Source organism: Larus michahellis, chromosome 8 (assembly GCF_964199755.1).
Source record: "Larus michahellis chromosome 8, bLarMic1.1, whole genome shotgun sequence".
Classification (NCBI taxonomy): domain Eukaryota; kingdom Metazoa; phylum Chordata; class Aves; order Charadriiformes; family Laridae; genus Larus; species Larus michahellis.
In genome coordinates, this window is record NC_133903.1 from 13,574,306 (window position 1) to 13,645,312 (window position 71,007).

Here is a 71,007-nt window from a genome sequence, read left to right on the forward strand (position 1 = left end):
CAGGTCGCCTACAGGCCTTGTAGTACAGGCGAGACGAAGCGAAAGCCACTGCAGCGTGAAGAGATTGGCATCCGCCCAGCAGGGCTGCTGCTTAATGGACTGATTTTAGATACATGTATTTGGACAAGGAGCAATCAATATTGTACAGAACAGCACCGCACATACATTGTCTCCAGTCAATTATGCCACACTCTCCTCTATACAATAGTCATTTTAATGTTACCCTGAAAGGAGGGAGCATGCCAGGTCAGCCAAGCAAAGTGACAGACGTTGCTATACAACCCAGTCCTCATTTCTTTGAAAACCCATGTCAATACCGTGCAAATCCTGACAACCAGGCCCTCACAGAGCACAGATTCTAGGAAATCCATTAAACCTTTACTCAGTTCACCGCCGTTGCTGTTTTCTCTTGCCAGTGCCACACGTGCCGTTCGGGCTCTGACGCCGGCTCCGCTGCATGCCCAGCACAGCACCACCCCTTCCCACCAGGCACCCCCAGTAAGAGCACACCCCAGCTCCTGGGGAGGAGCAGGAAGGAGTCCTGGGGACTAAGCTCATCCTCCTCTTCCTCACCAAGCACAGGGAGTTTAGGGCAACATAGATACTCAAATTGAGCCTGCATACCTGGCGGCCTTACACTGTGCCTGGGTATCCAACTATAGATCCACCCGGCACTGGGCAGCACCATAGGGAAAGCTGTATTATGGCACCAAAGATGCCGCTCAGAGCCAAAGTGCCTGTCCTTGAGACCGCACTGCAGTCTGATGGGTCACAGCATCCTTCACCTCTGCACGCACCAAGTTACAATCTGTGAAATACCGTAACCATCCTTTTATCCCAGCCTTCACTTGTCTCTTCTCCAAGGCTGAAGCTCCTCTCACAGCATCTTCAGCTCTCGTAAGCCCGTCTCCCGCTCTCTGGCATCTGTCTTAAAACCTCAGAATGACAAAGGAAAAAAACAATCAACTAAAAAAGCAATGATTTTAATGACTCACTCTGGGTGCAAAAAGACCCTCGATTGTTTGAGGCCCACAATTCAAAGGTACAGCTTTTACAGGCAGCTGCTCAGCACAACACACACTGCTGCAATGCTCTGTGCAGTACCTGGAGGTGCTTCTTCATCCCAAATAATAGGAAATTAATGTTTGCAAAAGGCTTTCAAGTGTTCCCAGGCAGGAAGCATTACAGGAGGCAGCAGAATCAGTATTATTTATATAGCTCGCATTATTACAAACTAGAACTCCACGCCGTAGCTGTAATAAAGCGTTACCCAGGAGACCACTAAAAAACCTGAACGAAATCCTGTAATATGCTGGGATGAAGTAAGAACACAAAAGTAGACAGACTTTCAGATCATTTGCCGTTATCCCTTTAAGCAGAGCCGCCTCGACATATGCTGTGCATTGCAGGGGATTGGCACGTCAGCAGAGCGCTCTACGACAGCTGCAGGACTCTAAAAACCACTTTTTCCTTCTCACCTGTATTTCTTGGTTTAATTCTTCCCATTTTGTTTTTCTACTGATGTGAATATGCCTCTTCCATTGGGGGATTTGGCAGTAAGAAGTGCCAGGGGATAGCCCTGGCAGGTACTGCCCGATTCAAAGGCAATACTGAACAATCTCCATGCAGAAGATCCCTAGCAGGGACTGACTGAGCCAAATTCCTCCTGAAAGACCAGGATACTGCTTTGCAGAGCCCTACAATCTACATTGCACCCTCGCTTTTTAAGCAGCCACCTACAGAAATAGCAGCAGCATGTGCTGCAGAAATAAAGCCAAATATTCCCTGTCTTTGGAGCGTGCCCAAAGGGTGAGCAGTTTCTACCTGTTTTTTACTGCAGTGGCTGCACGGACTGAGCATCCGGGGCTGACGCCGCAGCGCTGCCTGTGCATGGTAGGTAGGTACCAGCCCTGCTGACCTGGCTGGCTGCTTTGCCTCTGTCCGGGCACGGCTACAGGCTTGGCTGGGGGGGTCACAGTGTTTTTGCACCTACAGCCAAGGTGGGTGTTTATTTTTAGGCAGAGGCTGCTTGAATGCAGCGCCCCAGGAGCCGGCAAGCCACTCACTTGGCTCCCTCCACCTCTGCAACCGGGAGATGCACACCCCGGGGAGAGGGAAACCAGGGTTACTTGTGCTCTCGCTCAGGGAGCAGCAGAGAGAAACTCGTTAGTATTGATATAGAAACCCAAAAAACAGGCCACTTCAGTCCCTCCTATTTGTAGTAGCAATAATTCTCCATAGGGGCTTACATGAATACAGAACAGACCACGTGCAAAATAACCTCCTCTCAGATCCGGATCCACTTCACAACAATTGTGGGCAATTATCAACGTTCGGTGATTTGCAGCAGAGTTTTGGGTCCGTATCTCAGTCGTGCTCGTTAGAGATGGTCCCTAAGGAGCAGGGGCTGTGTCACTGCGACAGGAGCCAGCGAGAGGGCAAGCTGGAGCCCGCAGGCACAGACACAGCCGAGCCCGCAACTGCCCATGGCTAGCTGTCTTCAGCAGGGTTGCTCTGTTGTAACTCACCGCGTATGTCACAGTACTGCTGGGACCCCGACCTCTGGCCAGAATCCCTTCTTTTTATGAAAAACTCTCAAACAAACTCCTAAAACTCCCGAACTCCTTTATGTTCCTAGCAAACACATGAAGACAAGCTGCCCAAGAAGAGCCCTGGGCAGTTCATGCCAACTGTTAATACATTCAAAAAATATTGCAAGATACACCTGAGGACTGCAGATAAAGCTCAGTAGAAGCCAATACTTATCAATAAATGGGGTATCTGGGAACTAAAGGTCACCTAACCTGCATATCATCATCATCAACAACCATGGAAAATAAAATGCCAAATAAAGCAGGTATTTTGATTGCATCAGTACGTTGTTTGACAGAGACCTAAGCCTGAAGCAGACTTCCATCAACAGTAGATTTTTCAATTCATAAGTGTTTTACACAAAATAAAGGTACCCAAATTATTTTTAAGATAGTTAACCGACAGGCACTACAGGATAAACAGGCAAATAGCCAAATAGTTTCTGTCCTTGATTCAACCCTATTCAGTACATTACTCAATTAACCGGGAAATACACAAAACCATTCCTGATGCAGTTTGTGCATGGCAGTACTCGGTGCCAGGAACAGCATTAATGACGGGAACAGGTCTGGAAAGCTGGGTAATATCAAGTGATTCGAGCAAAGTGCTCTGAATAGCTGCGAACGGCACGGTGCCTGTCCAAGGACCAAGTACACAGGTCACGTTAATAATATGGATGACAGTATTTTGGCATCAGGAGTTAAGAAAAGGAAGTGGGGAGGTTTGTACAGGCCCAGCCACACATGAGCTCCTCATGTGGTGCTGTTACTGAGAGGGGAGAAGCAATCCAGGGCTACATAAATAGGAGATTAACAAGCAAGTGCAGGGTAATGGTGTTATTTCGGCATCCGGTATCCAAGATACTATTGCTAAACGCTGTGAGCAGCTCTGGTGACCACATTTCAAGGACAGTCTTGAAAACATATGAAGGATTCAGACAGGATTCTGAAGTCATATTGGCTCTGGAAGAAGTTGCCTGATAGCAAGAGGCTTTCGTAGCTCAGGCTGTGCAATTTTCTCAAGAGGTGGTAGGGGTAATTCAGCCATGGTCTACAATTACCTCCCAGAGGAAGAAACTCTGATAGCACGCGGCTCTCCTAGCCCAGCCAAAATGGATACATTGCAGAAGCAGTAAATGAAGTAAATATTTTAAAGCAGAGGGCAAGCAGGTACTGGCAGCACAGACCCGTGGCGTGAGCCACTCCGCTCAGCAGAATCACAGAATGGTTTGGGTTGGAAGGGACCTGAAACACGATGTAGTTCCAACCCTGCCCTGGGCAGGGACACCTCCCACTAGACGAGAAGCACGGGTGAGGTGCAGAGAAAACGCCAGGGCTGAGGCTGCAGGAGCCCAAAGCAGAAGGCACAGGTGGGGTTTGGATGTGCAAAACAACACCTTCTGGCTTGGACACCTGAGCGAGGCGGGCACCGGGGGTCCTGCACGAGAAACCCCCTCCCAGCCCAGCTTAATACTCTCCCCAACTGCTCCATCTCTGTCCCGTGTGCCACGGTGTCCCTTAACGGTACCAAAAGTGAGGTTAATGGCGGTGAGAAAACTTCCAAGTGAATAAAAGAAAAGGGTGGTTGAAGGAGAGTACCTGGGGAGCCGACTGCTTGGACCGCCTGCCAGAGCCATTTGCAACGCAGAGGATGACTGAGGTCTTTTGGGGCTTATTCCTCTAAGGGGACACATGAGGATATTTCTGGGCTGTGTTGCTGTACCTTCCCACTGAGACCATCGCAGGGTGCAATGGATGATTCAAAAAAGATCATGGGTGGGACGCTGCCTCCAGCTGAAAAACATCATGCAAAGTGACTGAGCTCTCTGGTTGGAAAAGGCCTCCCAAAAAACGTCAGAATCCTGCTGCAATAGTAGAAAACCCTACTGGGTCACCGTAGATTGTTTTAGAAAGCACCAAGGTCGCAAGGTAAAAGCAAACCTGCCAAGGCCGGTGCTCCCTGCAGAGGGGACGTGGTTATGGAGCTGGAATGCTGCAAACTCCATGCCACCTGCACCATCGGCACTGACAGCCACGCAGCCCCAGACAGTGTCCGTCAAAGCCATGCACACGAGCACGTGCACGCTCAGCTCAGGCTCCTAGAAGACACAGCCCATGTCAGTTTTGCTCAGTGGGGGGCCGGTGCCCCCCAGCTCCGAGCTGCCCAGCAGCTCCACGGCCCCTCTCCAGGATCACGACATTTGCCCAGCGCTCAACACCACGAAGCCTCAGGAAACCCTCCGGGCAGGGAGGAGCAGGACAAAACCCTCCCTGGGCATCCAACTCGGGTCTCCCCCACCTCACTATGCAGCTGCAGAATGGGCAGATCCTAACACTGACCTGGGCTAAAGGCAGAAATCCTGATTTCTGCTCATTAGCATGTCCACCGGGGTCAGGTTCTCGTGCACCAGTGGGAGCACAGGAGGACTCGTCAAGCCTTTATGCCTAATTATACACAAATGAACCACCTTCTCCAGTCACATCTCTGTTGTCCTTTCCAAATTACCATGAGCACTTATATCAAAACATGTGCATGCATTAGCTGGGGGGGGGACTCTACACGTGGGCTAATTAAAAAGAAGGGAGGAGGGGGAAAATACAACAAACCTCCAGAGTGATGAGGCAATATTTCACATGTCAGAACAGCAGTTTTAATTCAAGCTTGAAATTTGGTAGAAAGCTTTGACTAAAAAGAAATAAAGACTGGCACTGTGAAAGAACATATTGTTAGTAATGGAGGTCTGCAGCATGAGATCTTTTCCAGGCAAAAACTACTTGTTAGAATAAATGATCTATATGCATATAAGAATCCATGTGCATCCACAGAATACAAGAGTTGCAAATAGATTAGGTTTAAAACAAACAATCTCAGGAAAAAACAGAACTCATTTTCAGTTAAGTTCCCCCATATCCTGCCCTCTCAAATCACTGTGAAGAGCATCCGTATGGTCTCAGAAATCCCATTATCTCCCTGTTCTTGTCATAAATTCAGCAGTGTTTCTTTGATAAATTACATTCCTTTCTATCATCTTATTTCACTAAAAATTACAAGCCAGAGTTCTTCTTGATTAAAGGCCACACCAGTAAATTGGGGTTTTATATATATACATATATATATAGAATGGGAATATATACATGTATATAGTATAAATATAGTATATGCACATATAGATGGGATCATGATGTGCCGTTACCAAAACAGCGCTATCATTTCTATAGCTCTTAAAGAGCCTATTGTGATCTGTGATTCATGTGTTTTCAGGAGCCATGCTTGTCACCCAGAGCTCTATACCTCCTTCACTTCTCTGGTTAAAATAGACTTTTTTTATTTATTTTTTTTTTTTTTTAGTTTGTCTACGTGACAAGTTATTCTGGAACAGTTATTCTTGTGCAGATGCCCTCAGTCTGGAATGAAAGGCTTTATCATTCTGATTTAGCTTTATCCATATGCTCAAAACTTTTCCCTTATTCCAGAGGAGGAAACCAAAGAACAAACCAACCAGCCAGCCTGACTCCAGCCCACACGATGGATTAATCCAAAAAACCTAATATTGGTGCTGGACTCAGCCTAAGGACCCGCATGCTCCCATTACACAAATGCTCATAAATCAGGGCCTATCCTGTGCTTGTGCTGCCCTACAAAATTAATTTCTTATTATTTGGGTTTGCCACACTAGGCAAATTTCCCACGCTCTCCACATAAAATATAAACCCATACACAGAGCGCGCGGAATTAGAAATTCCCAAATTTCTGCCGTCTTCCCAGCCGGGGAGTAACGAAGCTGGGAACCAGACTTTTACTGCATTGATTGGGCACATTAGCGAGCAATTTTACAGGGAAAATTTTGAATATATGAGACTGCAGCGTCATTTTGGTTTCCTTCTGAACTTTTGAACAGTTACCCACCGACCCAGCCTTATTCAAGATTCAGCATTCTCTCTCACTTGCAGCCCACACCTCTGCAGGCATATTATTTCCCCCATTAAGTCTTTCTTTTTCAGAATTACTAAGAATGTGGAAATATATAAAAGAACAAAAAATATCACTCAACAAAAAAAAATGAACCGCAGAGAAAAAGACGTTTCTAAAACAGCAGCAAATTTCAAGGAGCGCTGTGCATCCTCAGCGCGTCCTTGGTGATGCAGTGGGTGATGCAATTAGACACATGCCTCTGTTGAAACATTCAATTAAAGAAAAAAATGTGGCACTTTGGTGCGTTATGTGTGTTATCAGCCTGAAAAGGGAAAAAAAACTCCCTCTCTCCCCACCTGCCAGCCCCACAAGCTTGTCTTGGCATCGTAGATGTGGCTTCACAATAGTCCTTCCCATCCACCTCCGCTCCCATTGCTCAGCGCCGCTCCTGAACTGAGCTGCCCTCTAAGAAATCATCTTTTTTTTTTTCTTTTTGGCAAGTTTTTAGGTTGAATCAGTTCACAGCACAGCCAACACAGCCAGTGCTGATGCAGCAGGAGCGCGGGATGCTGCTGCGGGGAGCAAAGCAGGTGGCAAAGGCGAGGGACAGGCAAACCTCGGCTTTTTCCGTACTCAGAAGCACAGCCCAGGAACCTCGCTCTTGCACCAGCCAGGATGACATTCCCTACCTGCTGCTCAAACATCACAAACTTCACTGAAAATGCTTCCAAATTACAAAGCGCACTCACGCGTTAGCTGTACGTTGACATCTTTCCAGGGGGTGACTGGTCCAGCCAAGAGGAGAGAGAAGACTGCGCAAACCCCACCACAAGATACAAGGCCTCGTCGTTTTTCTTGTGTTCTTCATCACACCTGTAAGCCAAATGCTGCACTTTCACACATTTTACAGACAAGAGACTGAAGCCTATGTGGGAACACAAATACATATGTTCCCACCAACACAAATCCCTGTATTTGAGGGATTCGGGCACTCATATCACACTAACTTCCATCAAAAGCCCACAGTGATTTCAGCAACTTGCCTGGGGGCAGGAAAGGAGCCCATGGCCACACACGGGCCCCAGGTCCAACTTTGGAACTGGCCATTGCTATTCTCCCACTTAACACAAAAGTGGCTTCTTCAGGAAAGAGTTTCACCACAAGACTTCAATTTTATACGAATTTACTTAAAATTGGCTTGTGCTGTACGAGCTCATAGGAAACACACAATTAAGGAAAAGCATAGGAAAACTAGCCATTCATTTTCCTGTGGTTAGATGTATGTTGGCAGTAACCTGAGTGACGAGAGTGCGAGCTCTCAGCCTGCAGAGCAGCTGGGCGGCAGCTCCTCCGGCCGCAGGGCTGGCACCGAGATGGGGCTGACACAGGGACACCCCACACACACACTGCCCTGCTGCATCCCATCCCCGCACCCGAGGCCAGCGCAAAGGCCTTTGCACTGAACACAAGGCTGCCACAGCTGCCCTGGCCCCGCAAGCAATGCATGGGTTCATCTTGCCTTTATTACAAGTGGTTTTGGCAAGACTCAGCACCCAAGTTGTGGCAGCAGCAGCACGGAAAGCAAAGGAAATGCAAGTGGCCCCAGGACATGCTGGCAAAAGCGACAGGGGTTTTGCGTGCAGCATCGCATGGTATTGATAAGAGCTGGTGGCATCGATAGAGCTGACGAGGCTGCAGAAGTGCATCCGACACCCCCACCTGCCCCAGGGAGGCGGTGGCTGGATCACGGCCGTAGGTAGGTCAGGCTGCGCTGCGCCAACGGCAGGAACACGCTGAGCAGCCCCAAAAGCATCCCTGCAGGAGACAAGCAGCCGATTCACCTCTCTCTTCCCAGCCAGCAAAAATGAAAACCCAGCAGGAGCTTTATAGCCTTTTTACTTAAAAAATAAAATGGAAATAAACTTTAGAATGACGTTAACTAAAACTTTCTAAAATAAAACTTCCATTACAAGGGGAGGCTGGAAGCAAATATTTCTGAAGCTGCTGCATCCTCCGCGGTACTCGCACTCATCACATCCTGACCCCCCCATCCTGAGGAGCTGCTGCCTCCCCCTGCTCCAGCCTTGCCCTCCTTGCTCTACTTAAAATAAAAGGGAAGGATCATTGTCTGCAAAGACAGGCTTGCCAGGAGACCAAGCTCCTAACAATCAAGTCACAGTATCAGGTTAATTAGCACATAAATTAAGAAGGGTTTTACACACAGTAGTACAAGGCACAAGCGTGCCCCTCCTTGACACAGCACAGAAGAAAGGTTGTGGGGATGGAAATGAATGAGGCACCTGGGAGCAAGGGCATGACTTGTAGCACGCTTATGGCCCATGGTGCAGACAATCTCAATAACCAAAGCAAACTAAAAAATGTACCCTGATTCTATCCTAGCATCTATTTCTTCCTTGATTAATTTTTAAGTTTTCTACTTTAAAAGTTGGGATGTGTTTTCCAAATATTTCCGAATTGGGCATCTAAACTATGTTTCAACCACACTATTTCTGGCGCCAGACCAAGCTGGGAACCACCGTGCAGCTCCCCTGCCACGGCAAACCCTCGACCCCAACAGCAAGTGCCACCACGTCAGGAGAAACTAGTCCATCTGCAACCAACCTCCATCCCGCGTCGCTCCCCTCACGCCAAGGCAGGATCTTTGGATGAAGAAGACATCATCCAAATACTTGGTTGTTTTTTTTTTTTTTTAAGTTATTTCTACTCATTTATGAAGAACCATGAATTAAATATATCGCTCAGAAGAAACCTAGAATGGCAGAGGTCAAAATGTGTCTGCATGCAAAGTAATAAGCAATTCCACTCAATTGCCTGAAATTTTCTCGTAGCTCCTTCTTACCCAAGGATGGCACAATCATAGGAAAGACTTGAAGAAGCTTACTCTTCTGAATGGAGGAAAATGAAGAAGTTCTTATCAGTAATACCGAGCCAGCCTGCCAGAAGAAAAGATGTAGGGGGTAGGAGACAATAAAACACGATTAACGATGCCTTCATCTTTTCATGTAATAATTTCTGCCCTCAAGGACTTCTGGTAAATACCACAAAAAAAAAAATCTCACCAGGAAAATCCCATAAGTGTTAATCTTGATGCTGGGCCCCGGCAGGTTTTCAGCACAGCAGATCAGTCAGATGCTCCCTTGGTGCAGCAAGGGTATTGCTGGGACAGCAGACAGATGTGAAAATCTATTTCTGCTGTAAAAACAGCACAGCTTGTAACATGGGGAACCCCACCTGGAGCTCTGCCACCCCCTTACACTGCCAGAATCCTGAAAATCCTCTTCTCCCCATGTCAGCTGCTCCTCTACAGAGCCTGAGGCTCTTTCCGGTGCTCTACCACGGGATGCCCAGGCCACCTCTTACTCACTACTCCCCGTTTGCTCCATGACGGGGCAGGACAGGACGGATCCTTCAGGTTACTCACATCCTGCATGAGCAACCCTGTGGTCCATCCACTCACACCTCCTGATTGGCGTGACCAGTGACAGCCCACTGGGACCATACCCATCACTCTCCTGCCTTTGTCCCTGTGGGGCAAGCAGCCTGGGAGGAGATGGGGTGTAGCAGCCAAAGACAACAGATTTTAAAAGTGTCCAAACCAGGGTCAAGCAGCTCTGAAGAAAGAGTGGGTTCACATGAACCCACCATGAACTGTGCTTTTCAGAGTATCCGTTAATTTTAGGAGAATCGAGTGATGTAGCTGAGGGTTTGAGCCCTTTGGCAACGCTTTGTGGAAGGGACCAACGGACAGGGAATAGCAGGACAGGGATGGAGAGAGAGGGTGGGTATATGCAGGTAGATATATATCAAAAGGTTTTCTTTTGACGCATCCTTGGTTAATGGACATTAGGAGCAGTAAAAGTTTTTAAACCATTATATAATTTTATTTATTTAAATCTTCCGATTTGCAGACACTTTGTCCTCTTCTAATCTTGCCTTTGCAGTATCAGACCTCAAGGGCAGGGATTTGAAGGACAGGGCAGCAGCTTCACAAAACCATTTCCCAGAGCCCTCGTTAGCCCCGAACAGGCAACAACTGTTGGGTGAGCACAAAACAACCAAGGCAGCACACAGGTTTTGCAAGCTGAACCAGTGCAAATTGGCAAGAAATAGCCGTACACGTGATGCCACCCACGCCAGAGGCGCAGAAATTAAAGGGAAGGAGAACTTCAGGAAACACATCCAGACAGGTAGGCAATCACGCCAGAGATGAGTAAGAGCAAAGGAAGGGAACCGGTGGGAGCTGGAGGAGGAGGGGGTGAGCCGAGCTCACACCACCCCCGGCAGCACACGTGGGCATCCAGGGCGGAATCACCAACTTGGTGAAAATGAACATTGGATTGACAAACCCACGGCTGCTCTGATAATTGCCACCCAGCAAAAAGCTGCTCGCTGAAAACATCCAAGCAGCGCGTACTGGGCATTGGTACTGGGACGAGGTCATGGCCAAGTGCCGCTGCACAGGGAAAGGTGGGTCCCGCAGCAGCTCAAGGTACTCCCCAAGTGCCACGTGAAAGCTACATGAGCCACCACCACTCAGAGAGGGCTCAAGTAGACCAAGCTCACAAGACATACAGACAAATCTCTCAAGTAAACCTCCCCAGACACCATTCCCGGCACTGATGCCTTCAATTAAAAGGAGTCTCACTCCAAGCAAAGGCCACTGACAGAGTTGCTCCAGATTTAGCAAATGCTGATTTCAATACTCAGCCACGTAGTTCCCCTTGCAGGCAAGGACCATATGGATAGACAAAAATCTCCCTTCACCAACACACGCTGAGGAAAAGACGACTGCCGGAAAGTTATATGATGTATTCATCACCTTTCTTCTCATTTAGGCCAATAAATTCCACAATTTTGCAGTAAGCTATATAGGGAATCGCATACATGTGTTGCATATGAACCCTGGGCATCTCCAGACGTCTGCTTGGCCAAAGGTTAAGGTGCTTGATTTTCTCACAGTCTGAAGTCCATGCCATGAACTCAGACCACGGGAAAGATGGCACCAGTGGTGTTCTGCTTCTACTGGGGATGCTGGCATTTTAATGCAGCTTAAAAATGCACATTGCTGTTCCCAGCTCCTCCCTCGCTCTTCCTACCTCCACCTCACTGCATTGTCCCCTGATCGTTTTAGCACAGCCCCGTATATCCCTTTCTCATCCTCCCCAAATTGCCTTCATCGGGTCCTGCTTTGTATTTGTTACCCCCAGATATTTCTCTTCCTGCCTGGGAAGACCCAGAAAAATAAACTCACAGAAGGCAATAAATTTGCCTTTAAAAGTAAGAAAGTACTACCCTGGGACAGCTCTATTTTCTGTAGTATGGCAGTATCTAAATAACAAGCATCTTTTCTTATTTTTCTAACTCCTTGGCTTACTTGCAAGCCTTTGAAGGCAGGGCTGTACGACATGTAGTGACCTGCGGGACAGAAGGAGCAAACGAGCTCAGATGGGCCAAATATCCAGTACCAGAAAGGCTCAGGCACAACCTACGAGGACAAGAAACGGGTGGGTGAGTGGTGGAGCTGGTTAAGGAGGAGAACAGGAAGGCTGATTGTGCTGCAGCTTCCCAAAATATGCAGCGTGTATTTATCAAGTGAACATTAAAGGACCAACACCTGCTCCAGAAGAAAAGACTATTTTTTCTAAGGTCCCACAGCTCATAAACCCTAAGAAAATTCCATCAATGTAATTTCTTTTTGCCCCCTGACCTCCCTTTCCTTTCCTGCCCATTCATGTAACTAGAGTTTGACAAAATTAAAACTAGAGATCCAGGCTCCCAGCTGCGATTGCTGAAACTTCGCTCTCCGCGTTAATTTGCAAAAGGCTTTTTCAGACTGCAGAGTGCCATCTAGATGAAGGAAGGAGGATTTGCTGCGAAGCAGCCAGCTGGAGGTAATAAATCCTTCGGGGATGCATCGCAGAATGCCTACAAGATGCTTTGCAGAACAGCTCTTTGCAGACTGCAGATGTTTTGTGGCAATTTTTTTAAAGTACTAAAATCCTCCTGTGGCTGAATGAGCAATGCTCTCAAATGGCTTGTGGGATGAGACGAGAGCCCTTTTAGTTTAGCATTTCAATATTTATGCATTCTTATAGAGAAACATTTTATGTCCTTATTTTTTCCAGGTTTTTTTAAGCGTTCACCTGGTTCAGATGGACACTGGATCTGGACAGTTTTGAGGCTGGGTTTCCAGGCAGACCCTCATTAAAGGACACATGTGGACCAGCACAACTGGACCTGAATGAGATCCTGCACATAAATGAATGTGTTTTTCACATATGTGCAAATATTTGCCTATGGGGAGGTATTAGAAGGCATAGGCTCTACGAGGTGTTTAAGACAGGCTAAAAATCTTGCCTGTATCATGAATGGAAAAAAAATCGTCCAAGATAACTACAGAGATGTGGTGGGCAGCAGTTGCTGCAGCAAAAGGGGGCTGCTCCAAGAGACGGTGCTCCCACAAACCTGCCGAGCAGCAGTACAGAACCAAAAAACATATACACCTATCTTCTGATCTCCCATGCCGAGAAAGCAACCGCAGACTTACAGACTACCCACCTTCATTTCTGTAAAAAGTATTAAGAAGAGTGCAGGAAAGTCTCTCCTAACTTGTTACACTTCCCGCACACCAAGTTTTGCGTGAGGGCAGATTGCTGAAGATGCCGACCACCCCACAGAAAGGCCAGTGGCTCCACAGCCCTTCAAGAACAACACTGGAAATGCAGCGACCTCCTCGACACGCTTGTGCAAGACCCAAATGCGCTAGACCCGAACATGCCTTCGCTGCCCAGGAGGTTCCTTCTGGTTTAGGTGAGCCTGAGGACAAGGTGCTGCTGTGAAGGTCACAGAGGAGGATGAAGTCCCCGCTGACCTGCTCAGGGTGGGAAGGCGGCTCCTGCTGTCCCATCGTCCTTGTTAAATCCAGCATGGAAATCAGCCCACTGCACCTTGCTGTCTGCCCTTGCCCAAGCTCCCCCCCTCGCAAGATAACCTCTGTTTTAAGGAAAAACTCGTCTGAAGGCAGAACGGGGAAGACAGCAAGCTGCGTGAATGAGAGTCGCTTTCTCCTGGGCCTATGTCAAAATCCAACCTGACAAATTCATTGTTTAAACTAAGCAGCACTGAAGTAGCCAAACGGCATCTCGTATCAAGAGTCCATATTTAAAAGACAGGCTGCAGCAGCACAAAGCTGCCCTCCAGAAGCACGATCATTTCTGTGGGAGTTATAAAACAATACACTAGCACAGCAATGTAATAAATAATAGAACCTGGTGAATAATGCAAATAAAACATTTCCCCTTCCTATTTTTCATGTTTCTAAACATAGTTCCTTCCATTGCCATCAGGCCCTTTCTGTTTTACCTTTCACAAACCTTTGTGTGGAGCAGATACAAAATGTAAAGGGAGAGAAACGAAGGGGCTGCTGCCACTACGCCTCATCCCCCCTTCCTTCTGCCACGCTCCGAGGGATCAGGAAGCCGGGGGCTGCATTTAGATTCGTCAGGGAGGCTCTCCCAGCCTGTAATTATGCCAGTAGCTTCACAAGAGCTTTACTTTGGGCCTCATTAAGACCTATTAGAATTGAAAACAAACGGAACTTGGTTCTTGCTGGCACAATAGACCCTTTACATGTGCAAAGCAAAAATAGATGAAAACAAAAAAAGATGGAAATTAAGGAGAAAAAAAAAAAAAGAGAGGTTTGTGCCCAGCATTTTGATTCAGGGCAGGGAGCCCTTCACCAGCATCACCATCAGAGATGGTGGGATGGTGGCTGAAGGGACGGAGCCTGACCCAGTGCTCCTCACTGGCCGGTTAGGGGCCAACTAGCTAATTGCTCCCCAGCGCACCGTTCGGTAATGCTGTGAAGCAGAAGGGAAATTCAGCCTTTCCCAGTTTCTGGGGGCAGGAGGAGAGGCAGCACAGGCTGGCTCTTGGGATGAAGGGCTGCTCACTCCTACAGCTGCAGGAGAGACTGCGACAGCCTGAGCTTCCCTCGGACAACACAAACCTTAGTTTGTGTATTGGATACCTAATGGAGGTGCAAAAAAAGGACACTAAATCAGAGGTTTTCAAAAAACACCCACAAGAGCTGTACCAGACTCCAGCAGATGAACTTGCCTATGGAAAGGGGCAGGTTCCCACCCAGTGCACAGCAATTTAGCCCCAACCCCTTGATTTCCCTATCTCCAGAGAGACACCGACAATACGTGCGGTTCATTCACTCTTTCCGTAGGCTCTCGTCCCGTATGAAGAGCGTCAGCTGGCGCGGGGTGTTTGCGGGGCGCTGAGCCCAGCAGAGCTGCTGGAGTGCCAGTGCCCTCTCCTGTTCAGCACACACCAGCTCCTTCCACAGCATGTTCGTGTGCCTTCAGAGGCTGGAATATTCCCAGACACAGCCTGACAGCCTGCTACCAACTAATAAAAAATGGTATTTATAAGGTTAAGGGAAACGTGAAAACACTGCAGAACTTACTTGGACGCTGCCTCCTCTTCACTGCAGTCCAGAAGAGTTATCGCTTGCATTGGGCCATTTAGGAAGAAATAATCCTCAAACTATCTCATTCCATTAAGTACAGCCGGCTTGGATCTTCTTTCCAGGGCACATCTTCAACGACATTCAGTTTTATTTTCTGTGGCTGTAACTTGTGCTCCAGCTGCTGCCAAATGTATTCACAAAGTCACAGAGGAGGAAACTGAAGCCAAAGGGGAGTTGTTAGCGGGGCTGACGCCAGGGAAGTTTATGCTCCTGTTATACCTGGACTGTTTTCCAGACTTTTCACACCATCACTTAATTACAACAGCACAGACTCGTCCTCATTTTGCCACAATATTAAAAGCAGCAGCGATGCTACAAAGTGTTTTCTAACATCTCTTGTTTTTCTGTTACCCTGGGGATTTCTGAAGGGGAGCTCTGATGAAGCTGCTTTCTGGCCTAATGTTATCACCATCCTAAAGCAGCTGAAGGAATAAAAAGCATGAACAGCAATCCTTTTCCCTGTTGCAAGACAAGAATATTCTGAAGGACCAGGTCCCTCAGATGCCTTGGGAGGAGCAAAATATCAGACCAAAGTGGGGGGAAAAAAAATAAATACAGAATTGTTATTGATGTGTCAAAAGACAGAGGGAACGAACTTTCCTTCTGAATCACCCCTGCCTGGGCTCATGCTGTAATGTGGGAATTTCAGCCACTGGGCTATTACACTGCCGGGCAGAGCAGGGCTTGGGTGACACCGCTGCCACTAGCGCCATGGGAAGTTGTCCCACGCGTACCATCTCACGCAGGGGTGGATGGCACCTCCTGGCACAGTCAGGCTCTGCTCCTGGGGATGCTGTGCCTTCCAACTTCCTAAACTGCTCCAACTGGAGCAGTACCACTTGGACCTGTTGAAACCCAGGGCTGAGATGAGCTGGTAGACATGGTTCACCCTGTAAAGTGGCTCTCGTGCCACTCCTCCCACAGTTTCAGATTCTCACTGTCACCGGCAACAACCAGCAATAGACGGTGAGCACAGAGCCTCCGTGATTACTGATGGGCAACCTGACATGGCACGTTATTCCTTATATTTCTCCCATACTGTTCTCCAAGTAAAATTAACAGGGTCAGCCAAAATTTCATAGTAAAATATTACCTAATATGTTGGTAGCAGTACATTTATATAGTCTCCCTTGCTTTAAAAGTTATAGTAACCTGTACTGTACCTTAAATTAATTCTGCCTGGTGTTTTGCCAGTTAGAAACAACAAATACAGCTGTTCTGTTATCAGCTGCCAACCTTCCTGCCGCTACCTCTCTATAAACCTCTTTGCTGGCAGCTCCTTGTGGGAGCAGAGACCTGGTGCGGGGTTCACGGGGTGACACGCAGCAGCAGAGACACTGCTGCGGGGCACGGAGAAGCAGGGCCACACCGGAGCTGTGGTCATGGGGGCAACACCGAGGAGCCCTGTTCCAGACAAAGAGCAAAACTCATAGCACAGAGCAAGGATGCAGAGGCCTCAGATGGCAACACCCAGGAGTTACCCCACAGCTTTCACAAGCAGATTTTGACATCTCTAATTTATTTTTTCTCTGCAACTCAAACCCATAAGAGAAAAATGATTTGTCCCAGTTCAGATGCTCATATAAAAAAACATCAATACACCAGGGCTTTTCCAATGACAAATTTTGGTTTTCGTCAGTTTCTCACATAACATATGTTCACACAGCACTAATTAGGACCAGATCTGTAACTTGCTGAAAGCCAGTTGGGAAATATGGAGGTTTATCCAAGAAGAAGTTTTGGAGCTCTTAGGAAACAGGGGAGGTGTTGCACTAAAATAAGTTTAGAAGATACTAAAGGTGTTTCTGTACCATAAGCTGCATTGGTTGGACCCTAAAACGAGTCACATGCAACGACTTGTGGCTGTAACTCCAAACGCCTGGTAGCCCTAAACCAACATTTTTTGGAAAAGCCCATCCATGGACTTCCATATCCAGCAGCTGTGGATGCCATACAGATGTGCAAGCAGGAAATTATGCTCCATACTTCTGAGAAAATGAGTCCTAAAGTAAAATATGAGGGGAAGGCCGCACATGCAGGAGCCTACCTGTACTGAAGAACATCTTCATCAGATCAGTCAGACAAATCAGCTCCTTTGTATCAAAAACACCAGGTTTGGGGTCTTCTCGCTTGAAACAGCAGCAGCTGAACTGGGAGCTTCCTGGAGCTGGTCCATGCGCTGTGTGGGCACCCCCTACGGGGTACCAGGCAGGCTGTAACCCAGGCGAGGATGGAGCCATCCGTTCAGGTAGTCAAGTGGACCATGAAAACAGACATTGAAGGTGGGCATGTCCCCCACAGCTGAGGTCCCCGCTGCAGCTCCACATCAGCCAGCGCACAGCAAATTCAGACCGCTGCTGCCAGGGGCTGTTGGCAAATCCACCCCACAACTCTCCTCATTTAAGCTCTGCATGGGTGCTAAGGGAGGCTGCTGAAGGCTTCCTTCTCTGTAGGACACACACATTATTTAATCAATTACTTTAAAGCCATTTATGGCACAAAAGGTCTCTCCTGAAATTTCTAGTTACAGCTGATGCCTATGCTGTAGCCTACAAGCTGCTTTTCTCTATGAAATCACTGCCGACACTCAGTGTTTTCCTTCCACCCACCCTGCAAGGAATGCAATTTCCAGCCACGTTTGAGGTCCATGTGCTCAGGGCAACTTCAGGCAATAATTACCCCAGTGAAATGGCATCCACGCTTAGCTCAGGAGAGGGACTTGCTGTGGTACAGCATCACCGCCACAGGGACAACGCCATCCTTCGTGGTCCCCGTTCGGAGAGCCTCCTCAGTGAAGCATCCGTTTTTTCTCTTGTTTACAGCCAAAAAGCATCACTTCAAGGTATAATATATATAAATTGTATAAAGATACAGCATACTTGTATATTACATACTTGCATATGTAATAGACAAGTTTATGTTGTACATACATACTTGTACATAACATACTTGTATAATATCACAACATACTTATGAGAACTAAAAATGCATTCATACCAGAATTACCAGCCTTACAGTCTCTGAAATCTCTAGAGTACCTAAAAGTAGGAAGCATTTAATTGCACTCCAAGTAACTGATGGATTTCAGTCCATCTGTAATACTTAAACTTAATAGTTATCTCAGATAGCTACATCCACATTAACAAATAAGAAGAAAAAGGTCAAGTTCAAAGCACACCGAAATCAATACCGCTTTAAATGTACTCATTTGAGATTAATCTGAAAAACCCACACATTAAAAAGTGCCCGCTAGATGTTTTTCTAGGAGCTGAATCACCTACCTACCAGCATCACAGGGCTCCAAAATGTGCTTCAGAGAGGGGGAAGATGTCCAACAAGAACCCTTAAAAATGGGAGCAGCCCTTAAGGCTGCAACAATGCATGAGTTCTGCCGTGTTCTTCCAAAGGCAAGGGGAAAATGGGGGATACCCAAAAGAAAATTGAGGAAACTACCAAGCAAAGGGCTGTTTGGTGTGCAGACTCTTCTGCTTTCTTTCAGAGGGAAGAATATTTTCCTTCAGCTTCATATAATTCTAAAAACATGAAAGAAAACACCAGTGTAGCAAGTCTGATCAATAAATACTTCTTTTAATACTTAAATATCAGTAAATACATATTTACTAATATTTATTGATTGTAAGTAAAGAGTGAGACCCAAAGTCTTGGGGTAAAACCAGGTAGCTCTGAATCTGACCCACTGCATGCAGCACTACAAGCAACAGCCGTGTTACTCCAATATTATTTTGCAGGTTTTAAGTCACGCCTCCACTACCGAGCACACGTTAAGGTTTGATCAAACCAAGGCTTACACCAAAAGAGCAAAAGGTTGTAGCATCTGTATAGGGGATTGATTTGGGGAGAAGGGAAAGTTACCTGCATAGCTTATAACAACTTTATAAGGCTTCCCAGAATACATAAAACCATTTCAAATGTGATATAGCTTTGAAAATCTGATCCATAGTTTGTTCTACAGCCACGGCGCATCAAAAACATGCCAGAATCTGTCCTCCAAGTTGCTGAAATCTATCAGAATCAACGGGGAATCTGGAACCAAGTAAAACTCCCATCCAGATGAAAACACTCAATTCCTGCTGGCCCTTTGGTGGACTTTGTCTCAACACTGTACATACTGTGGACTGTACAGATCATTTCAACACAGGTGTATTTAAAACAATGCCAAAATTGGAGGACGTGAGGTATTGCTGAGTAAGAGCGGAGTACGGAGGCACGTGGAGGGATTTGTAAGCATAGGATGCAGGCCCATAACAAACTGCACTGCCTTAGTTTTACTGCCATAAACAGTTAAACGTAAAAGGCAGTTGAAAAGATATACTCTCCTCTTTAGGGCCGTCACATCTCTCTGTTCCAAAGTACACATGCTTTTGCAGAGGCCATTCCTTCAATCGGGAAGGTCACAGAAACACAGCTGTGGAAGAACGGCAGCGGGTATTGATCTGGACTATTAAATGTCTAGTTCATCCATACCGATGGATGGCAAACAGCCCCGCAGCCCCCCTTCATCTGCCTCTGACCGAGACAGCCAGCTAGGAGGAATTTAAGACTGTATGTAAATTCATTTAACCAGGAATTTGAGCTCAGGGTAAAATACCTGCTGGAATTGCTGAGGTCTTTAACTCGTGCACCAAGATAAGCTCAGGGCAAACTCATGCGGCTTCAGTACACGCAGCCAGGCTCAAGTTTAATGCAGCAAAGTGAGAGGCCCGTTTGCCAGGCTTTACAAATATGAAGTCAGTGGAAAGCAGTCTGTAAAATAGAGTTTCAGTTGCACCTGAGCTGGAACTACACAAAAAGTTTCCTTTTTCTTTGAAGTCCTCGCTGTGGGGTCAGAGCCATCAGCGCAGATTTCAAGCTCGGGGTTGGTTTCGGTCGGAACTGAACATCTGCTCTCCAGCCCTGCCCCACAGCCCAGCCTTGGCTCTGGCTTTCTCCACGTACCTGTGGAAGATTCTTAGATCTACAGAAAAGGACTGTTTAACATCAAAGCAAAGCAAAAAACGTGGCACGGTGCACGAGCCCGTCCCTGGAGCCGCGCAGCGGCGACTCGCAGAGGCAGAGCATGTGCCAGGAGTGAGGGTTGCTCCACGGGGAGCCCGGAGTCACTGCCAGCGATCTCTGATCTCTTCCGCAAAACCTGGCAAGCTGCACAGGCACTGGTAAACAAACAAACAAGCAGGCATGCCCAGCCACGCGTAAAAGGCCGCCCCGAGATGAGGGCTGACCTCAGTGGGGACGAGGCGTCCGCAGCCACCGAAGACAGCGATGGAGCTGCTGTGGGACACAGAGAGCTCACAGCAAAGCCAGAAAGCAACCCCCATCTCCGCCCGAGACCACGCTAATGCCCAAGCCACAACGCAACGCTCTTCTGCCATTTTTCATGCAGCTTTTTCCTTGGAATAACGTATGTTTATCTACACCTAACCTCCAAGCGCTGCTCTGCTCCCGCAGCCGCAGTGGGCTCTGCTCTGGCTGCCCGCACACCCTTCCCGAGCAGCACCCGGAGAGTAAACATTGTGGAAAACACCGTGGAAAGTATTTTGAGACCGTAGATGCTCTGTCTGCAGTGAAGCCTCTGCACGCTCGCACCCTAGATGGCAGCACCACCCAAAGAATGGGCCTGGGAACCCAACTGCCAGGAGAAATCTGCTTTTTTACCTTCACCTAAATCCTATGTGAAGGTCTCAGTCAAAAAAAAAAAAAAATTCTGGAAGCCAAAGCGTTTCTGGAAACTTGGGAGTCACGGTGCCTGGGATCGGCGCAGGCCGGTGGGATGCTGCTGCCCTCAGGCCAGGCGGGAAGCAGGGAGCCAGCGCTGCCAGGGCAGCCCACAAAGGGCACCGGGACAGTCTCTACTTCCCTGTTACTTTCTGGGCTCTTCTGGCACAATTAATGATGATAAAACTGCTCTAAAGGTACTGGCCTTTGCATAACCAGGAGGGCTGAGCCGCTGGGTAAAGGTAACAGCCTCAACACAGGGGAAATCTTGGTCCATTGCCCTGCATTATCATTTGTAAGTCATGCCCATACCGTTAAAATAATTTTATTTCTTTCAGTACTGGCACACTTCTTGTCCAACTCCCCCTAATTTTATCTTGATACCCAGACAACAGGAACGCCGCAGACACGGAGTGGGGAGCAGGCACCGGCACAGGGCGCGTGTGGTGACATGGCTGTGGGGGACAGTGCTGGCCAGCAGAAGCTGCCGAGACACCCCCCTTACACCCACCCGTCACCAGCGCGAGCATGCCCTGTCAGGATGTTTCCAGGACCCACACGGCAGCAGGCGATGCTGGGGGCCCGGGCACGCAGGACCAGCACCACACAGGCACTGGCTTTGCCCCGTGAGGTTTGTCAGCCAGGGGAAGTCAGTTCACACCACAGCCCTGCGTAAGCACTGGGGCAGGATGGAGCCACAAAGATAAAAGGGTTTCCACGTTATTTGCCTGCCAAGGCGAGACTCCTGCCAGCGGCAGCTTCAGCCAACGCTGTGGGCAAGGCGAGGATGCCAAGACCAAACGCAGGGCTCAACAGGCACACAGATAGAGGTAAGGCTGGCAGGGACACCCCAGTGTCCCCACAGACACGCACAGTCAAAGCTGACGTAGCAATGAAACCCTGCACTGTGCTGTCTTCACATCACCCACAGGAGGAGGCAGGAGGAGGCTTTTCCAGTACAGGACAAGGATCTCCCATAAAACCAGGCAGGTCACGACTTGGGACATGGAGACCGGCCCTTCCTCCGGGCTCTGCTCGTCTCAACCCTTTCCTCTAAGAGGGAGGAAGGTGATGTCTGCCAACTCCTATCATATTTCTTCTCTGCCTGCCTGCGCTTGCACTACCCTCTGCTCTCCAGCTTCACCTGCAAACCCTGCGTTACCCTGAGGGGTTGTGGTCACCACTACGGTGACCTCCTAGGAGAGAATTTCCCTGGAGCTGGGGCCACATAGAAGAAAAGCAATTGCTCTATTCCACCCCTCATTTTGAAAGAGCATTAATAGTTTACCATCAATGAATACTGACTTTCTTTTTCCATCTTGCATTTCTTGGTCATGTCCTGTATGGAAACAAAGTTCAGGAAAAAAGAAAGAAAACAAATAATGTAATTTAATTTACAATGTATTATTGGTTTCATTATGTGAAAAGCTAAGCCTGGAATTTTACCGCATGGATTAAGCGTCACTCTGGCAGATAATGGAAACAACACATCTACAAACGTAAAACCGAGAATGAGATACACAAGCTGCAGAAAGCAGGAAAGCGCATGGCATCACTCCACCCACTGCCTCGTCTGTCACCCTGTGGCAACTGAGGTACGGGCCCCCCTCGCCCCGAGCCATGCCCCCACCGCATCCCCTGGGAAGTGCCTCGGCCATGGCACTGCCTGTTCCTCTGCTGCCTGAGGAGAGGGAACTGCCGGCTAGAGAGGCAAGGGTTATTCTTGTATAATAAAGTTATGATTATGGAGATTACACCAACTCTACTTGATATATTTGAAAGTTTAAATGTAGGAAACACACAGGATTAACAAAAAGCGACAGTTTCAGCACCAAGTGCCTGCAAAGTTGCCTTCAGCCACGGAGAAAGGAGGAAAGCAGGCTGTCAAGATACGTTTTGGTCTTCACAAAGATGACAGCACATAGCTCTTTTAAGGATACAAATACAGCTAGTAAATTCAAGAGAGATTTTCTGTTCCACAGTTCTGTTCATCTGATGATGTTAAGAGCTCACCAGCTAAAAAAAGCATCGATTCCTCATCGGTCGCACTGGCAGGCGAAGGCACCGTTAGGCCGCAGAGCCAGCGGTGAGGGCGGCAGAGCCAGCCCTGCCATGCACGGCGCAGCCATTGCCACAACCTGCTGGAGGCCACACACCGAAAGAAAATATGGGATAAAACACAAGCAGCAAAATTGCTCCAGAGCTGGGGAAAGCCAGGATTCCTTCCCCGCACTTTGGGCTGCCCATGACGCCTTGTCTTTGCTAGTTAACGTGTGGGCTCATGCTGCTTTAAAGACATTAGGCAGTATCTGGATCACTGTCACGTTATGGGTATGCCCTGGGGTGAGCCTCCCAGAATAACAGGGGCTGCACTGCCATGTGAGATTTACAGAGACACATCATCTGTTGGATTGTTTCCTCTTCCCTTGCAGGCTGTAACCACCACCATAGAATCACAGAATGGTTTGGGTTAGAAGGGACCTTAAAGACCGTGCCCTGGGCAGGGACACCTCCCACTAGACCGGGTTGCCCAAAGCCCCATCCAGCCTGGCCTTGCACACTTCCAGGGAATGGGCATCCACAACTTCTCTGGGCAGAGAATCACTGGGCAGTTCCTCCCTGCTGCCGAGGGGCTGCGAGGCCGCGCCATGGGCAGGAGCTCCTCTGACTCACACTCCCAAGCGGCGCAGACGGGCACCGCTCCATCGAGCAGCTGAAGATCTGGCTCCACTCGACAGCAGTTTTATCTGAGGTTGCAATAAGCTCGACTAGAGGGTGCCAGCTGGATTGCTCTGGGGGACCATATTTATAGATAACACTTGAAAGGACAAGTTCAAGGTGATGGCCCCTGGTGGCCCTTTTCCTATTCCTTCGAGAGATCCTTATTCACACCTACCCAAGTGCTTGCCAGGCAGGTTGGACAGATAGCAGATAATGGAACTAAGGCATAAAGGTTTGGCTGAGTCACCTCTCTCCACTTCTGTTCCAGTATCCTGTTAACTACAGCAAGCAGCTACAGCCACACGAGCAAGATGGAAACTGTAGACAATCTTATATGTTCTTTGTTTCTGACAAATTACACTCTGTCCTCCCTCCATACCTGGATTTTATTTGTTTCCAAACATCAGACATCGCAGAAAACAATTGTAGACTTCACCTGCCCCCCCATTAACACGTGGGCACCAGGAGCTTTCTTCTCCAGCCACCCAACAGCAGCACCGCTGCCACTTTGCCCCATGCCACGGCCATGAACAGCCAGCACCTGATCTGCAACGTGGCCACACATTCCTCTGGCCAAAGCTTCATTTTTGTGGTCAGGGCAGTACATTTCTTTCTGTAAGCAACGAGATGCTCAGTGCAGTAACAGCGCATCAGCACTTTTTAGAGCTTAGACCTTTAGACCTTCCTGCCTCCCAGCACAGCTCGTGTGACTCGTTACTTGACTCTGAGCATTTCACTTTACAAAGAACATTTCAAAATCATTGGCCGGAGTCACCAGGGGGATTATTTTTGCTTGCTGAACAACTGGTTTTCAGAGGGGTAAAGGGACTGGGCATGGCAGTTAAATAATCCCAAGTGCTCTTTGCATTGCTTTAAAGCTTTGAGAAACTCAGAGATACTTTAAAGCACCAGCATCATCCCCGTGAAATCCCATGTTAAAAAAAAAAAAAAAAAGATGCCTCCACTGAGCCTAAACCACATACCAAACTATGGCTTAAAAAAAGAGATTTTTCTCCATACCAGTGCATCATGCCTTTATTCAGGAACTTAAGCCACTTGTTTTATATAGCTCTAAGTAATACGTCACATGCGCAGTTGTAAAAATGAGTTTTTGAAGTCACTTAAGCCATCAGTTGGCCATTAGGGACAATGCTGAACCAGGGACAACCCAAATACAGAGCTATTCCAGTTTACGCTTAAGAGTTACTGCAGTTGAGGGCTGTGACAGACAACGGGCAAGTTCACCTCACCTTCCGATGTTCCTGTACCATCTCTTGCCCATCACTTATCCCTTACATTCTGACCATCCGTCGAGGGTCTAGGGGTCTTAGTGGGGCCGCCAACCTCCACATTAATGCAACTACCACAAGGACTCGCAGGTTGACCCAGAGCACTGCACTGGGCAAGTCTGTGGTTGTGCAGGCTGTGGGAATCGGCCTTTAGATTTGTCAGTTCTATTCAGAACAGCTGTGGCAAAATAGCTGCACCGAGGCAATAAAATGTTGACAATATTATCTCAAATCCGCACACACAGGTAAATGATGGGGTGGAAAGTCAGTCTCACTTGAAAGCTGCTTGGTCAACATATAGACAACCTGGTGGGTTACTCACCAGCAGTGCTGGGAACCTCATGCATCTTTACATCTGTATAAGCACTTACAACTAGTGAAACTCAACTACAGAACTTATCATGATCAAATCTACAGACCCCTGTTTACTCCAAGTGGTACCAGATCAGCCTCCGATGCACCGAGAGGTACCAAAGCTACCTGCCCCCATTTTTGGCACGCTCCAGTGACATCGCTCTGATCTGTCCAGCCAGTCTTCTGGGAATGCAAAAAACTGTCGGCTGTGTTAAAAGTATTCCAGTATTGCCATAATGATATCAAACTAGGAGTCTAAGTACAAAAAAAAAAAAGAAAAAACCATTGCAGCATGCACTAGCAAGACCCTGCAGCCCACAGGTAGTATCTAGGTTCCTCCCAAGCCAGAATATTTAATATACATTCAATATTATTTTTTTCCATTTGCCACTAGTTCCTATTTGGAGTTTGACACAAGGAAGGATGCTTAGCCCGGACCGGCTGCTTTAGTCTCAACAGAATACGCAAAAGTCCAACCATTTCAGGAATTAAAACAATTAAAGTAATGCAGTTCCAGTTCACAGCAAACAAACTCGGGCACTAGAACAACTTCAAAAATCTGCATTTCTGGAGATCTTAGACTGGAACAGAGTAACTCTAATCCATGTTCTACTTCTCAGGCAATTCCCAGGTTTGTGAAAAACATTTTCAAGCTGCCATTAGTCCACCAGTGCTTTTCCGAATCTTCAGCATGGTGTCCAGTAAGTGGAAAGTTTTAGACCCTTATAACTGATAATATTTTACCACTTGTCTCCAATAAGTCATACAAGAAAGGGACATAACGACCATTAGAGCTTTAACTGATTATACGTCTAATCTGTGTTCACAGTTTCACTTTTCTACCCCATTTCCCCTATATCAGATCACATCAAAATGTGCCCCACAGAAGCTAACATACAAAGTTTCACTCCAAATTCTGCGATATCCCTTACCAGTCTGCCAGAACATTAACAAGGAGGGGCTTTGGCCTTAATACAGAAGCACTTAGCTACTCCTAATTGGAATTTCACCTCTTAGAAAATGGCATTTTTATGACTTATCAAAGCCAAGCTCTGACAGACGCTTCCCTGTCCCTTGGAGGTGATGTTCCCACCAGCCGAGCAGATGATGTAGAGCAACCATCCACCACAGCAGCAGCTTCACATCTCAGCCCAAAACAACTCTGTTACTGCAAAGCCCACGAAACACCCAACACTGAAGTGAAAAATTCAAGTGGCCAAATTTGGGACCATTTTCTGTTTTGCAGGGCTGCATACCCTTAGAAGATTATGGAGTAGCAATTTTGATAGAACAACCTTTACATTTCCGGAGGAGCATGTGCCTCACGGGAAAGGAAAATGGCCCCTCCTAAGTTATCATCAGTGGTCAGCTGTTATTTGAGCAGCAGGTGCTACTTGGCACAAGGACACCAGTGTCTTTTACCCCCCTCACGGATCAAACTGCATCGAGGACAGCATATAGTGGATCCTGGACTAACTCAGGTGGAAAGGGAGCCCGGGAGGTTACCTGGTCCGACCCCTGCTGAAGGCAGGTCCCACAGCAGGATGCTCTAGGCTGTATCCCTTGGAGTCCCGAGTATCTCCAGGGATGTAGACACCGCAACCTGCGGGCAACCCAAGATTAAGTTCATTTAAAAGAAACACCACACATATCATGCACAAGCACTTACCAGAAATACCTTGATGTTCAGACACGCTGCATTCAGCACAGGGAGATGCTCCTTGTGGAAAAGAAGTCAGAACGGTCCAGTCACAAATAGGAGGGAAAAAACCAAACGTGCAGACGTGGCTAGTGGGTATATGCTTTAGGAAAGATCAACCCAAGCTGAAAACTAACTCTGAAGGACTCTTAGGCCTTCTTGTGTTGAAACTATTATTAAAGACCCTGGTTATTTGGATTTAAATATGTTGAACCCATTTCCCTGGAAAGTTTATGCATGGGAGAGATGAATTGCCTGTATTTTGGGAAATGCATCTGGGCCTGAGGAAATATGAATTCCGGCAAGCCCACATGCAAAGCTGTTAGAGAGCAAGCAGAGGCAGACAAATCTGTTTTTAATAAATAACGTAGGACTCCAAATGAGTTGCACCACTGCACTGTCACCTGGCAGCATGCAAAACTGCAGCTACAATGTTCAGAGCATCTTCAGCAGTTTCCTACTCTGAAAAACTGTGATCATTTCCGTCATAAAGACTTTGAAATGCATTTTAACAGAGAGAAATGCAACTTCAGTGATTCACGTTAATGACAACAGTATCTCCAGGGAGAGAGGAAAAAAGCCCGCCTACCATGGGAGATCACAGATGCTCTTCCACAGGAGGTCATTTAAACATAGCCATGAAAGAGCAGACTTAACTGCATTGGGCTTTTCCAGCAGAAAGGCTTAGAGATGAAAGAAATAATAAACTATGGTTCCCTCAGGAGGATGAAGAGTTGGATTACTGGCAGGATATTCAACGCAAGGCGCTAGAAGATGGTCCACCTCAGCCGCCAAGTCCACTTGCCTCTAAGCGCAATCCACACGCTTCTTTTTGTCGGTGCTTTTAGAGACAACAGGAAAACAGGGTTTAGAAAACTTTTGTTGAAGACAGTGTTAGTGATCTTCAGCGGTGCTTTATGAGAGACACGCATCAGTATCACTGTTGCCAACTCATGGCAAAACACTCCCCAGAGCTTTAAAATTTTAATTATATTCAAAAAAAGCACAGTAGGTATTTCTGAAAAATAGCTACAAGACTGGCCACAGATGCAAAGTTTTTTGTGGTTTGAAAGTGGTGTAAAGATCATTGATTTGCAGAGATGCAACGCTATAGGCAGCTGGAGTTATTAACTATATGAGATCAAGTAATCACTTAGTTAAACAGGACAACAAACTCAGTATTTTCTCCCCATCTTACTCTTGCATACTGCATTATAGGTAATTAAGACTCAAGGAATCCACTTCAAAACAAGAAAGCTCAGTTCAAACCATTATCAATATAAAAATATGTATTAATGAAGCAACAAATGCTAACCTCGGGACTTTTCATCATCAACCACGTGCTGCGAGCAGGGGTGCACGGGGCTGGATGGGCAGGAGCTGGAAGCAACCCTACCAAAACCCCAGCAGAAGCTTAGAACAGGATTCTCCGTGTATCTAGTTTAAAAGCAAACATTTGGTATCTGCTGCTTTGAAAAAGGGACACTAGGTGTACAAACCACCAGAAGAATTCTTGTGGCTGGAGTTTCAGAGCTGGAGAAGCATCACGAGTCTTTCTGACAGAGATACAAGACAGCATTGCTGATATAAAACAAAGTTGATATAAAAATGGTGAAACATCACAAAGCATGATTAAGAGTGGTCTTAAATGCCATCTTAAAAAATTGATCAGTACTTTTTATAGTGAAATTCAAGATTTCTACAAACCACAGTGTATGCTCAATGGGCTCATTGCAGATTCCAACAAGGTCACGTTCTTGTGCATTCCCCCACCACATCCCCCCTTCACCAGTAAAAATACAGCCCCACATACAGCCCCAGTGTTCTGAAGACCCAGAGAGCTGCTGTAACATCAGCCACAGGAGCAGCACAGCTCAAAACAAAGCAACATCAGAAATGCTGGAACCTCATTACCCACCGAGAAACATTCAGCTTCCCAGTCTCCCTTGACAGACACAGTTAGCAGATGCTTCCATACCGCACAGAAGTGCATCTGGTTGGTTTATCGACTACTGCCCTTGTGAGCTTGAGACATTTAGTTTTCCTTTTGCGATGGTCTGAGGGGCCGGGTGAGAGCAGAAAGCACCAGCGCTGACTGCAGAGCCACTTCAGCAGCCCCCAGAGTTTACCAGCCACAAACTACCCACAGGAGTTACACACACAGCCAAGGAAACCTTCAGAGCCAGGCACAGCTCCTGACAAGCACCACTGCCCTCCTCATCACCTAAAAGCGCCAGCAGCTCCAGAGGGAGGGAGCCACAGGGCTTTGTGGCTCCCCCAGGCAGCCACAGCCCCACCTGTGCAGGGAGCCCTGGGACAGGTCACCTGCACATTCCTTGGTTCTGACAAAATACTACTAGCCCTGGGCTACCACCTGAAAGGTGCTGGGTTTTATGAAGTCAGAATACTTTCCAAATCCCCACTGGAACATTTCGCTGGCTAGAAGTGAAAAAGTGTTAACATTAATTAAAAAAAAAAAAAATGACATTTTTAACTTAAAAGCTCCTGGGAAATAACGCTTTTCTTCACAACAAAATTCAAAGATCTGCTGATACAGCAACTGGAAAATATTTTGCAGGTTTAGGGACACCCACATAAAGCAGGAAAAGCTGCTAAAAAAAAAAAAAGCACCTAATTTCACTTAAGTCCAAAGAGTCTTTTGCAAGAAATTGGAAAGCTCTACCAATCAAGTCAATACCACTTAACTTTCTAAAGAGGTTTCAAGTGGCATAATTTAAGATGCTTTTCCTAAGTATTAGTGGTGTTAAACTCTGCAGAACGTCTTGTACAGATGTAACAGCGCACCCCAATTCTTAGTATCCTTATTAGTCCATAAAAGACAGAAAGGAAAGCCTCTTCAGGGTAGCTAGTGAACAGCTGCCATTTAATTGCATTCCAAAAGGAAAATCCTGTAATAAGCCTGCTGACTGGCACTAACCATATCTTGGTTCGGGTTTACTGATGGATCATATTATTCAGAAACTTAAAGAACTACAAAGCAGCCTGATTAGTTGTATGTATTTATTTTTTTTTATTAGGTTTATTATGACTTAGAGTTTCTATTACTCCAGCTGGGTAAACCACATTTGAGTAAGTTTAACTGCAGGACTTCAGTTTCAGCCAAAATCATTTTTGCATTACTTTATTGTAATATAGATTTAAATTTAACATTTAAAACTTACTTCATTAATAAGCAAGCCAAGCTCAGTAGCTTCAGTGCAGGATGTACTTTATGTAACTTGCCGCACATTCATGTTAGATTTGATGTACATGGAGAAGAGACCGGTCAACTATACGATTCATAGGAGAAAGCAAAAGTAAGCACCATTTTTACCAAACTAAACAGTTCTCAATTCAGTGTTTCTTACAGAAAATCAACTCGCTTCTGGCTCCAGGAGCTACAGTTCAGATAATAGCCGAAAGCTATTTCCAGAACGTCAATTTTCTACACTGGCACAAGAAATAGTCTTCAAAGCAACAGGTACTGGACTTTTTTTTTATTATTTTTTTTTTTTTTAAGAGACAACCTGTTCTCCTTGTGTTTACCAGGTGAATACATGCATTTTTGATCATTCTGGCAGAGGTTAACAAAGAGCAAACAACAGTTGGGGCTAAACGAAAAACAATCAAAAAGTTGCCAAATATTTAAGGTACAAGCAAAAAAAAACATTAATGCAACCAGTTTAATACCTAAGCCTGCTCTCTTTCAAAGAAAAATGGCACAAATTAAATAAAAAGCCAGACAAATTTAGTTTTAAGATGGTAGTAGACTGAATTAATGCTTCAAAGCATTAACAGGATTTATTTCACTGCAAGGAAAGGGAGAAGTAATTTGAACAGGCTCTGTGTATTTGGGCTAGACCAGAAGCACTGTTACAGTTCAGTCCATATATGCAGAACTGATACCAACATGTTGTTACCTTTACCACATGTAATAGTAAAGTGTGTTAGAAGTTGCGGAGCATAAGCATCTTAGTTGTACAAGCCAGTTAATGAATAAACAGAAGAGCTGAAGAATGGTTCTCACACATGTCCTTTCTGTTCAGGACTCCAGATTTTTCTTCTGGAACAGAAAAATCCCACTGCCAACAGCCTAATAAATACTAACAGATATATTTAGATACCATCTTCAAAATCTTTGTTGAAAATGCAGTCTCCAAATGAAAAATAGCTTTATGCAGTATTAATATCTTACATAAAATAAGTCTTATGAATCGTAGTTAATAGCAGTAACTGAAATTAATGTATGTTGAGTCTTCGGGTGATGTGCAAGTTCAGCTATGTAACACAGGTGCGGGTTTTGAACAGTTCTTACCATCTTGCTTTGAACAGTTCTTACACTTGTCCCATGATCTACAGAACCTCTAGCTACAGTACTGTGCAACTGTTGACATCTTCAAGAGCTCTTAGGTGTAAGGAAATTCGATGGAAGCACCACAAAGCAAGGAAATTATGCTCTTAGAGAGCCTTGAATTCTGAGAATTTAACACATCACTGCTGTCTTGCCTTGACTATAGAACACCAATGAGAGGACACCAGGGTAAGAGGGAGCAAAACTACAGTGAAGTCTGCTTCAAACAGGGAAGATAATACAAAAAAGATCTGACTCTACAAGCACATAAGCAAAAGTCTTGAAGAGCTGTGTATTAACATGGAGCTCGAGGTGCCTTAACTTCGCTAGAACATCACGATTTTTTTAGTATTGTGAATCTAGCATAGCTGCATTTCATCCAAGAATCAGCCTACGCTTCCAGTTAAAGCATGCATACCACCTCACTAAATACCTCTTCCCAACTTGCAGGTTTGGAGCTCTTCATTTTCTTATTCCTCCTGTATCATCCCTTTCCTAGGCAGAGATTTAGAGGCCCTAAAAGCCAGAGCTCTCCACCAAAGACTTGCTGCATCTACATGTAAAAATAGTTAGGACACTCTTTGAGACTGACACATATCCTTCCCCATTCAGAAACGGATTTGCAGCACATCAGTCTTGATCTCTAGTTCAGTTTTAGATTATGCTTAAGTTATGGCAGCCAGAGTTCAATCCTATGAATGTAAGCTCAACACAAAAAGAAAGCCATTTATCCTTTTTAATTCATCCTTACGGCATGTTTATCCAGAGCTTTATAATCAACTTCCAGTTTTAAATTATTTTCTTAGCACTTCATAGAACCCGCGTGTCACTCCCTCCAGAAAGGGAGAGCATCACACAGGGTCTTGTTTTAAGTTAGTCCAAGCTTCCACATGTGACCAGAAGTCTTACTTGTTAGAACACACCCCTTCGCCAACTATTCCCCCTCACTCCCTCTCCTCCCACCCCTCCCCAGCAATGGGCAATTACTTCACAAGAAATGCAAAATGGGATATGGGTGTACACAAAACCTACCCTTCACTAATACTGAACAGAAAAGCCTATTTTTCCAATTACAGGACATCTTTCTCTAAATTTAGGTCAGCATTGGTGCAGTCTGCACTGTGTATGATTACCACGAGGATAATACCAATAAGTACATATATTTTTCTCAAACTGATTTAAAAGCCTATGAAGTTAATTGGGGAAAAGTTTAATATTGCTACTTCAGAGCACTAAAACACACAAAGTGAATCCAATAAAGATCCTTGTATTGATTCAATATTAAGTATTAATTGCATGACCATCATAGCACCTCTTTACATTATCACACAATCACCAGAATTATCAACTGCTTTTAAAACTAAAAAGGGTACAGTCCAATATTTATAACTTGCACACTGTTACTATATAGAAACTAGGTGCATGGTACAGTGCTGCAAAAATGGAAGCCTGCAGTTTTGACAAAGATGCCAAGTCATGTTGTAGACAATTTCAGTCAAACTGGCAATACTGTTTAAGCAAATACTCAACACAGCAGGAAATAAAGGACAAAAAAAAGCATTCTATAACCAAATAAACATCTGAAATTTCCTTTCCCTTTAAGAATACAAGTAAGGTCACTTTTAGCCTTGGAACGGATACATGTTTGCCTATGATGATCTTGCTAACTACTACACAATATCTGATGTCCTCTGCTAAGAATATAGTTTAAGAAAGCCGCAGTTACAAGAGGCATCTAATGTAATATCTAAAATTTCCTTTATGGCAATTATTGAATTCATTTGTCTTAAACAGTGAATATGGAAAGATGGCCTCATGTTTCCTTTTCAATAGTACTCTGAGGATCAAGTGGCTTTCAAGCAGCATGGTGGGTTTGAAATTTTTGCAGTTTAGATCATTCTGTTGCGTTTATGAGTTGGTGAGTCTGTAATGACATCGCCACACTGGGCTGAGGTACGCTTTCTAGTTCCACCATTGTCCAAGTGGAGTGCCATTTCTTCTGATATGAAAGTGTTCAAATCAACATCATGGAGTCCATTTCTCCTTCGACTAGCATTGGAGCCACTGCTCACGTGAGTGGGCGAGCCTGGGGTACTTGAGCGAACACTTATACTAGCCATTGCACCACTAAGACCTAGGGGGAAAAAAAGAAAGAGTATTTAGGTCAAACAGTAAAGAAAGTTTATTTCCCACGTGTGGCAGAAGAGACAACACTTGTCTGACTTCTAGTGAAACATTAAAGGCACTTCATCCTATTATTTGTACCACACTAATTTGAAGTCCAGACCACACCTTCCCCGCTTTTACATATAAGAATCTAGCGATTACTAAAACAGCTTCTTATGACATTAAAAGTGAGTTTATGCACCAGGTTGTATAGCACACTATGGCAAACTTTAGCTCCATAAGCATGACATGCTATGCAAAGTATGTGTACTTACTCCAGTGCAGACTAATTCAATATAAAGGCTTCCCACTAGACCAATAGTTACACAGAAGGAAAATCCCCTACCAAGGGCTTTCCAGGTTGACCTGCCTTGGTCTGGTTCTGAACACCACAACCCTGCTTCCCTTTCATTCCCTCAGTCACTCCAGTTCTAAGGAAAACCACAGTATGCCAGCAGATCTCAGGCAGGCGTATGCCATATCTAATTTTTAAGTGAAAGTTTTATTTCATGGCTGCTGCTATTAGCCATCATGTGAGTATTATCAGAATTCAGAAGAGCACCTAAAAAATAACAGATAAGCCAAGCAAAACCACATGACAATCCCTCAGAACTTGCTATTGACAGATCTGATCCAAAACACTGTCACAGGTATCCTGCAATTACTCTGGTTTGTGTTCAGGTTATTAATAAAATGTTTAATTAAAGCAGAAGTTTTATTTCTTGTAGATACAACACCATAAACAAGAAAATCATTAACTTAATAAGATTTAAACTTTGTCTTCAGTAATGTTACTATTACAACAACTTTGCAAAAGCAGGACTTTCTAAACGATAAGTTTAGTAACTAGTACACACTAGTACATGAAAGCCTAACAATTCTCCTCAGTTTGGAATTCAGGCTATATTTGTAGATAAACAGGAGCCCAGAGAAGACAAACATCTTTGCTATAACAACTGCTTCAAATCTGAGAATTATTAGGAAAGTACAAAAACATCTGTTGGCCTAGAAATAAACTGCCAAAGCAAGAGTCCTACAGGATGAGATCTACATCTTTATATTTTCTAACAATAAGAACAAGCAAATGTTAATCTGTCCAGGAAGATTTCTGTCTCAGTAACCTTCAAAACCTTGATACTCTGAGGTTTTTCTCCAGTCTTAAATACTCTATACCTTTGTCCAGCCATAAAACATAAAGCCACTTAATACAAATCTTCATATATGGTCATGTAGGCAGCCAGAAGTCACACACTGACAAATAAAGCCTAACAAAATCCAATCTGTTAGTTGCTGATCGGCCAAGTAACCAATTTCACAGGCTCTGTGAAAAGAAGACCACCAGAGCTACTAGATCTGCTGCCAGAAACCACAGTTAGAAGATAAATTCTGAAGGCATCTGAAGGCATCTGCAGCAATGGCAGGCTGATATATATACAAGTCAGGACAGAACAGGCCAACCAACTCCACTCTATTGCACATTACTGTTGAACAAACATTTAAAGCTTAAGTCCTTGTAAGAGCACAGGATATACTTTTACACAAATTGGGCATTATCCAGGAGCAGCCACTTATGATGCTTTCTTAGAGCTTTTGCTTACAGCTTTAAGTGGTGTTCCAACGCAACTCAGAAGCAGTCTGAAGTCTGATAGGGACCCTGCAGGTTTTATTCATATTAAAGTCATCTTTCATTCACAATGGCAGAATGCATTTAAGCAGCAGAAGCTGCTTTAGTGAAAAGTTAATTCAGAAACAAGGTTTGTTCTGCTACTCCCAGGATTAAGGTCAAGTTTAAATTCAAAACCATTATGAAAAGAGGTTGCCATACATCTACCAAAGGAACTAAAGCAGCTAATTGGATGACACAGATGTACAAAAAGCCAATGGCAAAAAGCCAATTCAGATACCATAACTTGGATAAACCACCAACATGCAAATTTTGGGCAGGTAACAAATCACTTCACAAATGAAAGATAGCAGCAAGTTTAATTTCAACTGGCATAACATACATTAGAAAAAACATTAATTCATCTGTACATTTGAATTGGAAAAAAAAAATCCAACAGTGCACAGAAGGCAACATTGCTTCAAATCCAAATTGACTGCAGAGATTTCCCCCCACATAACTATTCCAAGCAAAATTGCTCTGAACACAGAAGTTCAGTGTTGTTACTTCCACTGCAAGTCAACAATTTACACCACTTCAGTCATTTACTCTTAAATTACACAACTCACAACCAAATGACCAATATACTAATTCAGTTTATCATGACACTTTTTCATTATGTCTAGTGCCCAAGTAACAAAACAGAAATTATTCTGTAATAAACCCCAAAACCGACCTGTGATGTGAGAATACATTTTTTTGGCATCACTCAAGAACTATGTTTTGAAGTAAAGCCTCTTCAAGTAACAAGCATTTTAAAACAGTAAATACAGAAGTCAGAAAAGATGCACCTGTCATGTGCTGCAGCATATTCTAAAACAGACTGCCAAGGTTTGCAAGCCATGCCTCAAGTAGGCATTGACTTTCCAATATGTAGGTAATACTGAATCATTGTACATTTAAATACAGAAACAACCTTCAGGAGAAGTTAAAATCTTCACTCAAACCTGACATCAAAGGCAGGAGAGTAGTTTTGAATTCATTTCTATACAGACAGGAGTACAAGGATTTTGCATCACAACACGGACTTCTAGTTGCAGTTTAATCTTGCATCTCATACAGGTATTTCATATGGCACTAATGAGTAACAGTCGTTACTGAGTATGCTAACAGACTGAGTGACAATTTGCTATCAGTTACTGGCAGTTAACCATATTACATAGCACTACACATCAATCCAAGAGAGCAGAGCTGTCAAACGAAACATTTAGATCACAGTTTAGGACTGGGTAATCAAGCCAACATGGAAGAATCAAAGAAAATTCGAGGTATGCACTGAAATATCAAGTTGCCATCTCATGGAATCAATGTCTTTGAAGACAACCAGCAACAATTTAAAAGATCTATTTTTTTTTTTGTTGACAGAGAAAGCATCTTTCAAGAGCTGTGATCCACAGTTCATTTTTTCTTGGAAAGTTGTTCTAACGCAAAGAGGAAATCTCAGAAAACCCATTTATCGTGAATTACTCTGAGTTTAAGTTCTCAGTGGACCCAGATCTCTTCCCAAAGCATTTAACCATTCAAAGCAGTAAAGCAAGCAGTAAGATACTAGGAAGTAATAAGGCAACATGACTGTTAGCAACACCATTTCACAACCTCAAATTTTTATGTTGTGATTAACATGACCTAATCACAGGCACATCAGTTTTGTCTATACAACAGGAGAGAGATTCAAACAGCTACTAAAGTGTCTTTACTTCTGTCACAATCTCATGACGACCCCTGAAGACTCCCACTGCTTTCTACAGGAGACATTTCCTTTTTTGAGAGGCCTTTAAGAAAGGACATGTGGCTCTTTCTCCCTTTTTAAACTTGACAGGATTGAAGTGGAGGGTATATCCGAAATATCTTGCAGCACCAACTACATTCTCACTCCTGCCATATCTTTCAGACAAGTCATCAACAATATGGTGTTTCATAGCCAGCAATTTCACAAAAACCTGCTTTTATCTGAATCTATGTTCTAAAGCTTTTATTATAGTACTAGTAGAAAAAGCTGCAGTAGAGAAGAAATTGAGACCAATACTAGCTAACTTAGTAATAAGTACTCTCCAAAACTATCAAGTGATCGAAATGCTTGGCTAAAAAAAATGTTTTATGGAATATGAAATAGTTAAGGTAAATAAGACTGTCAACTCAAAATTAGCAAGTTTATGAACTCTGGCCTAACAAACTGAAAATACTGTTTTATCTGCACTATAACCATGTCCATAATGAGTATGAGTTATTGAAGTCACTACCACAGCATAATATACTGGATAACTAGTGTTCAGTATAGTAACAGTAGTTAACTATTGTTTTCCAGAAGTATCAGGAAGTATCAAAAAGAACATTCACGCTTAGATAAGTGTGACTAAAGCAGGAATTAGTTAATAACCCCAGATAAATACAAAATGGCATGCAGATAGATCCTTGTCACTCTGTCATACTCACCCTTTCACAGTACTGCTCAGAGAGCAAGTTTTAGCAGTACATACCAATACACAACTCTGATAGCTCTATATACACACACAACCTTTAAGTTAAAACTCTTTCAAACTAACCTGAACTCTGCTCTCCCATCTTCTCTTCCACCAACTGCTGCTTCTCCACTCTGCTAACAATTGCTGATGTTTTATATTGCAGTTTAGTATTTTGAGACAAGAACAAGAAGGCCTAAAGGAAATTCAGGCTCTTTAGAGGGACCAATCCCCACAATTATACATGCTAGAACAAGGGTTCCCCCCGCCAAAGACTGAATCACAAGTGATATACATCAACATTAAAGCGAAGGAGCTTTACTAACATTCCTTCATTGCACTGTTGCATATTCACATCATTTTTAGTGAAGAATGCTCAAGTCTAACGCATTTCAGCATTGCCCTTCCACGCTTGCTTCTTCACCCTCCTCAAATCATAGCATCTTCTCCTATTATGCTGGGAGAATGGTTTGTAAAGCATGGAGCACATCCCACATTAAAAGACCAAACCATCACTTCAGACATGGACTGAGTGTGCACAGCCACCAGCACTGCAAGGCTTAGCATGCTAGCTACAGCCAAGCAGAAAATGACCTGGCAAACATCAGCTTTTGGGAATCTTATGACTATTAGCTCAGTTTGATGTAATTCTGTCACTTAAAACTCTTCTCTTAAAGAACTAGATATGGCAATACACATTCAGAAAGCAGCTGAAGATCTATCCATACCTATGCTAACTGCAATGACATTTTAGGGTCTGGAGGAAGTTGAAAAACCCAACTCTATTTGAGATGTTGAAAAATAAAGGTATTTATCTTCTACTGTAACATCTTAAAACGCTAGGCTTCATCAGATGCCCAGTTCTTGAAGTTTCAGAAAAATCCACTTGAACGTCAGAGTAAAATAGCAGATATAACCTTGAGCTAACTACTCGGCTTTTCCTGAAGGCTTTAATTTCTTTTCAGTTCAAGTTTCCAGACATGTTTTATTTCAAAGGTTACCCATCAGCACATTAATAACGGAAAGCTGATATTAAGGGCAAAGATATTTTTTTTTTTATTTACCAGAGTTTAACTCTCTCAAGAGGTTACTTAGTTCCAAAAACTCATTCTCAAGTACCCTTAAGTTACACTAAAGATTTCAGTAACAGCTGTACAGCATACATGCCATAGAGCTAGAAGAAAAGGTGGATCACATATACCTTAAACATTCTTGGGTCAGTATAGGATTTTTTGTCATGATCATTTTGCTTTTAGATACTATAACAAGTCTTGAAAGCCGCCCAGTAAAGAAGAAAAAGTTTCCTTACAGCACAAAGACCACTTACTGATAACCAATATCATAAGAACAAATTTTGGATTCAAAATCCCTAGCTGTAATCAAGAAAACTTAACTATCTTGCAGAGCTATAATATAGGTTGGCTATATAGGTTGGCTATAACACAGTTGGAGATAGAAGAAGCAAGGTTAAAAATTAAATTTTAGCAGATTTCTCTCCTGATGCAACATACCATTTTAAAATTGTATTGATACCTAAAGATACTCCTGTAATGTTTTATTTAGTCTAGGACACACACCTAGTTTGATATTCCAGGAAATATTTATTATTAGCTACCTTGTTACCACAGCTTCTGTCAAAGTTTACACTACCAAAATACAGTTATTTCTCCCATCAAAGACCAAGATCAACAAGTTACAGGACCATGGTCTTTAGACATATATTGTACCTATTTCTGAGAAGTCAATAGAACAGCTCAACTTCAACAGAGCTTTATTTGGTGTCGTAATACGACACAGATTCATAGCTATCCCTGCTTCACTAAAAGAGACCTTGCTTAGGGCAGCAAGTTTTAGCATTACCCATCAAATCTAATTCAGCCCACCCACATCACCAATAGAGAAATACTCCCTTTCCACGGGAAGCCTACCAACACAAAACAAAGCCTCACTCCTTTACATGCAGAAATTCCCCTTAAAGCCTAGTCCTGAACACTTGTTGAGACTGCTACTCGCTAACATCAGGTTTTCTTATGTTTTCTCACAATGCCTAGAAGCAGCAAATCACTTTTAAACAGCCTGCCAAAAATGAAGATAAACACAGCCCTACAAAGGGCATTGATTTACACACACCTGAAAATCCTACACAGGTTTCAAAATCAAAGCATAGTTCTGAGAAGCCCTAAGATAAATAGGAAAATAGTTTGGGAGATGGTTTAATCGCAGCCTCCTTAATGTTAAAGAAGGGGAGAAGCTGGAGGAACACAGACATTGTAGGCAATAACCTAACAACAGTTATGAGGCCAAATACAAGCCTAGTCACTAAAGGATTTGCACAAAAGCATTTATGTCAAAGACCAGATTGAAACTGATATCAAGAGAACCTAATCCCAAAGGTGACTGACATGTGATCTTGTCAACCAGCTGATGAAGGGGGAAGAGTGCATTTTAGCCCCTGCAGTGCCAGTACAGAGCGCAGAACTTACTACAGTCCTCATGACCCTGTATTAGGTTATGAAATGTAAAAAAACTTCATAATTCATAGTTCAGATTCCCATGCTATAGAGAAGTGACTTCCATAAGCCACTGCTATACAAAACAGATGCTAAGAAACAACACAAGAACATGAAAAGAGGCATGTCGCCAATAAAAATGCTCCTCAGTTTACTCTGCTTGAGAGTTCACTGTACTGAAGTGAGTCTACCCAGCTTACTCTCACCTGAGATCAAGCCTTTATAGTTAAAGCCAACTGCACACTGGCTTCAACCAGTATTTTTTATAAGAGGGTGTTTATCACATCATTATCAGGTGAGACCCAGCTTCTGCAGTTCTTCTCATGAAGTTAGCTTTACCTACTGAATAAGCAATACTGGTACACAGAAACCTCTAGCTAGCTTCTAATATGAGAAGGAAAACTGCCAACACCTACATGACTGGGTGGAAGCATGCTTGATTTAAATGGCAACAGAGCAGCAAACAATACCAGAATTAAGCTGTCACCTAGACAGTAACAGTCTCTGGCTTATGTATCTTGAAAAGCCACCACAGTATAGCAGAAGCAAGACCACATTTTCAGGAATCCACTCATCTAATTAACTCATTAATTCCACTCCCCCATTGAGAATACTGAGACAGTAAAAATTTCACTTAAGTTTTACAGGTTGTATTTCTAGATGGCTTGAATTTTTTTACTTTTAGAATGGTCTGCAATTTATACCTCAAGATATTTGCTACCCTTTGGAATTTTAGAAAGCATTAAACGCACAGCTGAACTGCTTCATTTCACCTCTGGGGCAATTTAAAACACATTTTTTCTTTATCACTTGCTAGATTACAGTCCAGTGCAAAATAAACTACCGAATATTCATATCTGGAAAGGAGAAAATATGCATCACCAACACTGTTGGTGATGACAACGAAGGAAATTCCGCATGACGCTGGAAGACATTTAAGACTGGAAGTGAACTAGAACTAAGTTCTGAAGAGGACTCAATTATTGCAATGATGCACAAGTGAAGTACCCTTTCCAGGGTACTTTAAGTAGAATGCTAAACCATATTATCCACTACATACAACAACTACAGTAAGGTAAGAACCCAGAAACAGAAGCTTCAGACATCAAATTCCCTCCCCAACCCTGCAAAAAATTGCTAGTTATTTGCTACTAGTCAAATCTTAATATTTAACTAGTTGCTAGCATAGTATTATCATTTTCCAAGAATTCTGTTTACTTTAACATTGGTATGAATGCCAAGTCTCTTCATGCTTCAAAAACCCTACCAAAAGTTGACACTTAACTCTTGAGTTCGCAGCTACAGAATATTGTATAAAAGTGAGGTTCAGAGCTGTAATACCTTTTTCTCATTAGAAATATTTGACCATGCACCTTTTTAGTAGCTACATGCCTTATACATGCGAAAATTCCCCTAGAGAATGAAGGAGATGCCTTCAGCTGGAACACTGGGTACATGACATATTATGACACCAATAATGGCCAAGGGCCCGACATGCTTTTAAGAACCCCCACCCAATTTTAACCAGGTAGTATCGAAAAAGTTACTGTTACCATGCAGAGCTATGGCTTCACGGAAGGGTTGCAAATCAGTCTCTACAGATGAGCTAGTTTCTGTTGAAGTAGCTCGGTTAGGGGAAACTACAGTCAGTCTTGGGGGAGCTCTAGAATTCCTTGGAGGAGGAACTTTTCCACATAGGAAGCTGATCAAGTCTTCTCTACGAATAGTTCTTCTGCGTTTTTTAACCCAGGCTAACACATCCTTATTCCGACGCTGATAGCCAATTTGAATTCCTACATCAAAGCTTCGCTGATGGGCATCCACACTTTCTGCAAGAAGACAGAAAAAAGCTTTCTTAGTAAATGTTGCAGAGAGAGCAATGTATAGTACAGCACACCACCGATAGAGCTTCCTGTCAACCACGGGAAAGAACATCATTTTCTGGCGGTTACTGTAACGCAGTACCAAGTTAGCTGTAACAGATTAGCTAGCACTGAAGAGGAGTCCTATTAAACCTAAAGAGAATATTAGTAAAAGGGGTGGAACTCTTTAGCAAGGCAAAAAGTCAACAGCAACTCAAGCACCACCTAAATAGCGTTTATTATACTTTGGGTCAATAGTACAGCACTGGTTACAAAACCATATCACATTAACATCAAAAACACTTTGAGCTTGTTGGTCTGAGGAAAGCACATAAATCGGACAACGCACTTTAAGAGACAGGCTCTTGAAGTGCATGAGTACAGTCCCACAAAAACAAATGGAGTAACAGCTTTTGTCAATTCTGACAGGTAAGAAATTTTCAGAAGTCATATCTCTTTAGTCCCTCTAGTTTTATCTTAATTTCAATTGCAGGAGGCCATAATTTTGAAACGACTTAGAATACAAGTGTCCCCAATGCCTTTCAATTAGGCAACATACCATTTACAACGGAAGTCTAAAAAAATTCCTTCCCCATTTTAAGATCCCATTGTAAATTTGATATACAAAAGCTTTAAATACATATTACTTGCAATTAAGCCTTCTACAACATGCAGTTTCATTTTCCCTTGATGTAATTGGTCACCTGTGCACATCAGGTATACCCATGTCTCTAAGAAACTTAAATGCCTGGTATTATTACATTGCTTTCAAACTTCGGTAAGTACAATTCTGGGTACTAGTTTGAGTAAATGTCACACAACAGTAACAGGTGGGACAAACCATATTCTCTACACAATTATGCTCATCTTGTTTGTCACAGATTTGTTATCAGAGCTTTGCCAACAGCTATTTCAGTTTTATGAAAATCAGTGCTATGTTAGCTCTTGCTCCATTAAAAGACATCAACATATCCACTCCAATTTCATTTATTTTATCTCCATAGGTTTTTTTTTAATCTGGCAGAGCTGATTAAAACAGCTTTTTATATTCTTGCTTTCCTAATGAAGTCCTACATAGGAGCCATTTGCCCAGAACAATATTGAGAGATTTATTTAAGAACAGCTGTCGAAGATATTAGTTTACAGGTAAACAGTGACATACACATCTGATCTAGTTTTCTCACACTCAAAAAACACAAAAATAATCACTATTAAGTGCTATTCTTAGACTTATATTCTAAGGCACCATTGCACAGTCCACAAAAGACAGCACTAAAATGTACACTATCAAAGAGCAGCACTTCAAACATAACACAATCCACCAAAAGAGAAAACATCTCAAATTGATCGTAGCTAAATCTTGGGGCTTTTAGAATATAAGCTATACAAGTATACATAGTGTACACTTAACATGTTAGTTACTTTTACATACTCTAAGAGTATTTTGCCTATGCTGCTTTGTAATTAAAAGGCTAGAAGATTTACAAATGCTAATTCCTGTGAAAGCAATGGCAACATGACAGATTACTCCTCCAGCCATTTTCTAGTCCACAGCAGCTAAGGCTCCAATGCACTCACTAGTAAGAGCTACCCAAACGCTTTGGGGATAATTTGGAAACTGACAATATTCCTTTAATCACTTCCTGAAACACCATGAGAAAGTCCTTCTGAGAGGTGAGGAGCCCAGCTTTAGGTCAATAACCTGCTTTCCTTGTATACAAGAATGCTTTACACAGGACTAACTATGAACTACTTATGAGGTCAAACACACTGACTGATGATGTAGCCTGGACAAATTTCAAGCGTCATTACCCTGGGAAAGATTAGATTTTTATGGTAAAAGCTACAGTTACTTTGTTTACAGTTAAGCTGGCAAAATGTAAGCAGTCAAGTTGCCTACATTCTGAAATTACTAAGTCAAAACTAAAATTAACAAACATTCACTTTTTTTTTAAAAAACAAAAATAAGGTAAATCATAGCCTCAGAAGTCTTATTTTAATATATGCCTAAAACTTTCCACAGTGGCCTTAAATTCTAAATCCTGCGTTACAAGCCATGCCTTCCCTTCTTTAGCGCAGTCTGGAAGATAATAAAGTGTCTTTAAAGGAGGCCTCTATCACCAGCACCAACCAGAAACTCATGATCCAAGACCTTCACAGTGTGGTGTGATATTAAACTTCTAATCTATTTTCAGAAAAATGCTGACATTCAAGACATCATGGCTTTCTCCTTATGCACTGTTCTTCATATAGCTTGTTACAAGATTTTTAATGCCTCAACATTCCAAACATCAGAAGCCAGCTGACAGGGCAAGGGGCAGTTTGTGGTGTTCGATTTACCACACCAAGTACTTCTCCAGTGTTTTCACAGAGTTCTCCAAAACACAAATAATACTGAGTATGTGAGAAACAGCAGGAGATTTTTAAAGAGCCACATTCATCACTAGGGAAGGCAAATTCACATTAAGAGACTTCAACTTGCCTAATATGCCAGTGACAATATGGTTCCACCCGTGTTCAACAAATTTCCACCCACTTGGAATTTAATTTAAAAATTGAAAGATGATAGTTCTAAATAACTGAGGTTCTTCATCACTTCTTAAAGATCCATTTTAAGGCAAGATTTGTTTCAAGTGCTGCTTTTTGAAGTATTGCATTACACCCAACTAAAGACAGCTTCCTACTTAAATTCTAGTTTCCATAATCACCACCATAGATACTCTTCTGTTAATCATATTATTGCAGAAAAATAGTACTCATTTTGCCTATAGCACAAGTAATCAAATGATTTAACCAAAAATGAACACCTTTAGTCTTCTCAGTAAAGATGCTGCAAGGGATAGCAATGTCATTTGTTAAAAGACGACTATAATTATTCCAGATAACTTATTAACATTACTCTGCTGCTACTCTAGCACCATGCTCAAGTGACTAGTGTCCCAGACCATATTCTAGTGACCCACTCCCTCAGGCCAACGCCTACCCTTGTCATGTGATGTGCTGACCCCCTGTATGACTTATGACACATACACAACATCCAAACGCACTTTCTGCAAAAGCCAAGTCTCTGGCAGCAAGCATTATGCATCTACATTTCCTCCTTGCTCTGTCCACATCTGTCGGAAACCCGATCAGCCATCACAAACATGTTACCAAGTTCAACTGCAAACCCAAAGTGGGAAAACTGGTAACAAATGAAAGAACATGCAGGTAGAGCTATAAATAACACTGTACAGACCAGAAAATACACACCACCCCACAACTCAAAAAAAATGTCAAACTAAGTCATAAAAACAACAATTTGGAACTTGAAGGTTTTTTTTCCTTCCTAGGAATGGAAGACGGTAACAATGCCAATCGCACTGTGCCAATTTAAGCCTCCACTAATACAGATATCATTTTTGTACAATCTTTTAAACAACCTAGAAACCAGTGAATGATTCTTCTGCAGACAAGAATTCTTCTTGTGACAACGCAAAGAACAGCAGAGCCCAGGAGCAGATCCTGACAGACAGAAACACAGAGTAAAACAGCACAGCCATGTGCAGAGTGCATTCTTACCAAAGTTTCAGCTAACACTGCTTTCTTACAGCCACCCCAGACACAGTCATAGTGACATTCTAGTGCTTAAAATAAACTGGGAGGCTTACTTAAGAAGCCTCACTGTCACAACCAGATAAAACCTTTTGTCACCTAACACCTATGCAGAATTTTACAAACGCAAAACCCAACCTATGCTTCACTGCAAATGTACGTTATTATACTGATATCCCAACATTTAACACACCATGGAATATACAAAGTGCAGGAAATTTAAGTACTGTTTAATAAGCTATTGCACACTTCCCTTGAATCCATGAGAGCAAGCCACACATCAGAAACATCCTTTTTCAAGGGTCTCAAAATAAAACATCTTTTAAGTTATTAGTCACCGACATGAGGCAACAGAAAAGATTCAGCTATCGTCAGCTAAAGTGGCCCAGGGAAAACTTGCAAGATTCAGGAAGCAGTCTCGGGTTAGATTTTATCAGGGTGAATAAGAGACATTAACAGGCCCTGCTTATGAGTAAGCCGGGGCAGGAGCAGAGCGGGGCCCGGCTGGGCAGGGAGGGCTGCCGGGGCAGCGGGGGGGGGGGGGGGCAGCCCCTTACCTTTGTAGAGGTTGGTGACCGCAGTGGCGGCGTTCTGGAAGGGGACCCAGAGGGAGAGCCCCGGCTGCTGGCACACCCGGTCTGCAGGGAGGGAAGGACACACGCTGTTTATTTTGGAGTCACCAACTCCGAACGGCCATGTTAGGTTTCGCCATTTTGTTCCACCTTCCGAAGGCGACACGAGATCAGGGCCGAGAAGGGCGGGCGGGCGGCTGGCCCGCTCCCGGGCGCCGGGCGCGACGGCGGCTCCCCCAGCCCGCCGGGGGAGCGCCCGGCCCGGCCCCCCCCCCGCAGCCCCCGCCACACAATGGGGCCGGCCCCTCACTTCGCCATTTTGTCGGGAGCCTCTTCCCTGGGCTGGGCGTCAGGAGCCGCCGCCGGCAGGGCCGGGCTTCCCGGTCTGCCCCCACCCTTCCCGCCCCCGGACCCCGCCGCTGCACGGACATTCGCGGGTCTCGCCCCCGTCGACCGGGACCCTCCCGGCGTGGCCCCCCGCCGAGGCCGCTTTCCTCTCCGCGGCCGGTAGGGCCCTCCGGGCCCGACCCTTCCGCCAGGCCGGGGCTGGGGGTGGTTCCAGGCCGGGCCGACGCAAGAGGCGGCTCCGCCGGGCCAGGCCGCTCCGCTGGAGGCCGCGAAGGGCGACGTCCGGGCAGCGGCCGCGGTTCCCCCCCCTCACGCCATTTTGTTTTCCCGTCTGCCTCTATGGAGGGGCGCGGAGCCCCCGGGCCGGAAGCCCACTCCTCCCCCTGCCCAGGCCGCTCTCGCCGCCACATCCCCTTTGTGACGCCGCGGCACCGTTCCCACCCCACCCCCGGCGGCTCGGCGATACCCACCCACCCACCCCTCCCCCTACATACCCCGCCGCCAGATCCCCAGGCCCAGCCTCGGCCCCGAGCCCACCGCGCCCCGTCCCGCCCCAGCCGTGTCCCCCCGCCCCGCTCACCCTTGTAGAGCTGTGCCACGGCGGTAGCCGAGTTCTGGAAGAGGTGCCAGAGCTTCTGCTGCTTGTGCTCGGGCTGCGCCGCCGCCTCGTCCTGCAGCTCCGGGGCCAGCGCCTCCTCCTGCTCGGCCTCAGCCAGGCACTGCCGCTCCCACTTGCTGAACCAGTGCTCGGGCCCGTGCTCCTGGATCTCCGCCTCGCCCTCCTCCTTCTTGTCCTCCATCCTCCGGCCGGCTCCGCGTCCCTCCTTCTCCTCCTCGCCGCCGCCGCCGCGCAGGCCCGGCCCCGCCGGACAGCCGCGCTCGCCTCCCCTCCGCAGCCAGGCCGGCCCTACCTCACCCCCATGCTCGCGGGCCCGGCCCGCCCGTCCGCCGGCTCCAAACACACTGAGCGCCGGCGCCGCCCCGAGCGCAGTAAAAGCCCGTCGGAGACGCCTGGGAACGTGCAGCCGCCCAACGCCCGCCCCCGCCACGCGACTGGACGCTATCGCCCCGGCACCGCCGGTTTGAACGGCACCCCCGCCTCTGATTGGTCTGTCCGCCCGTCCGTCAGGCGCGGCGTTCCGCGGGGGGCGGGCCCCGCCGCAGGATTGGCTGTGCCGTCACACGCCCGTGCGCGGATGGCGGCGGCGGCGGGGCGCAGGCGCGGCGGCCTCCCCCGCCGCGGCCCGGTCCCTCCCCCTGGCTTGATGCGCCGGGCCCGGCAGCGGCTCCGCCCGTCGGCGCCCCTCACCCCCCGCCCGGCCTGCCGGCAGTGCCGGAGGGGGAGGGGGAGCCGGAGCCCCGCGGCGGGGCTGTGCAGGCCGGGGTGCCTGCGGGGGCAGGGCGCTTCTGCCATCTTGGCGCTGGGGCCTTCCCCAAGCGGGGTGAGGCGTTGCCCCGCCTCGGGCTTCCCCCTGCTCAGCTGCTGCCGGCGGGGACGAAGCCCGTGGGGTGGCGGCCGGCCGCCTTGCTGCCCACCGGCGGGGCAGGTCCCCGCCCCGGAGCGGGTTTCCTCCCCCCGGCCTGCGGGCGAGGCCGGGGCCGGGCCCGGGGGAAAATGGCTGCCGCGGCGGGGCCGGGCCCAGCGCCTGAGGGGGCACGGTGTCAGCCGGGAGGGTTGCGCTGGGGAGTCAAACCCTCGCGATCCCTTTTCCCCCTTTTTACACGCTTTTAATATTTACCATTTCTTGTGGTGTATTTGCACTGTGCCAGGCAAAATTCCAACAAACGCTATGACAGAAATCACAGCTTCAGTTGTTTACCTTGCACTTTCTTCAGCATGCTACTGTGAAAATCATTTTTCCGAACTACTCCAGCTGCACCGCTCCTCTCGGTCAGAGCAAAGCTCCCAGTGTGCTGGCCAAGCCATGGACTGGGGCAGAAATGGCAGGAGAGTGCCTGGAGTTCCCCCTCTGGCCTCCATACCGTACTTTCAGCTCTTGGTTCTGTTGCTCTCGTGCAAAGGCTGGACATACCCTCTGTCCCGAGTTCCCAGTGCTACTGCGGTGTGTGCAGTGGCGGTGGTAAACCTTCCATATTGCCAAACTGGTGTTAAACACAAGCTGTCAGCCCGGTGTAGCCATCCCACCCTGACCCACTGGGTGCTAGAAACATTCAACGACTTCATGGACTGTTTCCTCTGACAGCCTGTTTTATTCAGCCTGTACTCGTTCCCGTTTTGAACTTGGATCTTCATAAAACTTCCTAAAATGTACAGGAATCCAAGCCTAAATCATAGGTAGTGAGGAAAGAGATGATACAAGGAAATAATTAGAACTGTTGGGGTTTTTTATCTCTAAGGACAACTGAAAACTAAAGCTGCAGGCTATTGCATTTCCTAGACCATGAGACCAACTACCAGGGACCTCCTGCTTGGGGGTTATGCTCTGCGACTCCATGGCAGTAGAAAGATGAGAGTATCCGTACCTTCGTGCACGTGCTCTTCAACTGCAGTTGTGGCATTGGCTTTTTAATACATATTTTGTAACACTAGTGCACATAGACAGAGGCATGGATATTCTCTTCTTGTCCAGTCCTTGTTTAGGATTATGAGCTTCAGCACATTTAGGAGTAGTCCTAGGTATAAGCTATTGGTCTTTTATGAATGTACAAAGATACCATAGAAAAGAAAGGACTACATTAAAAAAAAAACGTTGACAATAAATTAAAATTTGTTTTGTAAATCATATATTGATCAGTAAGGACATATGTGATGGAACATGGATTTTTCTCCTGTGCAACACTTTTAAGGACAACAAAGAACAGGAGAGGAAACTGTCTTTTCTATTGAATAGGATTTCTTATAAACTACCTACAACTTGGGAACGTTCATTCCTTATACTCTTAAACTGTTTAAATACTGAAAGGCATCAAATGGGAACATGTAATGGGACAGTGTTCTAAGTACTTCTCCAATAAATGGGGTGTTTAAATCCGTCTCCCTCATCAAAAAGTGAGCAGAAATGCCCCTGTCAATGCCAGTGGCCTTTGCAGGTGCTCTCCGTGAGATCTGAGATCAGAAGTTGCTGCATGGATCTTGATGTAGGAGAGGACATGGCTATCCTAGATTTTGTGTACCACACATCTGGTTTTCTGAATATTTCTAAAGAGTTGCATAACGTTGGCAACTGTGAAATAAACAGTTGGTTACTGCAACACAATGCAGTGTTAGTCATGATTTATCAAGCACACAGTCCTGAAATTTGGCTATGACTGATGCCCATTCAGTATAAATCAAGCAGGGAGCTGAAACGCAGCACGAGGTAATCCTGGGCAAAAGCGTAGCACACGAATTTCCTGGTTTAATTTAGAGAAATCTGGGTACACACAGTCATCTGAAATATCTACAGCTGATAGAAACCGCTGAGATTTTAAGAGGGCTGTTTTCCTTTTCACACACGTTACGCCAAGTGGGGTGGGTAAAGTTGGAGTTGTTTTATCAATTGTTTTTTACAGTTTTCTGAAGTGGCCATTGGCGATTTCTGGGATAGTAGTGTAGAGAGACTTAGCACAGCTGAGAACCGGGGTACTGAATTTTGAAATTAGAAAACTTACATTGTTTTTTGATAGAATGGATTGGAGAACTTTAACTTGGTCCACAGACTTCTCTATGCCAGCTGAAGAAAAAAAAGGTGTTAGGGACCTGGGAAAGGACTCAAGCATTTTCTGGGACTAGAAGAATTATGTACCAAAGGAGTCCTACAGGTAGAGAAGGAGCATTAAATGGAGAACGAAGACAGCATTGGTTAACTTTTCTTGGGTAAATTGTGGAGGAGGCAGCAAAGGAGAGAAGAAAAAGGAACAAAAGCACCATGTGCAAAAAACCCTTAACACACCCAAACACTCTTCTCCCTGATGCCTCCCAAGAAGCTTAGTGCCTGTATCCCGTGAGCAATACTGAGTCACTAAAGAATTTTTCCTCCCTGTAAATAAAGAACAAGTTTCATGCTAATCCATTTTGACCTGCCATCGGTGGCCTGGAACAAAGGCAGGTGTGCTGGTTTGGGTTGCTGGTGAGCGATTTGTTGGCTGGAGTCAAGTGCAAAGAGACCGGGAGATCAATGGTGTGCGCGCGGTGAACGTGGCGTCTGAGTAATCTGGGTGTTTTGCCTCTTAATTTCCCCCGTGGGAGCGCTGTAGTGATGAGAGCAGTGTGGCATCCCAACTGAAGTCTCAGGGGAGGTAATTACTGGCGCATGATGAGGGTATGCTAATTGTAGAAGGCTCTGAAGACTTTTTTTACTCCCTTCTGCAGACTCTTACTGGGAGTTGAATTTAATGATAAATAAAGGAAAACATTTTTTAAATATGAAATTGGAGGAAGAGGTGGGTTTATTGATAATGCAATCTACCCAAAGTGAACGCTAATGTTTTAAAATATCTGAATGTATAGATGGCTGAATATAGACATGGAAATCTTTTCACAGTGTTGCAGCCAAATGTGTGGGTACTTGTACAAGAGAACTTTCATGGTAGTTTAAGATATTGGAGGAAATGAAGGGAGTGGGTATTGATTTCACCAAAAGGAAAGAAAACAGGTCTGAGTGACAATATTTTCATTTCCCTTCACCATTTTGTCCGTTGGGATCAAACTCCAGGTATGCTGTCTTCCAAAAAAAAACGGGTCAGCAGGGAAGGAAATTCTCAGCTAGAAATTGTAATCTTTCTCAGGCAAAAGTTTTGAGCCGAAGTAAATGTGAAGTAGTGTGCCTGAGCCAGCAAGCAGCGGGTATCTATGAGAAGTCTGGTTTGCAGAGGACAGCAGTGCACTGACTGTTGCATATCACATAATTGAGACGGTTTAACCCATTATTGAAGGATCAGTTGGGCTTTTATGTATATTGGCTTGTTACTGCTATTCCCCACTGGAAAGCTGAAGATAGAGCACCCTTAGTGGAAACGCTTCATCAGTCTGAAACAGAAACCCATTGGCAGAGGTCAACAGCATCAGTGTATGAGGGTTCATAGTGGTCGCAAGAGCCTCATATTCTCCTGTTTTGGAGTCATAGGAAGTAAAAAAGAAAGGAAATGGTATAAAAGGATTTCTTTTGCAATATGTGCTCCTAGGTAATGGTGTGTTCTGAAAATCAAAAGTAGATGAGCACTGCAGAAAGGCTATCTCAATGGTGTTTGGAACTTTAAAATGTTGATAACCTTAAATAAAAAATGAATATGGCACCAGTGTCTGCATCCCTCCTGCAATTTCCTGGGAGCACTTTAGTAGAGCACTTGTAGGACCATGACCAAAATGCTGTCATATAAGAGCAACTTGAAACTATGTGATTAAAGCTTAGTCAATTTATTTTTGCCCCAAATAGAAATCCAGAGACTTTTGGCCCCAAAAGCCGTGCTCAGTATGAGAAGGAAAGCAGTTTGACTCCGTGGGAACAAGATCCTCAAAACCTCATGTCGGGGCTCTGATATCAAAATCATTAAGCAATCCAGGCGTGGGGCAAGACTCCCTGTTTGCGAGAAAGACTACATGACTGCACTGAGACACAGATCATGTACCTGTGAATTCAAACTCTACCAAAAAGAGCAGCAGACAGCTTTCAGTTTTACTGGGTAGTACCTTACCATCTATTTGGTTCCACTGAAATAAATGGTATTTCTCGCATACCAGGGTAAAGCCCATGGTGAATATGCCGTTGTCCCCCTGCTCAGTACTTCAGAGCAGCCTAATCCTTCGTGCCTTAAGAACTGCTCTGAAAGGAGAACTCTGCTTGTCTATAATACTTCTCTAAACAGCTTTTTTTTCCCTCTAGGTTCAAATCTCTAGTGCATCATCAAAAATAAAAACCGTTTCTACACAGCACATTAATTAAGATTCACGAACAAGGTCCTATTGCCCTGGGCTGTGTACAAATGAGAGAGATGATCTTTTCTGTGAGGGACTGGCAATTAAAACACAAAGGAAGAAAAAAGTGTGCATCTTATTTTCGTGATATACGACAAAAGAGCAGATGACTATTCCTTCTAATAACACAACCTTATTAGTCTGCGCATAAGCTGGTATTTCTGTTGGGAGCAGTAAGACAGACAGATCTTGAAGCTGAGTTCAGTTTGGGAGCTTGTGCTATGATTAGTATAACTGTTGGCCCAATATGGAAATTTTTACCTAAAATTCAATCCCAAAGCCATGTCTGAGGATGCAGGAGAAACAGTATCCAATAATTTCTGACTACTGCAGGTCAAAGTCTAACTGTAAAGCATCTTAATCACTTACTTCAGATACATGACTGGCCTAAAAAACAAAAAGGCTACAGAGTAAATGAAAGACTGGGGGGGGGAAAACATCGTGGGGGTCATCTAAGTGGAGTTTCCTTTGCTTGCAGAGTAGATTGCTTGCTCCTGTCTACAGGAAGGCAAGGCTTTTAAAAATCCTTAATAGAGTATAAATGAAAGTAGAAGTTCTCCCTGATATCTTGTGACGTGATGTTGGGATGTTTGGCACTATGCAAACTGCTGCAGCTGGCAGGTGCTGCACCGCTTACTGTCATTTATTAGTTGAAGGAGCAGCAGGATGCCAAAGGTCTACAGCAGGTTGCCCGCATGCTCCCAAAGGCAGTTATGAATCACTTCAGAATTTAGCTCCCCCCTTTTTTTAGAGCACCACAGACTATAAAGGAAAAAGTAGTTTTCTGTACCACTCTTTGCAGAGTATTTTGGAACTGCAGATTGCAAGAGTGTTTCTCAAGTTAACCTGTGCTCAGAGATAGGGCTTTTCTTGTTTCTAGGCAGAAAGTCCCATTCCAATAGCTTTATTTTTGAGTTGTCAGCTTACCTCCGTACAGCTGGTAATGTCACATAACCCACCACTTCTGAAATCAAGGAGCAGGGTCACAGGCAGAGTGTTAGTTTACTACATAGCCTTGTTGGGTACGGTCATGAGAACACTCGCTTTATGCTGCTGGAGTTAACTTTGAAGAGCGGGGATCCCATAATCTTTTTATACCTGATATTGTTGCAGTGAGAATAAGTGTCCTCTTTTTATCTAGTAGCACACGTCGGTGCTGGAGCTGAGCCTGTCTCGGCCTCGCTGACAGTGCTCACAACTGGACTGGAGGCACAGGAACGGGAGTGCAGGAGGCTCTGTCTCAGTTGTGCCTACAGAGCTCTGTGGGAAACGTTTTTAGAAGGATTAAAGGGCTGAATAAGCCGTGAAAGCAAACTCCCTCATCAAACCTGGGAGGCTCAGCAGAACTCCCACTGAAGCTACTGAATATTTCGCTTGCTCAAGGACAACTGAATTTGAACTTTTCTTTAAAAGAGCAAGTGGGCATATCATGCACAGCTGTGCATAGAGGTAACCGGTAATATGAACAGAGGATAGACAGCAGATCTCAGATTCCGGCTTCAATAGCAACGTTCTTTCAATTCTTGACCAAATGATTTATTTCAAAAAGTACAACTCTCCCCATGCTCTTCTAATCAGTTGAGTAGGAAAAAAAAAAAATCAAACCACCTACTCCCATGTTGTAAGGACTGACTGTTCGAGTTTAAAGCATTTCAAGTGCTAAATATAATATTTGCAGTTCTGCAGCTCAGCTATTGGAGGATTCAATAGCTGTTTGAATACCAGTAATCTCTTGGGACCCTGGCCAGGGAAGACTTCATTTAGTTTGTGTGGGAGTAGGATGCACAGCACTCCCCAAAATGGGTACTCTAGCTTCTCTGCTTAATTCTCCACCTGTATAAAGGAGATAATGCACTTCTATTCCATAAGAAGAATGGAATTAGTACCTGCCCTTCAGGGATCCCTGTAGTGTCAGTTCTTTAATATCTTCTTAACAATTTGCCCTGAGCAAACAGGACACATAGTAAACTGGGGACAGTAACAGAGTCATTCGGTCTCAGTGGGTAATGTGTGCGGTTTCTCTTCTGGATTGCTGGGTTTTCTAGTTCAAGGAAAATAAGGGCAATGTCCTATTGACTCTGTCAGTGCTTAATGAAATACCTTCTTTCACTGTGAAGATTGCATAAGAACAGATTTTTGACATGAAGGGTTAATAAAATATTTAAAATGAAACATTATGAAAATACTAAAGGATACAAGGTTTAACAGGCAGGTTCTGGAGTAGTAGATGCAACCTGACATTGTCACCTCTGGCTGCCCGTCTGGCCTGTGCCAGAGGCCGCAGCTGGGGTAGCAGGGCTCTATGTGAGCCCCAGGCTCCGCTCCCATGGCGCAGTCCCACGACTTGGTCTAAAATCACTGTCATCAGGGCTCAGGCTGAGAACTGAGCCCCCTTCTTCCTGGTGGGGGCTAGTCGTACAGCCGAGGAGGGTAATGCTGTGAAGAACCTGACTAGAACTTCATCTCAGATCATTCAATCTCTCCAATATGTGCCCTGAAGAGTCTGTTCCATGGCTAGAATCTATTCCAGTGCAGATTTATGAGGATGCTGGAGCACCTACTCCAGAGCATATTTTTCTCCCCCCATCAGTATAGTCAGTTGTTGTCAACAAATGTTCCATAACTCTTCCTGGGCCCCAAAAGGTTGGTGTGCGTTGAAGGAATCGCAAAGACTCTTTCCCAGGTTTGACGCCATTTTTCAATAACTCTCTGCAGCATAAGAGAGGTGCTGCTGATGTTTCCCATTGCTGCTGTTCGGTGGAGTGCAGGAGATGTTAAGTGGCACTGGAGCTGGGACTCGGCCTTCGAGTGCTACTTCAGGACCCGAACACATCAATTTCCTCTGAGAAGCAAGGACAGGCAAAGATTGGTGTTGCAGAGAGTGGAAACGTACTCTGATGGGGCAGTTTTCTGGGTTGCTATGGTGAGAGTGTGTCCTGCTGTGCTCTGTTGTAACAGCCTTAGAAATACAATGGCTAGAGTCTATTCCAGTGCAGATTTATGAGGATGCTGGAGCACTTACTCCAGAGCATATTTTTCTCCCCCCATCGCTATAGTCAGTTGTTGTCAACAAATGTTCTGTAACTCTTCCTGTATTTTACTCCTGGGAATAGAACAGAAACAGACCCTTAAATCCAATAAACATGGAAATGGAATAAGCTTCCTTTCTTTAAAAACTTTTTTTTTTCTTTTGTATTTTCTTTGCCTTTTACTCCAGATCTGAAGTTCTGGTTCTGGCCTTGCAGCTTGAGGCAGTTTGGGTCATCTCTGCCTACTTCTCCCGCTCCAGCTCAGCCCCGCTTCATTTGGTGGGAGATGAGGGCAGTGTCAACCTAAAGGAGGTTTAGGCAAAGGAGGGGCAGTCACCAAAAGTTCCTCCCCAGCCAGATTTTTCCCTCCATTTCTTTTATATCAGCATAAAAAAGAAAAGGGGGAGGTCAGATTAAAACCAATTTTTTTATCTTATCATGTTTGAAAAAATACTAATTTTCAGTCAAATCAGTTCCCTGAGCTGGCTCGTTGGCCTCATGTGATGTGGAGATGGTGAGACACATTCTGGTGACAGAGCAGACTTGAATCAATATGAAGTCATCAAGCAACAACAACAGCTAAATATTGTGGTTTAAGTCATTCTTCTCTTTTGTAGGTAAAATATTAGCTGTCTAACTCCGTCACCTTTAAATTGTCTTTTGGGGAGGAAACAGGAGGGAAGAAGGGAAGGGAAGGAGGGTTTTTTAGACACTGGCCTTCCCTAGGGAGAAAATATCTGCTCAGATGTTGAGGAAAAATCAAATAGTTCCAGTACAACCTGTAGAACAAGTAAGGTATGCTAAAAACTCAGTTTAATTCCCTGTGCCCCCACTAGGTGTACAGCTTTACTAGGCTCTGCCAGCCCCATGGACCATTGCCGCTGCCATCCAGGCAGTAACTTATCGTTATTAAAATCCCCTTGTGCGGAACAGAAAGCGAGGTGTTGGGTCTGCAGGTGGGTGCTGGACGCATGGCGCCCGATAGCTGCGGGCCCTAGAGGGGCTGCTCACGCTGGGAATTTCTGGGCTCTGTCATAGTTTGGAGGGTTGGGTTGGTTTTCTGTGCTGGTTTAGCTCCGTCTCCAAGGTTTGAAGAGACTGTACTTGACCACTTCTAGCAGGACAAGTTTGGTAGCTTAGTGTTTATGATGAGTAAAACCTGGCTAGAAGGTACCTGTGACGTGTTGTCAGGGGCACTAGTTTGATCTTGTCGGATATTTTCTAAACTGCCTTTCGATTCGGGGTTTTCCTATACCCTAAACCTCTATAATTGTCGCAGAGACGCAGCAATGCCATCAGCTATTTGATACATTTCCCTGCTTCTCGTGAATTCTTGCTATTCCTTTTCCCAAGTCATGCTTTGCTGCTCTCACCTCTTTGGTTGGTTGGTTGGTTTGTTTTTTTCCAAAACTGAATTGTCCACATGGCACATCATGTTTTCTACGTAATGTTTTCTTCATTTTGGGGAGAATTATCATCATGTGTCTCTTTAAAAAGGTGTGTTTGTATTTATTTCTGTCATCTAAAGATCGCTGTGCCGGGTCATTATCTGTGAATCAGCGGAAACTCGTTGTAAAAATACATATGGGTTAAGAAATGTCTGAATTTCCTTGTCTGGAGCAGGCTGAGTGTCTTGGCTCGTGATGTGCCACAGCTGAGTTCTGGGGTTGTTGGGAATGAGGATGGTGGAGGAGAAGATATGTCTCAGTATACAGGTATTGAAATATTTGGGGAAAAAAGATAGTTAATCTGTTCTAAATAGTAATATGTTTCTCTAAACAGCCTAGAAGCATCACATTGAGTTAGAGTTGGGAAAGGAAGAGATACACTGCTGGTTTTCCTTTTGAGGGCTTAATACTGCACGTATGATTTTTTGTAGCTGTTTTGTCTGAATTCATGACAGTTAGATTATCCCTTGGCTTTATATTAATGTATAATGTTTTTAATATTCTGAGATCCAGAGTTCAGCAACTGTAATCAAATAATTACAGATGCCGTTAGCCGAGTTACTGCACCGATCTGGGTGTATTTCAATGGATAGTAATTTAGTAAAATTAGCACTTAACTTCTGGAGTCCTCTTCTCTGCACAGAAATGAAAACGAAATGACAGTGCTACTCTTAACTTCCTTCATTAAGAAACTCCAGCCTTGATTAACAAGATTTGAACATCAAGGCAGTCAGAACGTGTTTTCCTAAATTTTTACCCCCAGTGGCATTCGCGGGAGGACACCGGATTAAAAAATAGAACAGAATCTCCACATTTACACACACCGTGCGTGGGAGGGGAGATGGGAGCAGCGGTGCCTCCTCTCTGGCCGCTCTCCCAGAGCAGGGCACACGCTGAGCCGTTATCTCCATCAGGCCTTTGGATGGCAGGCACGGCTATACGTGTAGCAGGTGAACGGGGAAAGGTCTCTGTCAGCAGCTCCTCTCCGCCCTTAAAGCCTGTCTGTGAAAGAGGTGGCTCATCGGAAAGGTCAGGAAGAGGCGTATCAGCATCGTTGGGGAAGAACAACAAAGGGAAAGAAGGAAATGGGCACCAGAGTGCCTGTTAGTGTCCCCTCCAGTGTCTCGGACACGGGCAGAAGGCTCGGGTCTAGATATGATGATGCTCTTTGCTCTTCAAAATCCAGTGTCTTTGCTTGATGCGGTGTAAGTTGTATAGTTGACACTAAATGACTCCTTAATGTGTAGCCACCAACAGAAGGGATTTGTGCTGCGCTGCATTTGTACCACCTTTAAACTTATATTATTTGTCAATTTGGGAACAACGGTATAAACTAGATGCATCCCCGCAGCTCAGAGCAGTGGGATCTCTTTAGGTGTTCCCTCCAGAAACCCCTGAGGCAGCCTGAGATATTGTCTCTCACCTTACCCAGTCCCCCCGTTCTCCCAGTGCTCATGTCCTTCACCTGTATACACCATAAAAAGGCAGATTGTTGAATTTATGTGGCATCCACAGGGGACAGAAGCTGGGACAGTGAAGCCTGGCGCTGGAGCAGATGAGGAGCATCCACTCCATTCCTGCCGTGCTGCTGCAGGGCTGCTGTCCTCTGGCTGGAGCCTGCTGCAGCCCTGCACGCACGGAACGTTTGCTGCTGAGAGAAAGTGCACCTGAGCATTCAAAGGAGAATGAAACAGCGGAGAATCTTATTGTAATACAAGAGAACCAAAATAAAAGGATTAAAGAAACTAATGGATTCGTTACCATGAAGGAGGGCCACAAAGATGCTGGGAGGGCTGGAGCCCCTCTGCTGTGAGGACAAGCTGAGAGAGTTGGGGCTGCTCAGCCTGGAGAAGAGAAGGCTCCGGGGAGACCTTAGAGCTTCTTCCAGTACCTGAAGGGGCTACAGAAAGCTGGGGAGGGACTCTGGATCAGGGAGGGGAGCCATAGGACAAGGGGTAATGGTTTTAATCTGAAAGAGGGGAGATTTAGAGGAGATATTAGGAAGAAATTCTTGGCTGTGAGGGTGGTGAGCCCCTGGCCCAGGTTGCCCAGAGAAGCTGTGGATGCCCCATCCCTGGAGGTGTTCAAGGCCAGGCTGGACGGGGCTTTGAGGAGCCTGGTCTGGTGGGAAGTGTCCCTGCCCAGGGCAGGGGGTGGCACTGGATGAGCTTTAAGGTCCCTTCCAACTCAAACCACCCTATGATTCTGTGATTACCAGCATTGCAGTGGTCTGGATGCACCTGACTTAGGAATTCCCTAAGCCGCACTGCAAAGCCTGCAGGAGCGGGTGCAGGAGGCTGACGCCCGTCCCAGCCAGGTGGCAAGTACAGAGCAGCTCTTCCCTGGTGCGCACTCACAAAGCAGCGCCCTACGGACTGTCTGAGGCCAAGGCTTCATCCATTTCCAATAAGAACTGACTGTTAATTAATGCTGCTGATCTGTCCCTTTATAAATAAAAACAAAGCTGTTGGGAAGTTACATACTAGGGGATCGTTTTCAGCAAACCAGACTGTCAGTAGCTTTTTTCCTTCTGCCTGGCCCAGGAGCGAGTGACACTTTGGTGACCAGAAGGACACTGTGGCACCGAGGTGTAAGCATGGGGACTCTGCCTGCCGGGACGCTGGACACTCCTCAGTGTATAAAACTTTGCGGCTGAAATTCACTGCTCTGTGATAAGCAGAAAATCAGGCAGTTTTTCGTAATAGTGTTTCAGGTAACACTATTGGGAAAAACAAATCGGAATTCTAGATGAAGCCTTTTGTTGCAGCGCTACCCTGTGTCTGGGTTTAAATGCCTTCCCATTCTCGGCCCCATCCTTGGAAATGGTTCCTCACTTTCTGTGCTGTGTGTTGCTATGTGGCAAAGTGAAAATCTTATAAATCCTCAGGGAGTAGCTCTTTGAGATGCTTCAGGACTTAAAGGGCTATGAATTTGGAAGCTCTACTAGCATGATGTCCATTTATGGCATGTATTTGTATCAAAATACAGGATTTTCACACTCAGATTTGACATGTGGATTTCTTCCAGGAGGAATAGAAAGATGGCATCAGTCATCTGTATTTAAAACATGAGGAGAGGAAGTTGTGTATCAGAACTGGCATTAGGGCACGAGAGGGAAGACGCCAGTGATTCCTATCGATCCTCAAGGTGTGACCCTGAGCGAGTCCCGGCATCTCCTGTGCCTCAGCCTGTGGTGCTGAGACATGATTAGCATGTGCACTTTATCAGCGAGGATGTTGTGCAAGTTGTTTAATGAATGCTTGCAAAATGATTTGTGGCATTCGAATGAAAGAGGCTGTGTAATTGCAAAGCAGCGCTGTATTGTATAATTGCAGATGTTGCAGGAAGCGTATGGCAAGCTGCTTGCTTGCTCCTTGCTGGGGTAGCCCATGAGCAAATGATCTTTTTAGTGCTGGGAGGAAAATCGTGTTATGCCGAAGCTCAAGCGTGAATCCTCTGCGTTTCCAGGCAGTTTACGCTTCCTTGTATAAAGCTCGGTGGTAGAATTTTGCTGCTGTGTGCTAAGCAGATTTTCATAGTGGTGTCTTCTGGCTTGAAATCATTATTTAAGCAGAGAAAAATCTGGCAAAGTCAGTAACTTCCATCTCAACAGCAGGGAGAAAATATCACACTTCAAGCGTGTTCCCATCAGGATTGAGACCGTGCCACTGGAGGTGTCGTTGTCCCAGAGGAGGAGTGCCATCCTTGCCTGTGTATTGTCAGTCCCCCGCACTCGTCACACGTCCAGCTGGAAGGTCAGATCCACGGATGCCTCATACCTACCAGGCAGTGCTGAGCCCTTCCGAACGAACATCTACGACAGCGAGGAAACTCCTCGCTGGATCTCTCTCCAGAGCCAGCGTCCCCTGTCGCTTGTCTCTGCCTCTGCCAGCGCTGACTTGGGGACTGATGCCGTCTCTGATTCCCTGACCCCTGAATACACCATACACAGCTCCAGCCTGGGCTTTGGCCTCCTGCCTGGGTAAATAAAACAATTTTTAGTGGTGTTTGCACTAGAATTCATGACCTGCAGCATTGCAGAGAGGAACAAGTTCAGCTGTCACTTGTGCCACCATTTTTTGTTCCAAGCAGGTGCCTTTATGCAGGGTGTTTCTGTTTTAAAACTCTACCGCATGCCTCAGGCGGCTTTGACATGTAACTGAAAGCACAAAAGTATTTCGTGTTAAAGAAAGTCTGTTTGAAGTGTCCCAAGGACCGGCCCAACTTGAGGAGATGACTTCTTCCTGATTTGGCCTTTTCCCCCCATAACACACCAGTCTTATGTCCTGGTTTGAGCATCGCAGGACTAATCGCTCTCCTAATGCTTGGGAAAACTGCACTTTTAGAAAACTCTAATTTGTGAAAATATTTACTTTATAGGTGCAGGGATGAGGAGGGGCAAGAGCTGGGCACTTGCCCCAAGCTGCCAACAGGGTTATTTCATACCATGAACATCACATTCAGTATAAATTTGCTGAGGAGTTCTCTCTCTCTCCCTTGATGGCTGCCATCCTGGGAACTCCTTGCCCCGGTGCCGGAGCCCTGAGCCCTTCCCTTGCTCCCAAAGCCGCAGCCCTCGCAGTGTCCGGCATTGGCTGTCCCTGTGGGGAGTGCACGGCTTCTGCTGATGGAATGGGCTGAGTGTGATCCTTGTGTATTTTATATCAGTATCGGGATCAATATTGGTTCTTTAGTGTTATTAATGTTAATTATTTAGTCTTACCCTATTAAATCTATTTATATTTCAACTCTCATATTTCCTTGTTTTTCCCCAGTTCCCCTTCCCAGGCTGGGAGGGCTGACAGAATAATTGTCTAAACAACAGTCAGTTGTTGTGGGGTCCTCAAACCATAACAACGCCACATAGCACCTACCTGTTTCAGCTCTTCTTCTCTCTGAAAAACAGCAGGAAAACTTCCCAGTGGCCCCCCACAGGAACAGGGAGCGGACAGAAAGTCAGTTGTTGGTGCTGGAATATTTGCTGCCACCTGAGCAGGCTCGACGTGGGAAAATAGAAATTTACGGAGCTGGACCCCAAGGCTTCTTCACAAGCATTTCTGTGTTCACACAGACATGGGGGCATGGGAGTGTCGGGTGCATATTTTTTTAGTGTCTTCATATTTTACCTCCCTTTCTCGCTGTAGCAGCTGAGAAATGCCCTGGAGCCGAATTCTGCCTTTTCAGGAGAGTGACCGCTCCACAAACACCCCTCCACTTAGGGGTCAAAAACACTTCCTAAAAATCAGCGTGCGGTTCATTTTGTTCCACGTGGAGGTATATGCCCATCAGGTTTGAATGTGAATATAAAGTCCGCAGATTCAACATAACCTGCCTCATTCCTCGGTAGGGATTTCACTGGGATGGAAGGAATGAAGCTGCTGCCCAGCCCCGGCCGCCAGCTGATTTTTAAGAGCATTTGCTAACTTTTAAGCTTTAAGGTGGCACAAAGACAAGAAGTTTGAATTGCTGTGGCTACCTTACCTAAATGTAATTTGAGTCTAAATTCTTTGAAGGACTATTCATGAGCTTAACTTAAATAAACAACCTTTAATAATAAGCCCAGATGTGCTTATAATTGTAGGTGATCTGTTTCTGTAGTGGATGTTGAATTATTCTGTATGATTTGGGAAAATCCTCCCAACAGAAAATTTTTAAACAAATAAACCGGTTTCTTAGGCAGAGACCAATTTAGGTGATAATCTGTAAATAATTATTTTTTGTACCACTGCAGTTTAAAACAAGCGTGACTCCAGCGTGACAGTTGGAGCTGTGCTTAGCCAATACGTTATCAAAAATCAAGTCTCTGACATTTTCCGTGAGTGAGTGTGTGCCTTGGGCAGTTTGCCATCCCCCTGGGGGGCTCGGGGATGGGTCCCGGCGAAGTGCCGGCTTCCCACCGCTCAATCTGACGCTCGGGCGACTTGGATGGGCTTTGCAGCTGGCGCAGCCGAGACTTGGAGGAAAGCTTGGCAAACAGGAAAAGACTCCAGGCTACGCAAGGCCTTGGGCTGAGCTGAGCCCTGGCAGCGGGAGCAGCGGTCCCCGGCTCGTGCTGGACCCAGCTCCAGGGTTCAAACGCGCGCTCTGAAACGAGCCGGCTGAAAACCCCTTTCTGTGCCATCAGGCATCTCCGGGTGTCTGCGGGCTCCGCAGGACACGAGCTCCCGAGCGGTTTGTGCACCTGTATTTGGACCGAGAAGCCCCGGAGCGAGGTGCGACAGCCCCGGGGACAGGACGCACCCAGCGTCCCCAGTCGCACGGGCTCTGAGATCACTGTGTTGGACTGCATGAGACAAACCCGGAGCCACCAACGGCCAGGAAGCTCGTTAGCTGGGGAAAATCATCCACTTAAGCAGGCAAAACTCTTAGTTTCTTCCAAGAGGAACTAAGTCTGGGAAAGCTTTTCAGATTGGTTCTTTCTGAATGCGGATCTAATTTTTTAGGCCAACTGCACAAAATGTCTGTCTAGAGAGCTCCAGAAAGAGGAACAAAAGTAAACTATAAATATTCAGCTCTTGATTTCAGGTTTTAATAAATGATGAGCTCTGGGAGAAGCGTTTTTTCTTTCAAATATCAAATGACTTGATTAATTTTACAGTTTGGGTATATAGCACTTGTCACCTTCTATCTGGATGCAGCACAGCAGTCTCTGGCAATGCTTTCAGGTGACACATCCCAAAGGAAATTGGGTCCAAGGGTCTAATGAGAAGCAGCCACTCCCCCGTGAAGGCTGAAGGCTGTACCTCCGCATCCCTATCTGTGCCTGCCTATAAATAAAATCTCCAGCACAGGAAGGTCTGATGCGAGAGACGCGATGTTCAAAGATTCCCTGACCTATATAGAAATGACGGAGCGCTGCGGTGGCAGCCCCCGGGGCAGGGTGACGGGCAGGGGCTCGCTCTGCCGCCCTTCGCCTGCAGCCATCGGGATGCTGCGGCTCCGCTGCCAGCCTGGCACCACGGAACCTGCCACCCCCCTTCCAGGAGCACACCGGGGTGCCCGCGGGGAGACAGGATTCTTGAAGATGCATCTTGTGGCCCAGATGGTATCACTGGCTTTGAAAATCTCAAGATACAGATGCTTTCTGCGCCAAGGGAGGTTACTGTGAAGCCAAAGCAGGCTTAGGCCCGTGTAAATTTTTAATGTTATATGTTACTGATGTTTACCAAGAATGGCTCGTGGCTACATGGTGTAGTCCATTGGCAGCACCTGAGCGTGCCGATTCCATTAGCGACAGCATTGCTATGATGTGCGGCTGGCTCAGACCCTGCTCCTGAGCACACTGGTAGGATAAACAATAAAGAATTATTCCACCAGCTTAAAAATTGCCGGTTGTTTTACCATCTTCAGTTTTCTGGATGGATAAAAATACATGAGAGCTGAGCTCTCTCTGGGTCCTGGAACACTCAGGCTGCTTGGTGGGAACTGAAGGAAGGAAGGGAACAACGCGACTTCCAACTGTTGCACACATAGCCAATGGAGAGAAAACAATTCCGCTGATCATGTATGTGCTGGTGGCGTGAGGCTGAATGACAGGCGTCTGGGAACACACAATGCACTGTGTACATTCCCTATAGCTGTTAATGACGTATTGTGTGGCTCGCAGCGTGCGGGCTCACAGCAGTGGCAGTGGCAGCGGCTGCCGCTTGGCTCCGGGCTGCTCTGTGGGGTCTGACATCCCTTATAAACTCTGCCTTTCCTGGTATGGTCATAAAAAGTGCAATTTCCCAGGCTAGGTGCAAAATACATGATGCGCTTGGGCAAAACCCCTAGATAGCAGCACATAGGTATTGTTTGAAGTGTTCTGAAACGGGAAGAGCTGTGCTCGGTGGTTTACACCCAAAGCAAAACACCCTTCAGCAAAGTGAGCATCCAAACCACGGCTGAAGTGGCTGAATTAAAACAGGTGTGCAATGTCAGGGTAGCGACGTGTCCCTCCACCTGGCTAGCTGGGGTCTGCCGGGGAAGGGCGGCTGGGGCTGCTTTGCCGGAATAAACTCTGGTTTGAGTGTGCGCAGCCGGTGGGTGCCGCCCCTCTGCCTGGTCCCCAAAGTCTGGAGCAAGTGGTTTCCTGGGAAGGAGCATTAGGAATTGCACAGTTTAGGGTGTCTTTCGGAGAGATTTTTGCTAAAATAGACGATTGATACATTCTTCCCTCCAGATAATGTCTAACCTGCTGTTTGATAGGAACTCCGCAAGCTTGATGGTAATGTGAGGAGGGGGCTGCCTGTTGCCAGCTGTCTGCCAGACCCTCCATAGAGATGTCCCCTTCCCCAGGACAGGGCATCCCAGCTATTGCCGTGGCAGGAACAGCCCCGACCTGGGGTTGAGCTGCCAGAGCGAGTGCTGGTTGGCTTTGGGCTGCTGGGCTGCGAGTTGCGAGAGCTGCTCTGCAAACACCGGAGACGCCTCTGCCACCTAACAACGTGTATAATCACCGACTGCCTCAAATTGGTTTTGGCATAAGTAATTTGAATTATATTGTCTATTTGTAGTATTTAAAAAGTCATGTATTTTCTGAACTAACTGTACCTTAAATCCCATTTCAAACTTCCAGGCTCAATGAGGGATAAGACCATTGTCTACTCTTGGAGGATTCTGAAGCGTGTTTCCAGCAGTACCATGTTCATTGTACAGGTGTTAACCATGGCACGGCCAGTTAAGGCAAGCTTCCCCTGCTCCCACGGCCCGTGCAATCCTAGAAAGTGACGGAGTCTTCAGCCTCCACTACCCCAGCACCGCGCTGAGTAACACTTTTCAAGCACTTGTGTTATCCAATGGTTTCACACAATGACCTTGGTTTAATAATGGAGAACTGAGTCCAGCCTTAAACCAAACCATCTCCCAAGTCATTTCCTGGGAAGAGCAGATCCTTTGGGGAAAAAAAAAACATAGAAAAATAAGCAGATACTACTCCTGCAGTGTGTCGCAACACGAGAGACCTTTCATGGGGGAGATGAAATACCGGTGGGAGGGTGAACGGAGCCATAGCTGCTGTGCTTCCTCCAGCCCCACGTTCACAGCTTACAGTCCCACAACCTACAGCAAGCTGCTTCTCTTACCTTGAGAAAATTGTTTCAATTCACTATTTTCCAGAAAGTTCACAATCCCAGGCTGGGAATATTTAACAGCACCAGGCACAAAGCTCTATAACCAAGTTATTTTTCTGCTTTGCTCTGAAGGCACGCGGTGGGCACATGTGTAAGCAATCAGGCTGCCTGCCCACCATTCTTCCCCAGCCCGCTGCCTGCCGGAGGAGAGGGCAGCGCTGAACCCTTCCTGCTCCGCTCACACGCAGCTCTCCTGGCCTCTTCTCCTCCAGACAGACACACCAGCAGAAGACTTGACCGAGACAACACAGGAGATGACCTTGATCTTGTATTTTTGTCAGCAAATCTTCATCTCCCTAGCAAAGGCGCTTCCTGCTCGCATAGGCACGGATGTGCTACTGGCCTTAAGGAGTCTGTGTTTCACCCACTGCTGTAGCTGTGACACAGGAGGTTGCTCGGTATATCCCAAGGCAATGCGATCTCTACCTGTAACTCTGTGCTTTGAGGAGCTTTGCTTAGCAGCTGTGGAAAAGCCATCCCCAAATACAATGAGACGGCACAAGTGGGTTCTGCGCTGCCGGCTCCTGATTTCAAGAAGTTGGCTTAATCTGTGCTCTGATGTTCTTCACTGACAGGGGAAATCTTGCTCCCGAGGCTGCTGTTTTCTTTGACTGTAATGCGCAAAACATCTTTCTAATTCATGCACTTCATAACACACACATTTTCCTATTCTCCCCAAGAATTATCTTTATAAAGGATTTGAAATGTTGCATTTCTTAAAAGTGTTGTATGTTATTACAATTTTTCACTGCAAGAATTAAAATTTGATATTGAAAAAAGCCCCTAGTTGATGAACATAATTTTCATAGCCTGTGCATCTGTAAGGTTTTTGTTAAACCCCCTGAACACAGGATCGAATATAAAATCTATGCTGCAGTAGTTTACAGGGCTTTCCCTTTTTGGTTGATTCAAAATCTTACTGGAAACTTCACAAAGATCTTCAGAGACTTGTGGCCACATCCCTGGGTAAGAAGGTGGTTCCTAGAACACGTAATTAGCTTAAGCCCAAGTATGACAAACCTAAAGATGGGATATATTTGCTGCCGCTCGTGGTGGCAGCTGGATTCTCTTAGCCCCATCTGGGGTTTAAAAAGCCTCAGGATGAGCCCCCGGGGGTCTGCAGGAGACCTAGAACAAACGACACTGCAAGGAAAAAATGTGAAGCATCTACACTTCAGAAGAAAGATGAAGCTTTCTTGTTGTTCCTGTGGTTACTAGCGGCACTAAACTGCGGGAAGAGATGCGTTTAGAGTTTATGCCAGCTACGTATGTGCTGTGACGCAGCCAGTGTTCCACTCTCACAACCCATGATGTGAGAGTTTCTTAAGCACATGTACATGGTCATGAATTCTGCAAGGCTGCCTTTACTTTAATGCCTTTTCATCCAACCGTTGCGTCGGTGCTGCTGTGCAAAGCCCAAGGAAGGGGTGTCTTGGAGGGCACCGGGAGCTGGCGGCCGCAGTGGCAGGTCGTGGGTGCTGAGACACAGCTGGCTCTTCTCCTGTCCCCTGTCCCCGCCTGCTGGCCTGGAACAGCAGAGCCAGTAGCTTTCAGAGAGTATTTTGTTTACCCTTTATGAATTTAGGTGCCTACGGTTCCTTGACTCATCTCTGTTTATGTCGCTTGCAATTTTGTGGGAAAATTCCCAGCTGGGCTTCCCTGCATCCATACTGGGGATGTGCAATCCCTGAAAACACCTGGTGGTCCTTACCCACACACACTTACCCAGCCCCTGCGCCGTGATTTTAAAAACTTCCCTCGTGTTCTCCCCGCGGTCACAGAAATCCCCCCCAGTGGTTTCCAAACCAGCTCTGGCTCTCCCTGGCTGGGGGACCGTCTCCCGGGCAGGGGACGGGGGCAGGGGACGGGGGGGAGCCTCGGGGCGCGTACCTGGGCGGGAGTCTGGTGCCCGCTCCTGCCTGCTCCTGCCTGTTCCTGCCCGCTCCTGCCCTCCGCTGTCCCCTCCTGCCCGCTCCTGCCCGCTCCTGCCCTCCGCTGTCCCCTCCTGCCCGCTCCTGCCCGCTCCTGCCCGCTCCTGCCCTCCTCTGTCCCCTCCTGCCTGCTCCTGCCCGTTCCTGCCCGCTCCTGCCCTCCGCTGTCCCCCCCTGCCCGCTCCTGCCCTATCCTGCCCGCTCCTGCCCTCCGCTGTCCCCTCCTGCCCTCTCCTGCCCTCCGCTGTCCCCTCCTGCCTGCTCCTGCCCGCTCCTGCCCTCTGCTGTCCCCTCCTGCCTGCTCCTGCCCTCTCCTGCCCTCCACTGTCCCCTGCTGCACGCTCCTGCCCGCTCCTGCCCTCTGCCGTCCCCTGCTGCCTGTTCCTGCCTGCTTCTGCCCGCTGCTGCCCTCCGCTGTCCCCTGCTGTCCCTTGCTGCCCTCCGCTGTCCCCTGCTGTCCCCTGCTGCCTGTTCCTGCCCGGTTTTGCCTGCTTCCGCCCCCTGCTGCCCGCTCCTGCCCGCTGCTGCCTTCCGCTGTCCCCTCCTGTCCCCTGCTGTCCCCCGCCGCCCGCTGCCGCCTCCGTGTCGCATCCCGCACCCGCGCGGGTTCCCAGGGCTGCCCCGGGTCCAGGGAGCGTTTGCAGAGCCTGTACCCTCCAGGCACACGCTGCGCTGGAAAACAGCGTTCCTCTGGTGATTTTGAAATGATTTCTGGTAACTTTAAGCTAAGACAGATTTCGTCATTTCTTTAGCTTTTTCCTTTTCTCTAGGGAAAGAGAAGGGTGGTCACGCTTCCCTACAGGCTTCCACATACTGACCTTTCAGGGTGTTGGTTTTTTTTTTTTTTCAATTATTTTAAAATCGATCTAAAATATGTTCAGAAATTCCAACAAATAACTTTTCCTCCAAAATAAATTCTGCCTAGCGCTGCGTGGGTTATTAAACCGTCACCCCAGGCACTTCGAAGTAAGAAAATGAATAATTAACCATAAATGTGACTTGAGCGCTAACTACACTGTACACATCGGCAAAATTTCATAGGGAACATTTTCCTCTAGTAGAAACCATCAATTTAAATTCTACCTGCTGTTTTAAGTGGGAAATCTCAATTTACCCTTAAAGATTATTAAACAGTAAAGTAACTCTAACTTTGGGAATCTGTTTAAGAGCGTGTGTTTCCATGAAAGAAAAGCCTTTTTTTTGGAGTTAAAAATAATATGAGTTATGTAAGGAGTGAATAAGAGAAATACTATAGAGAGAAATCCCATAGAGAGAAATCCTGAAATATAGATCAGTTTCTGCACCCCTGCTCCAGGTTCCCTGAAGGGCCACCCAGCCCCCTGCTTACGAGCTGTCAATGAGAAAAGGTCATTTTGGGCTTTTGTGTGGGATGCAGAAAGGGATGGGCTGCCCATTAGTGCTTCATTAGCATCATTAGTACTTGTGTCCTGTGCGGCAGAGGGAAATGTCCCTTCGTGATACCGCATTGACTGCAGAAGAGCAGAGCTCACTCACTACCCGACACCTGCCACTCCGAACAAATCCTTATTCTTCTGATTTCAGGCTGCTCGCCTCTTCATTTCTAACTCCGTGTTCATCCGTACTCTGACTCCTTCGGGTCCTTGCTCTGAAAGATGTGCTGGCAGTGCCATTTCTATGAGACTGTGCCCAAATACAAAAGTTTTTCCAAGTACCTTTCTCCAGCTGTTGCGATGCTGCCGTAAGGAAAATTAAAATTCCGCCTCTCACCATCATACTGGCTTTGAACAGGGATAGCAGAGAGAGGCCTCCAGCTGCCGCCCTTTCGGGAGGAACACGCTTTGCTCTGCCCGGCCCCGTCCTGCTTCCCAAGCCTTGTCTATGGCCCCTTCGTCCCCCAGCTTCCCAGGGAGCAGTTTTGGGGCTGGTGAGGCTCATCCCCTCCCAGTCCATGGTGAGGAGTGCTTCTGGCCGAGCACTGCCCCTAAAGTCACACAGCGTCCCCCATCACCCACCCCCCCTCTGAAAGTGCAAGCTGCGGGTTAGAAAACAAACAAACAAACAAACAAAAAATGGATGCAAAATCTGGGCTGAAATTCTCACGTATTGATGAGATGTGGAGCTTTAAATAAAATAAAAAAAAAAAAAAAAAAAAAACCAAAAAACAAGCACACAAAATATCGTGAAATGCCTCAGCAATTCAGACTTGGGAGCACCGCAGGAGGCTGTACACCTGAAAGGCCTTTCTCCCCCGCCAGCCAGTTCAGGCACAAATGGTTGGTTGTTGCTACCATTAAGATGGAGAGATAAGGGGGAGCCGGCAGAGCCCAGGAATGCGGGCCGTTAAGGAGACATCTCCCACCCATCTCGGCTCAGGGGCTTGGGGCAAGCAGCTGCCCTCCCCGGGCCACCGTCCCCGTCAGGCGGGCACAAAAAGTCACCTCTTCCTTACAAGAGCTCCTCTTCGGGCTTCAAGCTTTTATTTACTGCTTCAGCTCTGCAAATCCCAACACGCACTATTTTTAGCTCCCTCAAAGATGGCCCATGGTTTGCTTTGTTCCTGGGACCGATATCCTTGTGCCTGGGCTGCGGAATGCAGCATCCTCCCGCCTTCTGCTCTGACAGGCAACATTCGCTCACTTGACATAAAACGACGGTTTTTTTGGCTAGAATCCTCGTGCAGCAAAGGGGAATCGAGTACAATACCTGGTACTGGGCTCCTTGCAGGCTGACTGGTTTAACTGTCAGCATTTCTTGTCAAGGCAAGACTGCAAAGGTTTAAAAACAATCTTCTGTCCTTCCCAGTTCCTGCTGAGCACTCAGATGGATTTAAATCCCTCTTGGTGACTCTTGAAGTATGAATGTGCTAAGATACAGAGTATTTGTCATTGTGCACGCTAAATGTTTGTATCGGTGCCATCGCCTGTGGCCAAAACAATGAAACTTTCCTCTCTCCAGAAGCGGGAGCAGAGATGGCCCTCACAAAGCTTGGCTCTGTTTGACATCAAAGCGGATTTTGCAAACTTAAGATGAATCCAGCAGCTCTGAGGAGGTCCCTCTTCCTGCATCACTGCTCTCACCTTCTTTGAAAGACCTTGTGCAGAGTTACGGCCTTTCGGAGAGGGATTCAGTGAGGGGGGATCCGGGGAGCACAGCCCCAGGGCCCGGGCATGGCTCTGCCTGGGGTTTGGTGGCTCAGCTCTGCCCCAGCACG

At 46.0% G+C, this 71,007-nt stretch overlaps 1 protein-coding gene across 1 annotated transcript; it reads right to left on the minus strand.

Annotated features, from left to right (window-relative positions):
- Window positions 1-31,012: 31,012 nt before the first annotated feature.
- Window positions 31,013-47,368, minus strand: HAPSTR1 (HUWE1 associated protein modifying stress responses). The gene is made up of 4 exons (XM_074597066.1): window positions 46,963-47,368; window positions 46,020-46,100; window positions 41,560-41,835; window positions 31,013-33,342 (listed from the first exon to the last, which is right to left on the minus strand). Exons 1-4 carry the CDS (start codon window positions 47,180-47,182, stop codon window positions 33,098-33,100), a joined length of 822 nt encoding a protein of 273 aa, XP_074453167.1. The 5' UTR covers window positions 47,183-47,368; the 3' UTR covers window positions 31,013-33,097.
- Window positions 47,369-71,007: the final 23,639 nt, after the last annotated feature.

What these genes read in the sequence shown, in the direction of transcription:
- HAPSTR1 (XM_074597066.1), bottom strand. Translation starts at nt 47,182, where the DNA reads ATGGAGGACAAGAAGGAGGAGGGCGAGGCGGAGATCCAGGAGCACGGG. An exon ending in CGTGGCACAGCTCTACAAGG is followed by an intron (nt 46,101 to 46,962) that starts GTGAGCGGGGCG and finishes CCCTCCCTGCAG; the next exon opens with ACCGGGTGTGCCAGCAGCCG. An exon ending in GGTCACCAACCTCTACAAAG is followed by an intron (nt 41,836 to 46,019) that starts GTAAGGGGCTGC and finishes GTCTTCTTGCAG; the next exon opens with AAAGTGTGGATGCCCATCAG.